The sequence below is a fragment of the Conger conger genome, chromosome 5, assembly GCF_963514075.1.
Source record: "Conger conger chromosome 5, fConCon1.1, whole genome shotgun sequence".
NCBI classification, from domain to species: domain Eukaryota; kingdom Metazoa; phylum Chordata; class Actinopteri; order Anguilliformes; family Congridae; genus Conger; species Conger conger.
The window spans coordinates 18,995,261-19,067,349 of record NC_083764.1 but is presented as its reverse complement, the minus strand read 5'-3'; the positions used below and the strand labels follow the sequence as shown (position 1 = coordinate 19,067,349).

At 41.5% G+C, this 72,089-nt stretch overlaps 1 protein-coding gene across 2 annotated transcripts; it reads left to right on the top strand.

Moving 5' to 3' along the window:
• Nucleotides 1-25,181: 25,181 nt before the first annotated feature.
• Nucleotides 25,182-54,244, top strand: rnf144ab (ring finger protein 144ab). 2 transcript variants are annotated; one of them, XM_061242860.1, is made up of 8 exons: nucleotides 25,182-25,476; nucleotides 44,098-44,251; nucleotides 45,825-45,929; nucleotides 46,660-46,720; nucleotides 47,979-48,189; nucleotides 50,194-50,341; nucleotides 50,487-50,576; nucleotides 53,261-54,244. In XM_061242860.1, exons 2-8 carry the CDS (start codon nucleotides 44,117-44,119, stop codon nucleotides 53,390-53,392), a joined length of 882 nt encoding a protein of 293 aa, XP_061098844.1. In that variant the 5' UTR covers nucleotides 25,182-25,476; nucleotides 44,098-44,116; the 3' UTR covers nucleotides 53,393-54,244. The 2 variants fall into 2 exon arrangements, with proteins under 2 accessions (XP_061098844.1, XP_061098843.1); XM_061242859.1 differs by lacking the exon at nucleotides 25,182-25,476 and adding an exon at nucleotides 29,628-29,677.
• Nucleotides 54,245-72,089: the final 17,845 nt, after the last annotated feature.

Here is a 72,089-nt window from a genome sequence, read left to right as displayed (position 1 = left end):
CCCTCCTTACTTTGAGCGATAAAGTACAGTATGTGAATAAAAATTAAAAATACATGTTTATTACACTTATATAAAAATATATGGCAGACAATGTATTCACAGAAGTGTTCTTATCAGTTCATTGTTTTGGGGTTGAACAATGATTGATTAATTGAATAAGTAATTACTGAGTACGTCTAAGTGTAAGTCTACCTGCATTTTTCTTAAAGGGCAGATATCTATAACAACAAAGATAAGAACAAAAATGGCACATTTGTATCTTCTTTTGCCATAAACACACCTCTGGCCACATATTCCTAAAGATATGCTTAATTCAGTGTAGGGTTCAACTTGAGCCTCAATAAAAAGTGATTAAGAAGTGTATGGGCACTGAGTTCACAGAGACAGAGCTATGAGCCACAGGGCTAAATTACCCAGGGCACCATTTTGTCAGTGCTGTACCCCAGCTCCAGTGTCTTACTCTAAGGACTGCAGGTATTTGGATATCCAATCAATAATTTCAATCGATAAGTGAAGATGCCTGAGTCTTACAAATGTATTGTGCAGAGCACTTAACAGCAGATTAAAGGTTGATTCCCAGCCTCGGTCACAAATGGCTGGGCTCTTTTGCGGAATATGAAATTCCTTATCACAAGTCCATATTGTGCCACATGGATGTATCATGTTCCACGTGTGACTGGATGTGCCCTTGCCACTGTAATTCCTCAAATATCAGCACTGTTCCTGGAAAAAGGCTGGGTTCCCCACCATGATGAAAACTAGTATTTGACCACTAAGGCGGAAACCAGAATCCATTTCAGCTTAATCAGTGGGGGCCTTCAAGGTGTGGTGGGCAGTATTAACATCACTGAGGGTAAGGGGGCTTAAATTAGCAAGGGGAATGAGAAATTAAGACAGCTTCTCTTCATGCACTGGACCCTATCACAAAACCATATGCATTATATTACATTATTGGCATTTGGCAGACGCTCTTATCCAGAGCGACGTACAGTTGATTAGACTAAGCAGGAGACAATCCTCCCCTGGAACAATGCAGGGTTAAGGGCGTTGCTCAAGGGCCCAATGGCTGTGCAGATCTTATTGTGGCTACACTGGGATTTGAACCACCAACCTTGCCTGTCCCAGTCATTTACCTTAACCACTAAGCTACAGGCCGCCCCTATATGCTGTAGTTATCCATCAGTCAATAATGATTAGTCACCAACAACAGTAAACCTGGAATATTGTAAGTCTGCAGACATGATGGGGCATGCTAAAAACGTATCTTTTCACCGAACATGGGCCTATGCCCCACTCGGGTTAAAAAAATTCAGCGAAGCCCTGGAACATTCTCACCACGTATTGAGAACAGCACCCTGGGACAATTTTTCAGGGAGACACCCGACTCCAGGACCTAAGGGTTGAGTTAATCTACAGCATACACCAAACAGAAGGCTTCACAATTAGTGCAAATCAATAACAAATTTAAGGCGGCATTACTTTTTGCTGTCGGACTACGGTACAGTACAGAACCTTTTGTTCATCTTCTCAGTCGGAACTGCATTACAGGTAAATGTGTTATTGATTTGTTCTCGCCGCGCAAGATTCTGCCACAACGCTTATATTTAATTGACCCCTCAGTACATTTGTGCTAATGAGGCTGGTTTCTCTTTGATTTTTCAAACCAGTCGCTGATCGATTAAAAGGTTCTCCCACGTGCCTTCTGTGTTTCATTTAAAATTCACTTAGACCGACTCCGACTCCTCACGGCCGAGGCGAAAACCCTTCGGTGGGAGAGAAGGGTTTTCAGTCTCGCCGCAGAAAAAAAGGAAAGGTCAGAGTTCTTTGTTTTGTCTCGGCTCTCTGTTTATTAAGGAACCGTACCTGCTGGGGAAAGTCGGAGAGGTGCAACATCAAAGGTAACCCAAATATTCACAGGGAGCCGGAGAAGACTGCAGTGGAAAGAGTATTGCTGACATCATTAAAATTAGTTTGTCTTCTGGACTCATCTCAGGGTCAAATGCGGGCACTGACCAGACATGGGTCTTCTTCTGGATATCCTTTAAACTCTCGTTCACTGAACAGAAGGCGTGACAATGAACTCGCTCTCATTCACCTGTTGAGTCTGTCAAACCGGGGAACAGGAGAGCAAGTTCGCTCCACCCAAAACAAGAGGCAATCAGTGTCCAGCCAAGCTTGGCAGCCCTTGGGCTATCAGTCAAAGGGATTATCTGACAACAGCATTCAAAAACTCATTACAAAGAGGCAGACATATATGACTCGATGCTACAGCCTCCGATAGAGGCATTAATCAAGTTGACGTTTGATGAACATGTTTGATTTTACACACTTTGAGGTACATGCTCCCAACCGCAAGGAGTGTTTTACGAATTAGTGAGACGACTGTTTTTTTAGTGCAGGAGTCAATCTGATCTGTGGGATATACTCTTTGGTGTCACTGGGACAATCTGAGGTTCGGTATGAAGATGGTCTCTGTCACCACAACATGCTATGAGGACTCCCTTGGAGGACCATAGCCAGTTAGGAGCAAGTTCCCCTTCTAATACCTTTCAGTCTGTTGGGTTATTCAGCCCTAATCCCTGGTGTCAGCTAAAATCACTGCTTCCTGGTATAGATACAGACCTCTGTGGTGAGTGACAGACAGTTGATGTGGCAGAATTTGATAATGTCCTCAGACACATACACTCAGTGAGCACTTCATTAGGTATTTATTAGACTTGTTTTTTAGACTTATGGTCCTTTGCTGTAGCTTATCTACTTAGAGGTTTGACACGTTGTGGGTTCAGAGATGCTCTTCTATATACCACTGTTGTAATATGTGGTTATTTGCGTTACTGTCACTATCCTGTCAGCTTCGACCAGTCAGCTTCGACCGCTGACCTCTCTCATTAGATGTTTTTGCCCGGAAAACTGCTGCTCACTGGATGTTTTTTGTTTTTTGCACCACTCTCTGCAAACACTAGAGACTGTCCCAGGAGATCAGCAACAAACCAACCCTGCCTGGCACCAACAATCATTCCACGGCCAAAGTCACTTCGGTCACATTTCTTCCTCATTCTGACATTTGGTCTGAAAAACAGCTGAACCTCTTGACCACATCTTGCTTTTATGCATTTAGCCACATGATTGTCTGATTACATATTTACATTAACAAACTTTTGTACCTGTCTACCTAATAAAGTGGTCACTGAGTGTACATTCTTCTGAAAAGGACAGGATCAGTTCCAAACTCCATAGCAAGCATTCCACGACCAATAAACACCATTTTGTTTTGAGTTACCTGGTGCAATTCTTTTTCACTGCATAGTCCATTTTGTCAATGTGGTCCATTGCAGTCCTTCAGTGGGAAATAACTTATGTGGTTGATTTATTTTGACCTCACATAATTCCTGTTGACCTTGCTGACATGTCAAGGGTCTGTTGATAAGCAATATATCAATAAGTCAATCACATCGTTTGTCACAATTCATGCTTCCTACGAGACAGCAGAAGAGCGCTACTCTCTGAGCTACACAAGTAGTCGCCTGCAAGCTCTCACACCCAACATAAAGCAGGCTGGAGCCTTCAGTTATTTGCATTGCAGGAGCCAGCACTGATAAGCAATCTGGCTAATATCCCCTAGTGTTTGAAGTTGGAAAATGCCTCCGCATTAATGTGAGGGTCAGACAGAGATAGCACATACTGTTTATGTTGTGGTCTGGCTACCCATACAAACTCCAGGGAGTACGTTTCCAGCCAAGGCCGCAGATCTTTTATCCTGCAACATCTGCCATTCGGGAGGAGAACAGACTTCTGAATTTGCAGACTTGAACTCCGCCATGTTACTCAATTAACGTGAAAGAAAGCTTTTCTTTGCCATGGAGATCACTGTAATCAAGTTAGAGTTTTCAAATAGAGCAGCAGACATGTCACGATTATGCAGACATAACCTTGAATGATTGAAATGAAAACCATAAATGGGAAGAAGGAAAAGCAAAAGTGAGTGGGTACAGTATAGCAGGTCTAGCCAGGCAATAGTATACTATCATGTATACTATCATACAAAGGACTGAAAAGGTCTTATTTAGTGGTACATATTCAGAGGGCAAGCAATGCAAATAATCCTGTAAAAAGTTACACATACAGTAAATATGATGTGTGCACTCCATACTGTTCATACTGTTGGCAAGTTCAGACCAGGAAAATTGAGGCAGGTTAACCATGAATGATGATTATGATTCTTTTTTTAAAATTTTATTATTTTACTTTTTGCACTCTGGCATCTGAGCATCTACAACAAAATGACCTGAGAAGCCTAGAACGGAAAGCAAGAAACTATTTCAACTATTCTAATATAGTCAATAGGAATATAAATATATCTGTTTATGGTACTGCATGGTATATCACAATATATGCAAATAAATGACCAATTATAACTGTTCGCATTCAGTATATCTTGGAATACACTGGCTTGTTGTACTGGGTATGTACTGTATATTGTATAGTAGTTTTCATAGTACATTAAAGTACATTTAAATGACATATTGTTATTAGTCTACATTTGAACAAACATAAGCACTGTGTACAGTTCTGGAGCTGTAGTTTTCAAATTGACTATAATGCTTCAAGAACAAGAACTGTTTTTTTCAGTCAAGCGAGATTCTCCTCGGCCTCCGGTTCATGTTCTGTAAGCAGTTCAAGCAAGCTTGCACAGACCTACTGACCTCAGGACTTTATTCTCTGCCACTAATTTCCCTTGATGAGAAGACAGTACCACGTGAGCGACCGCATTTATATTTTGAACGCATTGCTTGTCACAAAACCGGCCTGGAGTGCTCTCATAATTATTCAATCTTTTCATTTAAAGGAGCCAGTCAGCCCCATTAATCACCAGGTTCTGGGTTTGTCACAGTCTGAGCGATGAGCAAGCCTGTTTCTCCGGAAAGAGAATCGCTGCTGACCAAGCTTGATGCTGCCTGCCAAAGAGGTTTACGATAGTGGGAATTAAATACAGGTTTTTTCTTATTTAAAAAATAATATTTTCAAACCTACTGTAGAAATTCTCACCTAACCCTAACTCCATAAAATTGTGGGCTGGATTCCTGTGTGAGGCACAACCAATTTACCCTTCAGCAAGGCTGCTAGCCTGCCACGTTTCCATAAGTAACAGTGGTAATGCATCAAATGAAAGACCCACTAGAGGTGTCTGTTGAACCAACAGGCTTTCTAATTTAAGATTCTCTGCATTTTCTGGAAAGAGGACACCTCTGAGTAGACATTAGGCCAGCAAAGTTGTTCCTGGGCAGAATCCAATACTGCTTCTCGCTGAGGGAGGCTCACAACTGCCTGCTCCTGTACTGCTGGGAATAGAGGGGGGGAGGCTGCGGCAAGTAAACAGCCCAAGAAGAGGCTGTCTACTGAGGGTAGACCCACAATGCACTGCAACCGCTGGGCACATTAATTTGTCTGAAAGCTGTGATTTATTTTTCTGCATGAGAACCCTTGACCCCCCTATATAGTTTACACAGGATAGACACAAAGACAAGGCGCATTTCTTCTGGACTTGAATCATATTTACATATATTTGTCACATCTAATACATTTCCCACAGTCTGAGAAATGTGCATTTTAAAAACTATTTATATATTTAGCTGGAAAATCATATCTAGTGTACATACCACTGAAAGGGCTTAATGGAAGTCCTTCAGACTGAGATGTTATTAGAAACAACAAAATGAATATTTATAATATCGTTTATTAATTATCCTAAATGTTCAGAGGCAATATTTGACCTTATTCATGCCACAAAAAAAGATATATAGTGTTTTTATCCATAATTGTTTGCATAATTTGAAGGGCTCTTCTAAGGTTGCTATAGTTCTTGTATACTGTAATATGTTTTCTTTGTCATACTGAACAATTTAAACTATTAGAATGTGTTTATATAGCTTATTACCTATTCTTAGGTTTTCTGTTTCGTAAAATCTGTTATTTTATTTCCTAAAATCTTATCCGGGTTGCCTTGATATGGTTTGATATGCGTAGTCACTTATTGCTTAATACACCTGTTCATGATATATTCTCCCCTGCATCAATTCTGTCTTTAAAATAGTCTATGAATGAGCAATGGAAATTAAGGAATAAATAGATAATCAAACAAAGAAATTAATAATCTTCTTTTTTTTCAAATGTAAAATTTACTTTGCACACGCAATATACACACAAATAACAAATGTGGAGACAAATGGTGAATATTTTGGTCTTTGTGCCTTTGCCTGCACGTTAACCAGTCTGCTAAGCTTTAAAAGGCTTGGACAATGTCTGCACTATTCTGTTAATGACAAAAAATGAAGTCCAGGAATCCTGCACTTTAGCAGTTATTTTGAAGAGCTATTGCAGTTTGAATGCATTAATTGTCTTCCTGGCTAATTGCTTCTAAAAACACTGCTGTATCTTGTCAGGCACAAACAGGCTTCTCTCGCCTCGTTGGCCACCGCTAGGAAAGGACTAGCTTTGGCAGCAAAGGGTCGAATCGATCGGTATGTGGGGCAGAAATGATTGCCTGCATCTGGGAGTGATCCAGGAGCTCCAGCCAGATTAAGGAAAGTGTGGGTTGTTATAGATTTCCATCTGATAGGATCATTTCTTTTGGCCCTTCCTGATGCCCCGCGCAGATACTTTAATTCCTGATCTAGGACTCTATCACAGGTCCGAGCTCGACGGTGCGCTGGCTAACTGTCAGGGTTTACAAACTTTCTGTTATTAAAATAAACCTCTTCCAGGGAGGTGCTGAAGGACACTATGACCTGGGAGCTATGGATGACGGGGATCTTCCCTGGGGACATGTAACTACATGAGAACACGTAAAACAGGCAAGACCATTGATACAGTGGAGCACCTATGGGCTATGCATGATAGGGACGTAAAGCGGAAGTCCTGCTGAATGGCATTTCCGATATATTGCTAGCGGATTTCATCATAGGCGGCAACAACAACAACTTCATGTAAGCAAATGAAGCATGAAATGGCTCCAGATCATCCGCAAATTATCGCAACGCAGGTTTTGTTGCTTTAAAAAAATGTTCTTGGTTACGAGCAGACGGTCAAATTTGTGTAGCAAATGCAACAACAAGGATGACGTTATCTATCCTGGGATGACTAGTCTCACAGGACGTACCAACACATTCACGCCCATGAGTTTTTTTTTCCCAATTGTGATAAATGAATACAGACACACTGTCGGTGGCATTAGGATGGTCCAATTGTGGAGATTTTGTCACTATGAAAGGGAAAGCATTATGGGAGGCTGAGTTTTAGTCTATCTCACCGATTTAAAAACGCATGACATTTTATGAACTGAATGCTATCATATTCAGTATATAGCTATATTTAAACCATGAAAAGCATCCTTTTAATCCAGACTTTACATTAAATATAAGCAAACATTACATAGTTTGCTTATATTTAGCTTTTGCCGCTCTATTTAATAGGGAGCAGTATACTGGAAGTATAATTTAACTCCCTATAGCACTATATAGAATTTAGAAGTAGCGTAGCTGCTATTATTTGCCGATGCATAAGTGCAGACAGGGACATCTAGGAAAATAGAATATATGAAAAAATTATGACAACCTGAAGTTAAATAAGGAATGTCCTTAAAGCTGCAAAAAGCTCTAAATGATTCAGAGAGAGAGAGAGAGAGAGAGAGAGAGAGAGAGAGAGAGAATATACGTATTTCACTCCGTCAATAAATACTTGCCACAAAATGAAGGCAGAGACACACATGCAGTGTTTGCTTAGCATTAATCCAAAAAAATCCAGCTTTGGAGAAGCTGACTGTCAATATGAATAATGTGAGACAATCTGTCATTAATGGACTTAAGCTTGGATTGCTCAGAGCAACGCATCTGTTCCATTTTCCCCCCCTTTCAGGTCAGGCCAGTGAAAGGCTCCCGTATTCAGTCCCCACAAGGATTAGTGGGGACCGAGATCTCCTTAAAGACCCCTCACACGAGTCAACATCTCTTACGGCTTCTGTGCATCAAGCTGAGCGCGGCACCCTCGGCAATCCAGACAGCCTGTAATTCTGAGGCTAATTAGCATTTAAGTATCATTCTGGACTGACACATTACATTTACCAGCATAGTCCCAATGGGTCCTCCCCAGCCAGGTCTACAAGAAAACTAACATTAGAGAGCGTAAGGATTGTTGTTAATGAGTTGTTTTTTTATTATTTCTTTTTGAATGTCAAAGACAAGTGTAACTACCACAATATATTTCTGGTCTATGCCTAGATGTTATCCATAAAACTTGAGTTACATTGTACTTTGCGTTCGATTGCATGAGAGCGACCATTTGGCATCTTTATGGTATGACGTAGAATCCTATCAAGATGGGACGCCTGAACTCCCATTCTCTTCCAACCTACTCAAGGTCCTGGCACGGAAAGTCAGAACAATATCACAGCATTGCAGGGTTAATGCAGCCATATGTTACCTATAATCAATATACAAATTCATGTTTTTTACTTAAGCCATCAAGGTACTACCTCGGTGGAGGTTATGACAGCAGCAACCTCCTCTGGGATACAGGCATGGTACCCTCAGGCAGACCTAGAGTCTGTTTTCAAGCATAAGCCTACCTGTCTTAATGGTCTTCACCTCATGTTTAAAGTATTCTCACTGGCCCATGGTCTCAGTGCATTGTCAGACATAACATTACTCCCACTGGGAGGCTAAACCTTTGGTTGTAATGGGTTTTGTCTGACTGTGTGTGTGTGTGTTTGTGTGTGTGTGTGTCCAGTAATGAAGATGAAATAAAGCACATCGTATGAACAATCTGCCTCAATATTTTCACATCATTGTGTTTTCTTTAGCTCTTTATACCTCTGTATGTCTCAGAATTGTCATATTGACCTGGCTCCAGGCAAACTTGCCTGAGTGAAACTAAAACCACTAAAGAACATTTTCACCACCCTCCTCCCCCACACCCCCCGAAAAATTCCTTTGTATTTTTAATGAGAGCATCTGCTCTCACGTTCCTCTGTTCAAACTGGGTTGACTTAATCAAACCGTTTATCCTTCAAGATCCCCTGACAGGCTAAGATACCAGAGATATCAGGTAGCACCGCTTGGAAGACTGAGAGACAGAGATTATACGATATTTGATATCAGAACTTAAATGTGTTTGATGTGAGTTAAAAGGAAAGAACGGGAGATTAAGCCAGAGAAAAATCTGTCAAAGAACTGTCTCCTGAAGGTTTTATTTCTTAGCACTATCTGCTTTGAGTGCAGGTGGGTGTCCTGTGTGTACAGAGACAAGGTTGGTGTTGTGTGTGAGGAGAGAGGTGAGTGTTGTGTGTGGGGAGAGAGAAGGTGGGTGTTGTGTGTGGGGAGAGAGAAGGTGGGTGTTGTGTGTGGGGAGAGAGAAGGTGGGTGTTGTGTGTGAGGAGAGAGGTGAGTGTTGTGTGTGGGGAGAGAGAAGGTGGGTGTTGTGTGTGGGGAGAGAGAAGGTGGGTGTTGTGTGTGGGGAGAGAGAAGGTGGGTGTTGTGTGCGGGGAGAGAGAAGGTGGATGTTGTGTGTGGGGAGAGAGAAAGTGGGTGTTGTGTGTGGGGAGAGAGAAGGTGGGTGTTGTGTGTGGGGAGAGAGGGGGTGGGTATTGTGTGTGGGGAGAGAGGAGGTGGGTGGTGTGTGTGGGGAGAGAGAAGGTGGGTGTTGTGTGTGGGGAGAGAGGAGGTGGGTGTTGTTTATGGAGAGAGAGGAGGTGTATGTTATGTGTGGGGAGAGAGGAGGTGTATGTTATGTGTGGGGAGAGAGGAGGTGTATGTTATGTGTGGGGAGAGAGGAGGTGTATGTTATGTGTGGGGAGAGATGAGGTGTACGTTATGTGTGAGGAGAGAGGAGGTGTATGTTATGTGTGGGGAGAGAGGAGGTGTATGTTATGTGTGGGGAGAGAGGAGGTGTATGTTATGCGTGGGGAGAGATGAGGTGTACGTTATGTGTGGGGAGAGAGGAGGTGTATGTTATGTGTGGGGAGTGAGGAGGTGTATGTTATGTGTGGGGAGAGATGAGGTGTACGTTATGTGTGGGGAGAGAGGAGGCGGTGGCCCAGGACAGTCTTTCATTCTGACAGATGGGAGCTGGTGTAGGTGGGTTGAGTTACTGGATCACCTACCTGACAGTTCAACAGCCATTACGTCTGGAATAAAGAAAAATGTTCAAAGAGCAAGAACATTCTTCATTTTTCACTAAATTGTGTATAATTTATACAAGAACTTTAAACTTACTTTTCAAATGTTAAATGTGTTCAATTAAATATCATTTCCATATTTGATTCAGCAAGTAACTGCAACCTCTGCTCTTTCTCTCATTGTGTCTGTGCAGGTATACAATATGAATTATTAGCATTTGTCTGCAAAAGGGTGTTTGACAGAGAATAACACTGTTTGATCTTTGATTAATGACACTTTGATATCCATGTCTTATTGAACAATGATGTAACATGACAATGGAAGATGATGAGGATAGCAGTTCTCTCCAGGAAGTGCCAGTGTCTGCCAGTACTATATCAATTGGAGTGTTCTTCTGTGGGATTCTCAAGACACATACAGGATCATAAAATTGACAGAAATTTCCGTTTCGGTTTATGAAATGAAAGTTCAATTTCAGTTTAGCCTAAACAAATGGTGACCAATATGGTGGCCTGTGAATATATTAGCTTTGTCGCTTAAAATGCCACACCAATGAAGCGTTTCAGTAATGTGTAGCACGATTGTTTACACCTCTATTTTAATTGAGTGAGATATTCAAGTAATTCTATTTTTACACAGACAGCTCAACATGCTGGTTTTTTTTTTGTTTGTTTTGTTTTTTGACGAGGAACGTGACCTTGGCGAAATCAGCAATTCTGTGAACCTCGCATTGATCTTCTTTCATTACCAGCTGCGGCCAACGACAGAGCGGCAATAATATCCCACCGACTACTCCTCCCTCAGCCTCTTTTACAAACCGTACGAAAGAAATATTACAGGACCCAGGGTGCACTTTGGAGCTTCCTACCCATAAGGCGGAGAGATTTGAGACAACAATGCAAAGGTATTCATCTCCTTGGTTTGCTGCGAGCGGGGGGGGGCACATCCAGTGTTAAATAGCGTGTGGCTAAGATAACCGGAGACCCATGACATAACCCTTCCCACCCCACACATCATTCTGCGGCTAATAACTGTCTGGCCTGACAGGTTCATTGTTGTAACCCAAACGCGGCTGAAAGAAGATCCACAGCCCAGTCGGCCCCATCAGTTTCCAGGTTGTATGTCATAGTTATAGAGTAAACCCACCTCGAGACTTTCAGCGCTCTACCAAATGCAAATAAATCAAAATCATTTCCAGCAGCGGGATGCATTACTGGTATGTTTTTTTTATCTGCGAGAGCAGGTTTAGCAAATAAATAAAAAGGTATGACGGTGATGGAAGTGTAATGCAAAAATCTATAATGTACCTTGCTGAAATAAACAGCTCCGGCTAGGTTTTGAAACAGCTGGTAGCTGGTTGACCGGCTTGTATTCAGCTAGACCAGCTTATGGCCAGCTTGACCAGCTCAATTTTCAAGCTGGCATAGCTGGATTTTACAGCAGGGTAGTAAGGCCAACAAAGGCTCCCATATCCTGTTTGGGTTTGTTATCTACACAATGTGCATATAGTAGTTGTTCATATATACATATGTGAAAGTCTGGCAATGTGGAACAGTATCAATTAAGATTTGTATGGTAATCTCTACGGGCGTGCATGGTCAACACTATCTGTATCTGTTTAACCAACACAATTATCTGTATTTGTACATAGAAAAGGGGGGGGGGTGGTGGTGGCTGCAAGCCAAAACTGAAAACTGTTGACCAAGGGCTTATATGTGGGAGGGTGTATGTGTTCGTCTTGCATCTCTCATAGTGCGCTGTGTCACAAAATGCATTAAAAACCAGTGTCACTGTGCAAAACACATTTACATTGCTGCAGGTTCCATTTTAATGCTTAGATTTCATGATAAAATCCTCTTCTGAATAGAATACAAGTGCTCAACTTCGGGAAGAAATCAAATCTGTATAAAGTGCATTAACTGTACATTTCTGAACGTGCTATATGGGGTTATATACATCCCTCATAGTCCTTGACAAATGGTTGAATGAGAGCATCCTGGGCTCCCATATTTTATTTCAGAATAAAAGCCTTCTGAAAGATTCACAATGAATGGGAGTGAGGACTGTGCTACATTGTCAGGCTCAGCGTGACCCTTGACCCCAGCTACCATTACCACCACAGAAGCGGACCATAACAGCCATTTGCAAACAATCTGTAGTTTGTATATATTTCTGTGCACATCGTGCTGTTTTTGCAATTTGCAGAAGATGCAACGCTGAATGACGGGTATGGCCTCGATTGGCTGGCCAGGTTATGAGCTGTGAATGCCAGCGGAAGTATAACTATTATTTTGGCGTAATGTTTCAGATAGGTGATAAACAGGGGAGACTGTGAGCTTCTATATACAGGGCTTGAGTGGGGGCAGGGCAGGGGGGCGAGGACAGCCGGTGCTGGCTGGCACTGCACACAGGCTGTGTCGCTTTCCCTACGCAGGTTCTAACCGCCTCCGTTTCAGCTGCAGTGTGTGTGTGAGTGTGTGTGTGTGCGTATGTGTGCGTTTAAGCAAGTTCAGAGTCAGACAAGGCTACAGTATTCTTATTATAGATAGTACTATTAATCACACAAAAGCCTCTATCTGGTTTATGCTGACAGTGTTGATATTGCAATGGCATTTTTTGTGTTTATAGGGATACTTTCCACAAGTAAATTGCACAAACAATGCCTTTTTAAGTGATGTTTGGTGTTTGGGATGGTAATCCTGTCTCAGGGATTGTACTGATGTGTCCTGATAGTAGCTCATAATTCTCTTATCCACCTCTGTTGGGACTTCTGAAAGCTGTACAAACTTTGGCTGATATTCTTTAAAACTTTTCAGTGGTATAATCTTTCTTGGTTTTTAAGTTCAGGTATAATATGCTGGTTACCACTTAAAAACTTTTTTACTCCATGAAGACGAGTCTGTCTTGAAAAATGTAAGATTATAATTTTTGCAGCACAGTTGCTTAATTTCTTCTGATCATTTCAGCTCACTGAAATATTGCTGTGAGGCTACATATTTTATTCATGTACTGATTTTGGCTTTTGAAGAAGTTGTCTGTTATTTTGCAAAAGTCTCAAATGCATGGCTTCACTGCTCCTGATGTTTTTAAAACCCTTCTCCACTTATCTCACCTGTCTCGTGGCAATACGATAGCCCCTTTTCAGTAACAGAGCAGAGCTGTGCTGTGCTGTTTAAACAAAGTTCACTCGGTCTCTTATCCCAAATCCAGGCTACAGTAACAGACACAGATCTGAATCAAAATACAGATACATACTTTCATTTGAGCCCTCAAATTTCCCTTTCATACACAACATGAATATAAACAAAGCTTCATTTAACTATATTTGTTAACTATATTTTGTTTTAATCCTTGTTAAATCCCCCAAACTGAACCTGAACAGATTCTGTGAAAAATCAATTTTCAGTGAAGCTAACAATTACTGTACAATCGTACATAGCGAGATTAAACAATGGCAAATCAGTGTTACTGGGCCATTTGAACATGCAGTCAGTCTTTTAATAGCCAAATTGCTGGCTACACTTCTTGGAATATTGACCGAAGCATGCCGAGACATTTCCTCTGTCCTGATGGCTTTGGTTCTGACTAATATAACCCTGTCCATTAACCCTGTCCTGCTTACGGTTTGGTGGGATCTTGACTGCTTGACAAAAAAAAAACACTCACATTTCTGCCATTGAGGGATCATTGTTAGGCATGGCTACTGTAGATCTAGTTCCTGAACCCCTCCACATTTTTGGGCTCAGGCTTGTGCCACACTGAAACAGACAGAAGTTTGGAAAGGAAATCTCTATGAAAGGTAATTTAATCAGAAGGGTCAAATCATTTAGAATTTACAGTTGTTGCCTGGGGGAATAGAATGGTTAAAGGGATTTATACAGTTTAGCTGGAGAATGGTCAAGAGCCAAAACGGAGTCAGAAACACTGCTTCATAATGTATCACCCAAAAAGAAAGCACCAATTTCAGCACTGCAGTGTACAGTATATCTCAGTTCAGTGGCTACAGCATTGCACTTTAGAGCTTGAAATTGTTTACCGATCAAAATAATGTGCCCTCGGTGTACATGGTGGTTTATGTCTTGGTATATAATCTGCAGTACATGGGCTACTTTGCACTTTCTAACCATAGGAAGACAGATACAAATGTGAAATGATACTAGGCAATTTCTGCTCTTTAGGTGCATATAGACATACAGTATTTTTCTAATTCAAGACTTCAGATATGGCTTGCCTACATACTGAACTAATCGCATCACTGAACTGTGTTTCGCGTTGCTTGAACACTTTCCAAATGAATTAGAAATAAATAAATAAAAGTCGCTGATTGAAATTTACTTTGGTATCATACACGGAGTTGCTTCTTCGTCCTGTTAAAAGCGTGGATTTCCGTGCCGTCTCGGGAAGTCAGCCCGTCATTAGTCCGTTGCCGGCTGAGCTGGCCTGAGCCGGCTGCCGCAGAGAGCTTGGAGAAGAGTGCATCGCTCTCCCGCATGTTCCTTTCCGCCACGGTGGTCAGCTGGGCCACATGGCTGATCATTAGGAGGATTTTTCACAAGAGCCGTGGGACGACTACAAAGCAGGCAGATGTCGTTTTCTCTACCGCGGGAGAGTCACAGGCGGAGGAAGTTGAATGAAATCATGGGGACTTTAGACACATTCTCTGGATGCATAACTGAAATAGTTCGCTTTTGTGCAGTTTTCAACTAAAGGGTAGAGAGAGGGAAATCGGGAAGAGAGGTTATTTCACATGGTTGTGGGACCATTTGTTATGCACTTCAGAGAAAGCTTTTAATATTTAGGTGATTCGATACAGTATATCTTCTCAGTGTATGGCTGGTAATTCATGATAATACATTGGAAAGAGCCCAACAAGGGAGAGCAAACACATATTTTTGTTGGCTTTAAACACCCAATATTTCACACAGGCATCAAACTTCTCCTATGAGCTCAAGGGGGAATATGGGTCTGAACAATAGTGATCACATTACCGCAGCTCATCCCTTATTGGTCAAATTGATGGTGTTACAACTAACCCAATGTTACAACAATCTCCTCTATATGAAACAGAACTCCTAGAAAACTCCTAGAACTCACCATTGGGCAATTATTTGTATTTGAAAGGACTGGAGTGCGACAGCAAAGATTCATAACCTATCTTATTGTAAATTCAATTAACTGTGCCCACAATTTGACAAAAGACAATACTGAGCCAATGTTTTTCTCTGTAGGCTTTATTATGTAATTGCGAACGGGAAAAGGGAAAATGTAATAAATGTGTGGCTTGTCAGAACTGTATTTTCCTTGCAGTTGGAGCAGTTAGACGTGAGCTTGGCCCCAATCAGCTCCAGATATGCAGAGATTCCCCCTGTTTTTGACAGAAAAATTGTGATTTATCGTGTCATCTGCATCTGCTGGAAGAGGAAATAGGCAATAAGCTGTGTGTCACTTGAGTCCCATTGAGTTATGACAGAGCCTGATGGTGTGGACTGGGTCTAGAGGAGAGCCAATCTGGCCCAGCTTTGATAATGACATTTCCCACCATGTTTATGTATCTAGCAGATCGATGTGCACCGTTTCACTCAGCTACCGGTTTTGGTGGGTGACATCTTCTCGCCTCCTAAAATACAAAGAGAAAGCTGCTGAAGGCAGGAAGTATCTGACCTCCGTCTGGGGTAAACGACTAAAAGCATTCAAAGCAAAAGTTAAAAGCAGAAAAGTGTGAAATGTAATGGCCGTGCTTAGCGTTTATATTTAAACAGTATGAAAGGGATTGAGCTGGGCTGAATTAGCATCGAATGTAATTATCTTTATTACCCAAAATGAGTGTAGAAGGACCACTGATGGGGTGATGATAACCGAAGAAAAAAAAACAAAATGAAAACATGACTATTGATTCTGCACCTTCTGACAATAGTTTCTTGGAGAAAAGGGCAATAATTGCATATTGCGTTTGTACAGCACTTATCTTAGGTCCTTTAGGATTGCACAATGCACAGTAATTCTTGTATGCCACCATTTGGGGTGATATGTGGCAGGCATTACCCTCGCAACACAACAACCGATGTGCCGCAGCAGCGATTGATTTGCCCAGCTGCATTGTGGGTGATCGCGCCTGCAGATAGGAGAGCTAAAGTCGCCAGGGAAACAAAGGTCACTAAGGTCTACTCAACAGCCTCCAACACTGAGCTTGGTATCCCAGCTTGGACATGCGACCACCATAGGCCTTGTGGATTTTCTAGTGTACCTGCTAGTGTAATACCTCTACTGTAACCATCTTAACCTATAGGCCAGCGGAGGATTGGCATCCCCCTATAGCCGGGTTCCTCCTGAGATTTCTTCCCATCTTGGCGTTTTTTCTCAGTTCTGTTTGAGGGGTTTTCTCCAGACTAGGGAGTTTGTTACCTCATGTCCAATTTGGGAGCTTAGGGCTGGTCTTTTCTTCCCTTCTGTTACTCTGTAAGGCATCTTTGGGACAATCTTCTGTGAAAAGCACTATGCAAATTAAAGAATTGAATTGAATTGAATTGAATTGAATTGAATTGAATTGAATTGAATTGAATTGAATTGAATTGAATTGAATTGAATTGAATTGAATTGAATTGAATTGAATTGAGCAATGCCGTCAGCCTTTTTCAGCCCCGGTTTCGGAGTGGAACAGATTCTGATTCCCATACGACGGTGCGGGATCAAAGCCCCGCTGGCAGCCGGCCGTCCTCCCACCCTGAGGCTGGACGGGGAGCGGGGGGCTGGGCGTGGCCGCCAGCTGGAGCCCCACGCGGGCAACTGGGAGACAGAAGGGGAGCAGGGCCACGGAGGGCCCCCAGTGCTTGTGACCCGACCCCCCCTTTCCCTCCCCTTCTCTAACACCGTCCCCTCTCCTGCTGCTCCAGCCCCTCCCACTCTTCCCACTCTTCCCACTATCCGCAGTCTGGGAGCCGTGCCAGCGGGGCCCGTCTCCCAACCAGTAACACATTACTCTGCCCCACACACACTCATCAGCCACATTCACTTTACATCCAGTCAGGCACAGCCCCAACAGAACCAACACATACTACTCTCATGAGTTACAGTGTGTGCTCATGCATGGATACAAAACATAAAATACAAATAAACCATTATATTTCATATATACTGAACAGATAGTTCAGTATATATGTACAGTACATACAGTATATACACACTACATATTGTAATTGTGTATACACTGTAAGTATATTCATATTTTGTACTGTAAAGTATTTTCAGATTTTACGAGATATTAAGATGTTTTAGGTATATTTTCCACGAGAGGATCATCACAAATTTCAATTTTAGAGTCTGAGAGCTCTGTTTTTTCTCTGTTTTTCACTGACTCACTTGGCTTGTTATAAAACTCTTCCTACAGTCTAATTATTTCAAATAAGAACTGCATTTATCCTTATTTTACTAATGAAATATTGAACCTGTTGTTGTGTAAACATGCCTAGGGCTACTGGCAGCCCTCAGGGCTCCACTCATTCCTTGTCTTGGCTGTGGGGTATCTACATTTCTCTTTGTTTTATCTACAGACTGGTATGCACAGAAGGCTGCATGCAAGCATAGCACAGCTAAAATGATCACTGTGTGTGCGTGTGTGTGTGTGTGTGTGTGTGTGTGTGTGTGTCTGTGTGTGTGTGGAAATGAAACGGTCCTCTCTCCTTCTCCTGGAGGTCTATGTCAAGCTCACCCACAATGATAGAGGAATGGTAGACACGAGCAGCCTGACTCACTTGTTAGTCACAAAAAGCGTGACTTTATTTCAAGGTGAAGAGGTGTGAGGTAGCGTTTATGACCCTTGAACAGAGAGGACTGTGGGCTTGAAGTGGGAGCATGATGTTCAGGCAGGAAATATTGCCCTTGTAAAGAATATGAAACTCAGACTGTCCATGATAATAGTAAGGTGATGCTAGCATACAGTGAAGTGAACATTTATTGAACTGTTACTCCATACATACAAAATTAAACATAAAATGGAATAGCTGCCAGTGTCATTTATAATGATCTGGGGCCTTAGAATCCAATCATTGCATGACCTAGCATTGGATATAAGTGTTTATGATGTGTAACTATCACAGGGAACAAAATTCTTTACTATGATGCCTGCAGTTAAATGTGTTTTCGCACATTTTTTAAACTGAACTATATTAAGATCATAAAATTCAAAGGCACAAGCTCTCTGCCAACACTAAATAGACTGAGAAGCTGTGTTTTAGACAATATTACACTTTCATGCAAATTCATATTGTTTATTCATTGACTCTGTCATTGCCATCAACAGCCACATTTCATATTGCAGACCTGAGAGTCTGTTTTATATAATTTCCGTATTATTTGTTATAAACAAATAAGAGACAAATGCCCATGTGATATAACAGGACATGCTGTCCATGGCAGGACAGAGAATGTGAAAAAGCTATTAAAGATATCCAGTTCGTTCTGTGTTTGGGATGTTATTCAGGGTTATGGAACATGTTGTAGCATGTCCAGACATGTATGCTGATGTGTCTACTCTTGTGCTGGTTGTTGGATCTGTGCCTAGCTCTGTCCCATTCTATGAATAGTGACTGTATTATGCCTGCTGGCGTGCATGGAACCAGGCTTACATTTTACACTGCACTGCCATCTAGTGGAGTGGAAAGGCAGTGGTCTGAGCTGATGAAGACAGGTCAGCTTGTCGGTCTTTCACACAGAAAGAGAAATCATGCAATTTTGACTTGCTCTTCATTGGGGAGAGCAGCCACACTGCTTGTAAAATTGCTGTGATTGGTGACATGGATGCAGTCAACCAATCATTCCCAAACATGAGAAACATAAGATATCTTAATAAGATAGCAGACAATATGGCCGTAATATACAGTCAGTGAGCACTTTATCAGACTTTTTAAAATGATTGGTGCTTCTGCTGCTGTAGCCTATCCACTTAGAGGTTGGATGCGTTGTGTCTTCAGAGATGCTCTTCTGCATGCCACTGTTGTAATGTGTGGTTTGCGTTACTGTCACCTTCCTGTCGGATTCAACCAGTCTGGTCATTCTCCTCTAAACTCTCCTCTAAGGCAGAACTGCTGCTCACTGGATGTTTTTCGTTTTTTGCACCATTCTCTGCAAACGTGCATACTGATGTGTAGTGTACTGGAGAGCAGCATAGAGACTGTTGTGCGTGGAAATCCCAGGAGATCAGCAGTTTCTGAGATACTGAATCATCCTGTCTGGCACCAACAATCATTCCACGGTCAAAGTCACTTAGATCACATTTCTTCCCCATTCTGACATTTGGACTGAAAAACAGCTGAATGTCTTGACCACGTCTGCATGCCTTTATGCATTTAGTTGCTGCTATATGATTGGCTGATTATATATTTGCATTTACAAGCTGGTGTACAGGCCTACCTATTAAACTGATCACTGAGTGCACATTTAGGTTCATTCATTAAAGACTATATTATCGGTCTTTGACTTTAACTGGTCAGAACAGTGGTTCACTAGGAAGCTATCAGTGGATGTCATCTGAAGACTGAAGTGAAGGCTGCTACTTTATATGAGTGACAGCATTTTCTGAGCTTTTCAAGCAAAAGGCTGAATCACATTTTGCATGTGTGAGCTCTCTGTTTGAAATAGGCATTAGTTTTGGTGGACTTCACGTGCCTCTTCCTCTCTTTCTACTTTCTACTTCTACCACAAGACTGGCTGAATTTATATCCCCATAGTATATCAACTCTACAAGGCCAGAAACAACCCGCACGCAGGCAACAAGTTACAGCAGTCATTACCACAGTCACACTTACACTTCCGAACACAGCGCGGCTAGCAGTACGGTTCCGTCTGTTTAAAAGGAACACTGATTCAGTGCTCACACAGATGGGTCTTTCAATTATATTTTAGTACCATTTCATCTTTCAGTCAGCATGCTGTCTGCCAGATCACTTCCTCTCACAGTGATTCATCTTGAACAGATGTAGAGTTTCCCAGGCAGCTAAGTCTTGGTACACGGTGCTCCCGCTAAAATATTGGTTTCAAAGGGAGGCGGTCGGAGCCGAGAGACGCGGTCAATCAGCATTCAGTTTCCGACGGACCCGGAGCATTGACATCCAATAAGATCCTTTCCAGGGGAGGTCCTGCGCCGGATTTATGTTCGCTGGTTCCGTATCGGAAGTCCATAACGTTAGGGGTGAGAGAGTAAATCACGGCCGGCCAGGACGACCGCTAATCACTCGCGACCTGCTCGGAGCAGCCGGACAAGCTCAATGGCGCTCTTTGTTCTGTCCAATTCATTCGCCACTCCTGACAGGCCTTAAAATGGCTTGCCCCCGGTGAGAGAGTAGAATCAATGGTGACACCCTCTTTAGAGAGACGGGAGGAGCACGGGGCTAATCCATCACGGAGTTCAAAGGACTCTGGCCAGGTCTACAGCCTGCACTTAGAGTGATGTGGCCATTTTTTGGAGCATATTAAAATAATATGCGCGGTTACCTGTATGTACTCTATGTGTGTGCATGGCATAGTAAGTGGCTGAAGGGAGTGCAGCTAAACCTCATTTAAGTGTCACCACTCATTGCTTTGTGCTCTGGAAAGTGTAAAGTGCAGTCAGGGAGTTTCACAGCATTTGAGAGTGGAAATTGATCAAGCTTTCTGTTTATACACTCGCTTGTTCCATATCTGGCTTTGACTGTGACTGTATCTAATACCAAAACATTTTTATTTGTATTGTTCCCAACAAATGAAAGAAAATGATGACAAAAAATGGTAAACACAATCAGAACCAAGGACAATTTTATGTTTGGTCAAATATACAGCTGCAGTAGCCTTGGCTTTAAATGACATTACATTACATTACATTATAGGCATTTGGCAAGTGCTCTTAGCCAGAGCGAAGATACTTAAATACTCAAGAGGCTACACCATGTGACCAAGAGAACAAATTTTGTTCAGGAAATATGCATGGAAGCTTCACATTGTATTCAAACAACAGAATGCGTTCTTCTATAAACAGGTAGAGAGAGTTTTCAATTTGGAGGAATGGGTGGCAAATAATTAATAATAGCATGAATTTGTTTTTAAAAAAACTAAATAGGAGCAGTTCATACAGTACAATATGTCAAGGGATTTCAAATGAATGAGAAATGACAAAGAAATAAAATTATTTGACAGTATACAGTATTAACAACCAGTTTACATGGCAGCTCCTTCTTTGGACTGCAGGTGGCAGTATTATCAAGTATGAAATTAGTATACATATTTGATGGGTCTCATTTCAAGGCATGAATCACCATTCAAATGCTAATAAGCTACCACAGGCTGTATTCACTGCTTACAAATTGGAAATGTTGGTTTTTTGCTGTATTAAAGAGCAGTAATTTTGAAATCTATTAATTGAGCATTATTGGGTAACTGAAATCTTATTGAAATAATTTTATCCAACTATATTACACTTATATACAGAATCTGTAGGTGCTCTTGCAAGCTTCCTCTGGATATATACTGATATAATTTCATAGTTATGTTTTTTTTAAATCCTTGTATTTTCATTTGCCATGAATTCATACACTGGGGAAAAAAATGCTTATCTTTTTATCCTTTAATACCTTATATAATCACCTTGCTATCCAATCCATTGTCGCAACTCATCATATTTTTATCTGTTATGTAAATAATATGATTTGGTCCTGAATATATTGATTTGTAAAGCAAGTCAATTGCCCATCTGCTCAGTACAATACACTGTAGATAGTAACTTCACATGGCTTTAGCAGGAATCTGTTTCCTCTAGGAGAATGCCTCCGCTCAGCCGAATTAAAAGGCTTGTCTGGCCCAAGCTGTTTCCTCTTTTTAAAAAAGGGCAAAGATGTGGGTGTTCGATAAGCGAGGGATACTTGCAGGTAACAGCCTAAAGGATTGTGTTTTAGCTGGGGTTTGGGTTGTGGAAGAAGTCTTGGTTTCTTAATGCAGTGATGATGCGCCATTGCATTGTCATTTTTGTACATGCATACATACATACATATGTACGTACATATGGACTTACGTACACACATACACTCACCAAGCACTTTTTAAGGAACACTTTTACTTTATTACACCTACTTATTCATGCGATTAGCTAATCAGGCAATTGTGTGGCAGCAGTGCAATGCATACAATCATGTAGATACGGGTCAGGAGCTTCAGTTAATGTTGACATCAACCATCAGAATGGTGAAAAATGTGATCTAAGTGACTTTGACCGTGGACTGATTGGTGACAGACAAGGTGGTTTGAGTATCTCAGAAACTGCTGATCTCCTGGGATTTTCACGCGCACTAGTCTCTAGAGTTTGCAAAGAATGGTGCAAAAAAAGAAATCCAGCGAGCAGCAGTTCTGCAGACAGAAACGCCTTGTTAATGAGAGACGTCAGAGGAGAATGGCCAGACTGGTCAAAGCTGACAGGAAGGTGACAGTAACGCAAATAAGCACATTGCAACAGTGGTATGCAGAAGAGCATCTCTGAACACATCATGAAGTGGATAGGCTACAGCAGTAGCATGCAGCCATACATTATAGTTCATATCTGCATGAGCTCACACACAAGCACACGCATGCACATACAAACTGCACACAGATACACACACGCTTGCATTCAGTCCTTGCAAGATTATAAAATGGCAAAATAAATGTATTTGTCAATATGTTCTTTTTGACAACAGCAGATGTACAGCTTACTCACCCTTATTGACTGCCTTGTGCCTGCAAACAGGAAACAGTATGTTCTCATGCTGTTTTAGCGATGAGGCTAAATCCGTCTCTCTGTTCAATGCGCAGTATGTGGCACATATGTAATCCACTTCAGGCAAAAAAAAGAGACAGAAGTGACTTGTTGTTCTCAAACTAGCAATTTATTCCCGTGATAAAGTGCTAAGAATGTCTCAAATGAACACTTGCAAGTGTGATGACTCATTTTTAGCTAATACTTACTGAATCATTTTGATATATCAATTGGTGTATGTCAATTGCTTTCTCACAGAGTCCACTATTTGATTGTTATCTTGGACCTGTGTTTTATTGTTTTTCAAAAATAGCTAGCAGGTCTGTTTCAACAAAGTGCAGTAATCACCAGCTACTTCTCTTTTGATTAAAATGTCATCTGTGATCAATTTAAGTCAACTGTATCTGCAATATCTCTTTTATTATCAAAATGAATAAATGTGGGTTATACAATGAATAAATATATACTGTATTTTCCATCCTATGTGTGGTTGAGCATATGCAATTCCCACCCCAATTTGGAATGGCCAATCATCTGGCCATACATACGCAAACCCTGCTGCAGATTTGCGAGATTGTAGACGCCTGTAGATCATGCAGCGTGCACCTAATCAACCAATGGGGTCATTAGATAGTGAGGACCTCTGTCCACCTGAACCCTCTAATACCCAATAGGTTACACCTGACCCCCTTTTACATTACATTACATTACATTATTGGCATTTGGCAGACGCTCTTATCCAGAGCGACGTACAGTTCATTAGACTAAGCAGGAGACAATCCTCCCCTGGAGCAATGCAGGGTTAAAGGCCCAACGGATCTTATTGTGGCTACACCGGGATTAGAACCACTGGCCTTGCCAGTCATTTCCCTTAACCACTACACTACAGGCCGCCCTATGGTGGTCTCTAGAGCCATATGCGCTATGCCTATCCTCCTGTTGACGTTTTGTGTTTTTTAGTATTTTATTGTAAAGAACTTTGTAACCATTGGTCTAGATAAATTAAGTATTTCTTACTTACCTTGCTCTCTGCATTCTCTGCAAATTAATTTGAGGGCCCATCTTAATAATATGTGCTGATATATAAATCCATAAAATATTGGTAGCCTATATTGTTATAGACAGTCACGTGATTGATGAACATAAACACATAAAATGTACTTTGGTTTTAAAGAAAAAAGAAGCATTGGTATTTAATAGTCGTTTTATTTTAAATATGCTAATGCCATCCATCTATGCACATCTGATAATGTCATAGATATTACCAGGGCTATCATCTCACCTATCATCTTTAAGTTTCTAGTGTCCATGGCAGATCGAGCCATTTGAATTTGAATTTGAATTGAGCATGTTATCTGGCTACATTTTTGCCAGGATGGCTTCTTATTGTAGCTCTTCAAGACCTTGTAAGTAGTTTTGTTCAATTTCCATTTCTATTACCACTTTTTTACTTATTCCAAGACTCCAAACCTTTCAAGTAGAGCAATCGTTCTCCATACCAGAGCTGAATGTGGTCAATTGCTGAAGTTATTGTTAACACCATGAAATATAAACAACTTTGAATCAATGCGAGTCCTGTCCAGTCAGTCACAGATGGGGCAGCATGAAAAAAGTTCAGTTGCTTGTTCTACATAACAGTTCAACACCCTGTGTCATAAAAACAAGCAGCAACATTATGCATAGTATTGGCACTAATCTATCTGAACACTAATAACTAATTGCATAACAATTTTTGTTTGTTAGTTTGTTTGTCCTGCTAGTTGTAAAGTAATGTTTCCTATCATTACATTTCTAACCAGAGGAAGCAAAGCTATCAAGAAGACCCAACAAACTCAAAGAGAAAGGTTGATATGCCTACTAGGTAGCCTACACTGTCAGGGATTCAAATTCAAAGCATTCAGCTTCAGAATATTATTGCCAAAATCCACAAGATCAGCAGCTACCCTGATCATCTTACTCACTGTCACTCACACATCACTAATAGGCTACATAAACACATGTATGAATCTCAACAATTATTAGGATTTTTATACTATCGGTTACAATGAAATACGGTTATTTAATTGTAAATCTGGGGGTGGGTCTTATCAACTATCAAGCAGCAGTTAGCACAAAATAAGGGAACAGACATTGACACAAATATACATTCTTGTTTGCGTGGTGTGACGAATGTAAGACGAATGTTTTCAGGATGAGTTTGCAACCTCTAAAGATAAAGCAATGCTTTGTCCTGCATGTTGTCATGAACGCCTCTTGGCCGACAAGGGGCGCTCCCAGTGATTCTCTTGTCTTCAGAACAGAAGCCGGCGTTCGGACTCTAAATTCGCTTCAACTCGTATAAACACCGACAAATGGCGTCCGTCCAGCGAGTCTTTGGAAACAGCTGATTTCCCTTGCCGCGTTTCGTTTGCAGGGGCATTCAAGTACCATCACCTCGTAACGCAAACACGCGTACTTTTGGTGTTACATCGGGTATGCCAGTGTGCAATGGTTGCAAGGCTGTGAAATAAGACGTCACCTAGTCGTGGAGGAACCGGTGGCTAATTATCTTCAAAGGTAAGGTTGTATGTATGATATTACTTGCTATGTAACAAATAGTCTTCATATTAATGTGGCTCTATTGTGGGCTTGTGTTTCACGGTCTGTACAGTAGCCCCCCTCAAAGCGTCCCCATAATATCAAGTAATTCTAAGCCTGACACTCTGGGACGTGCCATTAATAAAATCGTGGATTTCAGGTGCGATGTCGTACTTTAGTAGTTATACGTATTCCCGTTAGCGAACAACATAATACTGTTTTAAAATCCTGAATGCTGAATAAAATCCTGGGAAACTCTGGATTCGTCACTCACCACTCTTTTAGTGTCTCTTGCGGTTTGGCGAACGTCAACGCTGATTTCTTGTGTGAACATTGTTTACATTGTGTACTTGCTGCATTACACCATGTTGTTAACAAAACTGTTATTTAAATTTTGTTTGAGAAAAGCATGTTTCACATCTCCGTAGGGACACACCGGGCTATGTTTTAGTTGTCTTGGGTATTCGTCTAGTTCAGGGGGGCGCAAACATGTAGAGGCTAAGTAAATGGTGTGTTCTTCGTGGTTATTAGCTGCGCATACTGCAGCTGGACCCTGATCCGCGAATAGTGCCAGAGCAAAGAGCAGTGCATGCACAAGCCCTTAACTTCAGAACGTATAAATTTGGACAAAGGGCATCAATTAAGAGATGTGCGACACGTATACATATAATTTCTATAAGCTGTGTACAAACTGGACACCGACACATCCCCGACAGTTGCCTACGAAGGTCTTAATTACCACAGAAACCACGCTCCGTGATTGTTTTCTTTGAAGAACATGTATCTGCTTAAACGTTGGGGTCTCATTTCTACCGACTGTATGAATTTACATGTTAATTATGAATCATGTGTTTATGCCTAGTTTGTGGGGACATTAGGTTACATATCCGTCGTACAGGAACACTGGATGAAATCATTTATGCTACCCTGCTGTTTTAATGGTTCTCAGATCACTCGAAAAAATGTTGGAACAGCATTTTGCGAGGAAACACAATTCTTTCACTTGCAAATGATTCCTTGTAGTCACAGCATGAATTTCAACTTTCAGAATGTCATAAGGAGTACGCAAGAGCTCACCTCGCACAAAAATTTGCCATTAAACAGTAATCTGTCTGTTTACCGTGAGCTTTGGTTTTGAAAGTTTCACTTTCACACGCATACTTTCTCCAGGGGTCCTTATCACCATATCAGTGGTTTGCAAATTGTCTTACCAAGAGCAACTTGAGTGTGTGCAGTTTAACATTAGCATACATGTACAGTTGCAGTAGCCCAATGCAGCTGGATGCTTACTGCAACAATCAAGGTATGGTGCTTTGCCATTGGTTGCCAGGTAGGGTCTTTCAGCGCACTTATCCTTGGTTATGGGTTTGCACTTTGCACTTTGTTGTACGTCGCTCTGGATTAGAGCGTCTGCCAAATGCCATTAATGTAATGTAATGTAAAGGTAGGATTATAGTGCCTTTTCCTGCACTGGATGCCACAGTTTAGGTTATATCTTAGGCTATACCTACGCGATCCACGTGTTTGTAGATTAATCACCTGTTTGTTCCGACACACTGGAAGGAAATTGCTCATATGTTTGCGTAAAATAAAGTTAGCTGGACTCGTGGTGTTAATGTTTTTAAATGGGCAACATAGTCCCTGTAATCTTGAGTATACTCTTTCTGAAAATGTAGATTAAAAAGTAGTCCTGCTCAATCTCAAACTGAACCGTCAAAGCACATTTCCTGGTCTAAGAATGCAAATACAAATATCTAGAATTAAATAAGATGAATGGCAAATAAGAGCATTGAACCAATAGAAACCATTTTCTTTCTTTTCTTGATTTTTAGCAGAATCTTGTGTAGAATTACTAGTAAGTATTCAGTTGCAACAGAGACTGCACCGGGCGACATTGCCTCTGGAGGTAAGAGCAGTCGTCTGCCCGTTGGATCCTGCCCTGGGTGTGTCAGTGTCCCTGAGCAAGACACCTAACCCCCAATTGCTCCAACCCAATTGCTGGTTGGTGCCTTGCATGGCAGCTGTTGGTGTGTGAGTGTGTGTGTGACTTTGAACAAAGTTTGTGTTCCTTCATCAATGTTCCTGCTAGTCTACCCTATTAGAAATATTTAACAGTTGGCGACTGTTCAATGTGTTATAGCTTTAGAAACACGTGTGGCCCTGTATAACAGAGTCCTGAGCCTTTACCTATAAAAACGCACGAAAGTGATTTCACACTGCTGAAACAGTCACATAATCTCCACCTGACCTATTCTTGTCTCTTCGATGTTGGTGCAACTGTAGAGTAACATGCTAATAGAAGCAGCCATCTATGACTCAATGCTTCCCACTCCAGAAATAACCCTGGCTCATGGCTAAAAGTATGCTTTTCTCCACCCCTGTAGGATCCCTACAAGTGTCGTGGTAGGGGTCCAGTGTTGATTCAGAGTTTAGTAAAGCAGAGAGACTAAGTTCGGGGGGGGGGGGTTGTGTTAATGAAACAGTTTTGCTCACAATTATGCAAAACTACCATCTGTTGTATGTGAGTGAAATACACATATTGCAGTACATCTTCAGAATCTTTCTCATTGTGGCATTATTCACTGAATCGGATTGCATTATTTATTCACTTTTCTAGCTTCCTTAGACTGCCTGCCCTACAGTCTTGCCTTTGTGGCCAGTTGGGGGAATTGCTTTGTCCAAATGGACAGCAGTCCTCCTGGGGCCCAAAATAATCTAGTTCCTAGCTTGAATAGAATTTGTGGGACATTAATCTACTGCTATGTCTATTTTTCATTTATAATATATGTAAAGAGTATTTTCAATAAAAAAAATCTTTGCTCCATTAATTTCATTTAGGTCTTCTCAAATTCATGCCAGAAAAGTTCAGAGATAGAATAATCAGACCAAACCAAAAGTTTGCAATGATTTATGTGGATGTATATATTTTGCTTATTGAGTCTGCTATTGTGTGAAATTGTTCCCTCAAGAAATTCTGCGGGTGGAGGGGTGGTGTAACACACTTTGGACTCTCTCCAAAACTGGCAGCAAATGGTTCATTCGTATCTCCAGAGGCATTCCTCAGAGTGAAGTTTGCAAATGAAGAGGTTGAGGGTGCAGTAATGACGAGATTGGGACCCAGCCTATGATTAAAAAAATGGCACTTGTGAGATTGCTTTATTCGTATGCCATTAATTCTTAACTACAACACTGAGGCTGCTCAGACTTTTTCCCAAATACACTGTAGCCTACTTTGTCTTACGCCACACTTTCCCACTTACATTACTTCATTAATTTATATGACTGCCTTACCGAGCGACTAGGACTGGTTGTGCTAATGATTCTTGTTCATTGTCTAGGGGCTGCAACTTCCTGGTTTATGGCCTTAGACTCCTAACCACTACTACACACTGTTGCCTGAGCATACTTGTCAGACAGTAATGTTGCATAATGCTTAACAGAGCTTGCAATTCCAAGATAGATAGTTTGAAGTGTAGCATTATCACTGTACCCTTGTTAAAGGTACTTGACTTGAATTACTTCAATAATTCAAGTCAAAACCTCTTGCATATGCATTTTATGCTAAAATAATAAAAGTTGCTTTGGATAAGAGTGTCTTCTCAATGTGAATTAATTCTGTTCTGTAATGATCTCGGTAGAAATTGAATTGGCTGCCTTCAAGCAGTGCAGATATTATGTATCCTTAGTTGTTGCAGGGTGGTTGGATTTTTTTAATCCAGTTTTTTTCCACTGAGGGACAGACTCCTGGGTCCCAGTATATACTGTGCCTGCCAAGTCTAAATACCCACCTTCCCCTTCACCCATCACAAAACGCCCTATTGTCCCTTTTAATAATTGATGAACATCCGCACACAGAACATACCTACTTGTCATCTGAGAGCTACAGGGGTGGCCGTACTAGAAGAAGGGTCATATTAGCTTTAAATCTGTATCTTAGTTCAAACTCTTATCTAATCAGTCTAAAATGGCTACCTGGCATTCCGAGGTAGAAGTGCCCTTGCACGTTGTGCATATTCTCTGCCCAGAACTCGGTGTGCTGTCTCAGGTGTCTGCTTTCACTGTGATATACTGCAGGTAAATAAATAGCCCAGCCCCTGAGTGAGTGGGTTCAGCTCTTGTTTGGCTTTGATTTTAAGTGGATGGTCAGTCCTGCTCCCCTCATGACACACTCGGCTACTCAGTAAGTAGGCATTATGGCTTTTTGTTGTTGTTGTTGTCATTGTCTGTTTCTCTTTTTTAAAATATGTATTCAATAAAATGTGTTTTATTGAATATTTGGTTTTATTCTGTCAATTAGGACAGAATAAAATATATCTGCATTTCCTCTTTCAGCTATGTTCATAGCTGTGTGAATCATTTAGTTTTTTAGTAACACATTGCTCTGTCCGACCTTCTACTGCATAATGTTAGGAGACGTGAGTTTAATTGGTGGATACGTACTGTATGTAAGGTGTTTTGAGGGATAAGTTGCAGAATGCAGCCAGTTGATGCTTTCGAGGTGCTTTTATTCAAAATTGATTGTGGCAGATTGGCTTATGGAAGTTCCATTTAACTTGTTGCTTGCCTAAATTCCCATTACACCGAGTTACTGCTTTTGAATTAAGCTTTATTTTTGTGGCAGTGTGGGGAAAGCCCTGGTCTAGTTTTGAAAAAGAAAGAACCCTTGAAACCCTTTTAGGCTGGACCGGTAGGAGTACTGTGGAAAAAAATGCTGGAATGCGACAAGTACGCATATTGCGGGTAAACGTAAGAAGCTAAGTCAGGAGTCCAAGCTATGTGTATCATCTGTGACTCGAATACCAAAAAACAACAAAAAGACGCAAAGTGAAATCCTCTCCCTGCAAAATCTTTTGTAATTAAGGTCTAATTGCCTTCTACTATATTTCTACCCTCCAGTCCTAGATAGTACCGGTACAGTACTGTTTCACCATAGCTTGGTCACTGCTGTACGAGAATGTGAGTGTTTCCCTGTATGGACGGGCATTGTTAATTCTCTGGGAGTCTTTTCTGGGAGCTCATCATCTTTTCTTAGCTTCTGCATCTCTTGGATTTATCTGCTGGAATGCGAAAACTTCTAAGCTTGACATCCTATTTTTAACTCCGAGCGGACCAAAACACGTCCTTCAAAGATGTAATGCTTTCTTACACATCATTAGCCTCAAAGGCTGCAATACATATACATGATATGCTAAGTTTTCTGTCCATTCGTTCCATCAAATGATACATTCTATTCGACTTGTGAATGTAAACAGATGGATATGCTATATCACAGTCAAAGGGGAGAAAAGTAAACTGCTGTAGGCCATTACAGCTCGCCGTTTTCGAGTGTGTTTGCATGCGTGTATGTCTGTTTGTTTTTCTGTCTGCATGACAGAGAGGGAGATATAGTCTGTGTGCTAGGGGCAGCTAGTAGGGTAGTGGTTACGGTACATTACTGGGGCCCACAAACTTGGTGGTTCGATCCTCAGTGCAGCCACAATAAGATCCGCACCACTATTTGGCCCTTGAGCAAGGCCCTTAACCCCAGGCGAGATTGCCTCCTGCTTAATCTAATCAACTGTAAGTCGGCACATAGAAGCTTTGGATGAAAGCATCAGCCAAGTAAGACGTAATGTAATTTAGAAAGTGAGTATGCTTACGTGTATGTGTATGTATGGTATGTGTCTTTTTTGATGAAGCAGCATTACAAAGCTTTTTAGCCTCTCTTCGTGTCCTGTTCTAACTACTGTGTGGCAGAATCCTCAGAGACGGAGGCAAGTTCTCTTTCTCTCTGTCTCTCTCTTTACCCATCAAATACACAAATACCTAACCGCAACGCTTCCAGAACTCTAGACAACAAGATGACATACTCTAATGAGCCTGATCCTTTTTGAACACACAAGAACATGCATTGCATGCTAAGATGCAATTACAGTCATTTCCACGCAGTGCAATTTCTCAAAGGAAAGGGGTAAAGTAGCAACAGGGCAAAGGGCTATTTATTCTGAGAAACACGTGTGTAGCCTGTGGCTTCTGGAAAAAGCAACTGTATTACAGAAATTACTGTGCTTTTGAAACCGAATTGGCTGTTGCGTGTGAAATTGCTGTTACATAAATGGAATTGGATATTTTAAAAGAGATTAATACAACTCTCCTGCCACAGCCAGCTGTCATGGAAGGGGACCCTGCTAAAATACATATTAAAATATATATTTCCCCCCCATGTATCACCTTATTGTTGTCATGAAGGCCCAGGGAGCTACTACAACAAAAAAATATATATATATATATATGTTGGGGGTTTTTTTAAATAATAAAGTTAACATTTTCTTCTAAGTGAGTAGAGTACATTTAATTAACAGCAATCTGAATGTAGTAGGCTGTTCTGTTTTTAAGGTAGTTTTGGCACAAATGCCTTTAATAATGTTACTTATTAAAAGTCTATGGGTCTCCTCCAAAAATCAGTGCCCAAACACATTACCTTACACTAAAATTGGTGAAGTAATGACGCGTTTAAAAGGTACATGGTCACATTTGTCATTCGAGTTCATGGTTGTGCTGTCTCCAGTTTGATTCATATGAGGATGAATGATTTATATAGAGTTCAGGGTAGATTAGTACTCAGCCTATGGCTAGTAAACTAAATGAACAAATGATGAATTGGTACTCGAGTCCCTTTGCATGACCGTAGTGAAAAATGTGCTGCTCTGAGGCTCTTTTTTTCTACATTTTGCATGAATATAATTTAGACTTGCATTTGGCAATGAAAAGAAATTGTATGGGCCGCTTGAGTCTGTTTACCAAAGTTGTTTACTCATTAATTTTAAATGAAATTCGCTGTCATTTACGCTTCAATCGCTTTTACTCTTTTGCTGTAATTTACTATTATAATGTTGTATAATATATTGATAGAATGTGTGGTATACTCTTATTTCATTCTCATATTTAAGAAAAGTCCACGTAACAAATTTGCCTTAGGAGCTACATTCATAAGCTCTCCGCAATAATTATTTTTAATATGGATCAAGAGCCTTATGGCCGTGTAACAGAGTCTGTATAAGCTTGGGTAAGAAGGTTTTGATTAGATTAGTCCTTTCAGCTCCGGTTTATTATGTCAGAGAATGAGGTGTGTTCTTTTTCCTGCAGTGTTCCACGTTTGTGATCTCATTCTGTTCCGCCTGGCAGAACGGGGTTCTCAGTTCTCAGGAGACGGTGGTTACATGGCACTGTAGCGGACGCGTCAACAAGCGTCAGGAAGCGGGAAGCTTCACTTGGGAAGCTTTGTCATCCTCAGTTTGTAGCTGAGCCATGCAGAAGCTATGGCTTGGCTGGGAAGACGGGAAGTGTTCAGACTCATGCCAGTTTGTATTATTTACATTTAGACTGGGTAGGTCAGCTGAGATTCTCATTTGTATTGGTGGCCTGGGGAATCAAAGTCGGTATAAAATGGAAGGGGTTGTGTCACCAGTTAAATGAAGGGAATGATTAATGGTCAAATATAGAGAGCCAGTTGTAGTGGGACCATGACATTAGGGTTATCTCCCCTCTTTCACCAAGTGTCATGGGTTCTGTCATGACCAGTGAGTCATTCGACGTCTTGGTGATGTCATCTTATGGCTTAATGAAGTTGAGCTGGTGATGTCATGATTATTTCCATTAGCCTATATGTATGAGCACATTGTATGAGCTGAATGTGATCCTTACTTCCATGTTTGACATACATTTTTAGGAAGATTTGCAGTGAGAATGTGCTCCTGGGGCAGAACCTAGCCATGCTAGCCAGAAGCAATACCAGTCTCATGGTCCAGAACTGGCTGGCTGCAAGTGCTCTGAAGGACACATATGCTTGAATGACAGAGTTGACAGAGACAGAGAAAGTTTGGTTGAGAGAGTTTGGTGAGCACTCAGTGAGCACTTTATTATGTATTTATAAGACTTATTAAGTCTTCTGCTGCTGTAGCCTTTCCTCTTTGGTTTGATATGTTGCGTGTTCAGAGATGCTCTTCTGCATACTACTGTTGTAATGTGTGGTTAGTTGCGTTGCTGTCACCTTCCTGTCTGCTTTGACCAGTCTGGCCCTTCTCCTCTGACCTCTCTCATTAACAACGTGTTTCTGCTGCTCACTGGATGTTTTTTGTTTTTCGGACCATTCTCTGTAAACTCTGGAGACTGTTGTGCATGAAGATCCCAGGAGATCAGCAGTTACAGAAATACTCAAACCAGCCCATCTGGCACGGACAATCATGCCCGGGTCGAAATCAGTGAGATCACATTTCTTCCACATTCTGATGGTTGATGTGCTTCAATGTGGTTGATTAGCTGAAGCCCCTGACCAGTATCTGCATGATTGTATGCATTGCACTGCCACCACAATTGGCTGATTAGATAATCGTATGAATACGTAGGTGTACAGGTGTTCCTAATATAGTGTTCAGTGAGTGTATATAACTCCTTCATAAGCAGTAGGACATTCACAACATACTGTAAGCATTCATATGCACTTAAGTCACTAACCAATATAAGGGTCTTCTGTCAGTTCACTCGGTATGTCATGTCACTTGCTGCACATTTGCGGTTACTGACATAAGTGCTCATTAATGCTTATGTAGTGCTTATGAATGTGCTATGTTGTGCCTACAAAGGAGTTATGTAGCTCTCATGTTGGACCCTTCAAATGAAGTGTTACCAGAAGTTTTGAATCTACACTTGTCAGTGGGTATTCCTAATTTACAGAATTCACACAATGTACCTTTAATAACATTGTGCACTTTCTAAATTTCCAAAATTGCCTTAATAGTTGTGTTACTCTCTGGAACACATCCGATTATACCGGTCTCTCTCGGAGGAGTTGGGTGGTGGATTTCATTGGAGGGGCAGTGTGAAAGTGTTTTAATTCCTCTCTCCGACAGGCTGTGATTTGTTCCCAGTCGCATCTTGGGCATGACAACAGACGGTTCGCTGTTAATGCCACCTGAAGAAGGAAGGATAATGTAATCCATTCATGTGAGGCAGGTCCATTCTCTGCCAGGCTGCCAGGATGTGGTTTGACATAAAGGTGGATGTGGACCTTTTCAAGGTTTTACATGGGGCCCTATTCATCCACCAGAAATCCACTGCCTGGAATCAGGCTGAAGCGGGGAAGCAGCCAGGCATTACAGACATGCTGTGGTGGGGGTGTACCGCAAACAGGACATGTTGTTCCAGTCCGTGACCCTTGGCCAGAGGGTTACTGCTTAGAAAACACATGCCAGTCAGTAAGAGAGAGACAATTATAGACAATGAACTGAATCACTGTTTGTATAAAATTGGAAAAGCTGAATAGCATACTGTAAGTTATTGATCTCTCTCTCTGTCTCTCTCTCTCACACACACACATGCACACACACTGCAAAAGGTGACTGTCTTGACAAGTGTTGGTTTTGTAATAAAACTTAAGATCTTAATTTTTTTAGTAGAAGTAGAAAGTATTTGCTTGTTTAATGTTAAAGTTTGCTTGAAAAGTGACATCTTACTCCATTTAAATTGTTGAGATGTCAAACTGTCTTACCTTGTCTTATTTAGCAAAAAAGTAATGGAAATAAGATTTTAAGTCTCAATATAAGACTAAACTTTGTTTATTTAGGGTTTTTATGTGCATAATTGAAATGATGTTGCCACTTGCAGATATGAGAGCCTTTTGTCTGTCAACAATGGTGTCTGTGCAGTGGATGGATTTGAACACACTTAATGGCATTCACATTGACATCATGAGAGTTCAAGTTTTTATACCAGTTGAGTGGGTGGAGTTTTCTCAGAGTACTGGTTTGGGTGCCTGCGTCTCAGTATTTAGGGCTTTTCTGAGAACCATCAGCAATTCTGTCTCTTTTTGCCTCCGTTTTGTTCTCTAGAGACAAAATGTGGCTTGGAGGGTTTTGTTTATTAACAAAGTTTGACATGTACCCGATAACATTCATCCTCATGTTTTTGTGAGGTCTATTTTTGGAACGACGTTGCCAAAAATGATTCTAATTTGATCTTTTACAGTCACAGTGGCCACATTACTGTACAACAATAAGGCAAATATAACATGAAAAACTTTGAGACCTGGAACCATGTATTCACATGATGCAAAAATAAATTACAGAGCAGGCATTTCACAAAGTAGGAACACGTATTAATTATACTCCTGCATATCTAATCATACTGCCAGCACTCGTCACTGACATTAGTGCAAACTTTTGCCCTAAGTGCATGATTAATGTAGAAGTGCAGATTGTGCAACTACTGGACCTTTCCTTTCTAACATTATAAAATTTATTTAGAAAGCTTTCAGCTGGAACTTTTGGGGTTTTCGAAAGCATCTCAATTTATGTTCCATGTCAAATCTGTAGATATTACAATAACCATTGGCCCTTATCATGTTAAATGCCAGTGTCTGAAATTTCTATGTTACATTACTGTTTACAGTACAATGCCACTCTGTTGGTTTACTGTGAACTTCATGTGAACTTGTGTCAAGAAGACAAATTATTCTCCTATGGGGAGAATGACTTGCACAGTCTGATTTATTTTTATTTTACTTATGTTTATTTTACATAATGTGTTATGGACAGATTTGTCAAAAGTCTCCAGTCATAGAATTTTCTGATCGTTGACTTTGATGTTGCTATCCTGGGATGAAAATACATTTCTCTGTGGTTCAAACAATGGTATCGATGATGCTGATAGTGGTAAAGCTGCTGTTTCTCCAGGATGTACTGTGGGAAGAAGACAAGCCGGTGGTGGGAGTGTGATGCTTTGGGCAAGGTTCTGTTAGGAAATGCTGGTTCTGCATATTCATGTGGACATCAATTGGACATCAATTTGACACAAGCCACCTGTACCCAAACATTGTTGTGGACCAGGTACACCCCTTAATGGCAACGGTATTATTCCCAGATGGCACTGGCCTCTTTCAGCAGGATACTGCACCCTGCCACACAACATGAACTGTTCGGGAATGGTTTGAGGAACATGATGAAGAGTCCCCAGATCTCAATCCGGTCAAGCATCTATGGGAGGTGTGGGAACAGACCGGAGGGCTGAAACGAGACGCATGAAAGACAGGGTGGATGCAGCATGAGGTGGGAGGATATGACAGGTGACACAGGATAGAGTGAAAGGGCCAAGAAATCGGAGCTAGTTTGCAGCTGGTGCTGTGGAGGGGAATGTCTTTAGATGAGAGCCAGATGTTCTGGCCAACTGCGTAACGAGGGGCAGGATGTCTTTGGCTGTTGGCCCAGCTCTTAGTTCCAGAGACATAACGCAACAGGGTGGTTCTGGGAGGGAGTTGTAGGCGTACTCTTTCGACGGAAGAGCCCGAGACCAGGATACAGACCCTTCCCCAGTTCCTGGTTTAGGCGCTCTGACCATTAGTCTCGTGGTGGAAGCCTGAGGAGAGGTTCGGGAAGGCCCTGATGAGGGCACAGTAGACTGTCCAAAACCTACTGGAGAACTGTGGGCCTCGATCAGGGACAACCTAGCGGGTAAGTCCATGAAGGTGTTGGGAAAGAGAATCTCCACGGTTTTTCTGGCAGAGGGTAGGTAGGGTGACAAATTGGATGGATTCCAGCAACAGATAGAGAGTTCAGTGACAAAGTCCAAGGCAATGTGTGACCATAGGCGTTGGGGTAGCGACAGGGGCTGAAGTGACCCGCTGGGCCATTAGTTATAGGTTTTGGTTTGGCCACAGCTGATACAGGCGGCAACAATGAATCGGTGTCTTCCTTGATGGTGGGTCACCAGAACCGATGGGTCAGCAGCGCCATAGTGTGGGGACTCCAGGGTGGCAGGCCAGTTCTGTGAGCCCAGAACAGGACCTGAGAGCAAACCGTTTCCTGGAACAAACAGGTGATTGGGTGGAGAATCTTCAGGACCCGGGTCGACCGCAAGGGCTTCTTCCACGGCCCTCTCAATATCGGACTTGACCACGGTCCCCAGGCAGTGGCAGAGTAGAACAGTGACAGGACTCCCCTCTTCTGCCAGGGAAGAGTACAGGTGGGATAACGAATCAGGTTTGACAGATCCAGGTCGGTAGGTTGGAGTGAGGTTGAACCGGTTGAAGAACAGGCACCTGACTTGCCGAGGATTGAGTCGAGCTGAGGTATTCCAGGTTGTGATGATTTGTCCAGACCATGAACGGAAGTCCTGTTCCAAGTAGACAAAGGTACATTGACCAGTGAAGTTACGGAGCACATCACCATGGTCTGAAAAACAGCTTGTGTGTTAGTGAGTCCGAAAGGCATCACTCCGTACCCGTAGTGTCTGGTGTGCGTGTTAAAAAGCCGTCTTCCACACATCACCCACAATGATACAGACCTAGTTGTAGGCATTGCGAAGATCCAGTTTGGAGAAGACTTTAGTCTTCTGCAGGACGGCGAAGGCACATGAGATGTGGGGTAGTGGGTATCTATTCTCGACAGTGATGCTGTTTCACCCCCGGTAGTGAATGCACCGGTGGAGGGTGACATCTTTTTTCTCAACAAAGAAGAATCCGGCTCCCATAGTTGACGAAGAAGGGTGAATGATGCCCGAGGCGAGGGAATCTTGATTCATGCTCTGGGTTTCGGGCTCTAGTGGGCATGGTATCAGGGGGCAGGTTCATCATGCAGTCGTATGAGCGATGAGAGGGTAGTGAACAGGCACAGGAATGGCTGAAAGCCTGTCACAGGTCTAGGTACTCAAGAGGAATCTTAGAAAGGTCGGTAGGTTCCTCTTCACAGGGAGACGGGAGATGTCCAGGTCCGACTGGGGACTTCAGGCAGGCCGAGTGGCAGTTGGGACTCCACCCCAGAATGATTCTCTGGACCCAATCGATCTGGGGGTTGTGCAGTAGCAGCCAGGGACATCGTAGAACCACCGGTACACAGAGGACCTACAGCATATTTGACAAGTGGTCATAATGTTTTGGCTTATCGGTGTATATGCTTGAGCTTAAATGGTGAAAAAATTAAATAGCTGCTTTGTTCATTTCTCTTTGATTTGAATATTGTGGGAACACTTAATCTTTCAAAGGTCGTGTGGACTCAGTGTTTACCTATTTCAGAGATTCAGATCAATCTCACTAAAACATTGATCTGTGAGAGTGAGCTATATTTACTACTGGTTTCATGTAGTTTTTTTGTGTGTGTATGTGTATGTGTGTGCTTCAACCTTTCCTGCTTCAAACTGCTATTTCCATCTCCATCTTCAATAACAGCATATATAAGATGGTGGATGCTCGTTGTTTTCATTTAGTCCGTGGGTAAATGTCAAGTGGTAATAACCGGAGGAACTGTGAATCAATGAAATGGGGGGGGGGGAACTAATTCTCACAGGAAACCTTAACAGGTTTATCAGACATGCATAGTTCATTGCTGAAATAAGGTGCTGCTTGTGACATGGTTTCCATACCAACGGAAGGTAACTGCTCATTATTTCATGCCGGGCCTGCAGATGTGACCTTTTAAAGAGACAGATGGATTATGAGCGGCTTGACACAGTGAGAGCAGACCGCGCCTCTGGTTTCAGCCAGGCCAGACAGCACTGCCTATGGGTCAGGGGAGAGCTGTTGCTCCAAAGAGCAGTGCTCAAACACACAGGCTTCTGTGCTAATCCTAATAAAAACTGAATGTGTGAATCACATTTGATGGTTGGTTATTGAACATTTTGTTGGTTGCACCTTGCAGAAGTGAAATGATTTGTAATTGGCTCAGTTGCACTAATACATTGGCTTGGTTATAGGTATAGGTTATGTTCTCAACAGCTGAGATAAATGCTATTTTATTTTCCATCAGGTTCACATACTGTAAGTTTTAATGCAATTTAAAATGTCCTGCTGGATTTTGTAGCAATAGTCTTACCAAAATATATGGGGACACTTTCTGAATTGGCAGAGAATGCACACGTGCTCCGAAATTAAATGATCAAATCTGCATTCTTAAACAAAGCAACCTACATCATAAGTTGCTCTGAATAAGAGTGTTTGCTAAATGATATCATAATATCATGTACAGTCTAATTATTTTCACACATTTGATTAATCAAATGCAAGATCGGTATATGACTATTAATGATGAATAAATACATAAGAACAAAGCCCACGAATGCAGTGAATATCTGAACATGGCTAATAGTTGAAGCATGCACTTGGATTATTTGAACTAGATATATTCTATTCTTGAGGCAAATGACAAGGCGAGATGGACTGTCTCATTAAATGTTTTTATGTTCTATAGAGAGGGTCCTTTAACATGGAGCTGATTCATTATTTCTTGGCTTGAAAAGTAGAGGAAAAGTGCATCACATTCTCTACCTTATCTGTAATCATGTACCCAGCTCTGCTAAGCTAATTGGTAGCGGCTTTTCTCTTAATTTGTATTATAATTGCCTCTTTGGTCGTGTCCAACTTTTCTGGTTTTCTTGGCTGTCCTCCAGTTTCCGAGACCTCTGAGGCTCCCTGTGTATTCCACTTTCTCTTTCCCTGTGTTGATCTCAAATTGGGCGGACCAAGTTCCTTCTCAATCTAATTTGTATGGAATCCTTCTCATGCAGAATTGTTTGGAATGTTGCTGGTCTCAACCTGGTTTTACTGTCATTTCTATGCAGTGTTCTGAAGCTGACGGTAATATTATACGTGGTTATCCTATGTCCCTCCAGACATTCCAGGGAACATTGTAAAGGACCCCATTTTGCTGCGGGCATTCAGAATCATTGAAATAACAGGGATGTGGCTGGCATGCCAAACCTACTGGTGCATATGATTAGGTATTGCGCGTATCACACAGTATAGAAATCCACTTTATCCAGTTATGGTGAGACCTTCACTCTTTATAGTCACTGGTCCTGGTGCTATGGACACCACTACCATTGTCTGGTTTTGTCTTCAGACCTGGTTCAAAAACTTAATTGTTTTGGATTGAAATACCTTCCTCTGCTCATTTGATTTTGCATGGTAATCCAGAAGGCATGGTTTGCACTTTTTGCTGATTTGGGTAATGAAAATCCAGATACGGTCTGGATGAGCAGTCAGGACCCAAAATGGCTTCTCCCCATGACTTGTTGGACTTCACTTCACTGGACCTTTTTAGCAGTCAGGCCAGCAGGTTCTGAGGGAACCAATAACGGTACACTCAAGAGAAGCGATAGCGCCTGAGAATGAGACCAAGTGACATTCAAATGCCATCAAAAAAGAAGAAAGACTACAATTGGACGTGTAGTAGCACCATAATACATGGAATAAAGATACAGGAATGGATAACCTTTTACATATTAATTATTGTGCCTTGCTAAAGGGAACAATTGAAGCCCCCCAACCCCCATTGGTTAGGTGTCTACTGTCATCCCTCAAAGAATGTAGCGTTCTGAATCTGACATTCAGTGCAATGGTGCCACATTCTTATATCAACACCTGTACCACAACATCAATGTCGCAAACAGTCCATAACACTGTCACCTCCGATATTCATCAAAGTCTCTTCTTCAAAACTGTCCAAAAGCAGTCAAGAGACGTGGGGAAAGCAGACAGCTTTCATTTGCGACCTGTCACACAACTTTCAGCATAATTACATACCGTCGCATCAAATGATCGCACAGATCCCAGTTTGAATCTATCAAGGTTCATTCCAAATTAGAAAGCTGGCCCTCACAATATACAGTACTGCCACCCGGATGCAAGCCTCGTTCAGATGGCAGCATACTATTGAGACATCACCTGGCAGAGAATCCTTGTTTACAAGGGCTTCAGTTGTTCCCTTTAGCAAGGCACAATAATTAATGTGTAAAAGGTTATCCATTCCTATATCTTTATTCCATGTATTATGGCGCTACTACACGTCCAATTGTAGTCTTTCTTCTTTTTTGATGGCATTTGAATGTCACTTGGTCTCATTCTCAGGCTCTATCGCTTCTCTTGAGTGTACCGTTATTGGTTCCCTCAGAACCTGTTGGCCTGACTGCTAAAAAGGTCCAGTGAAGTGAAGTCCAACAAGTCATGGGGAGAAGCCATGTTTGAGTCCTGACTGCTCATCCAGACCGTATCTGGATTTTCATGACCCAAATCAGCTTGACAGTACAGAGCCCAAATCCATTGTGACTGTGAGACTCTGTTTGGACTCTAGAGTATCTCTCTTTGCTGCCTTTGTGAAATACACACTCAGTAAGCAATTCATTTGATAGACCTGTACACCAGCTTGTTAATGCAAATATTTAATCAGCCCATCATGTGGCAGCAACTAAATGCATAAAAGCATGCAGATGTGGTCAAGAGGTTCAGCTGTTGTTCAGACCAAATGTAAGAATGGGGAAGAAATGTGATCCAAGTCACTTGATTGGTGATTGTTGGTACCAGACAAGGTGGTTTCTCAGAAACTGCTGATCTCTGCTGATTTTTACGCTCAACAAAGTTTGCAGAGAATAGTGCTAAAAACAAAAAAACATCCAGTGAGCAGCAGTTCTCCGGGCAAAAGCATCTTCTTTATGAGAGGTCAGTGGAGAAGGGTTAGACTGGTCGAAGCTGACAGGAAGATGACAGTAACACAAAAATAGCCACGTATTACAACAGTGGTATGCAGAAGAGCATCTCTGAACACACAACGTGGCAAACCTTGGATATTGGATAGGCTACAGCAGCAGAAGTCCAATATAAAATAAGTCCAATAAATACCTAATAAAGTGCTCACTGAGTGTATTGCTTCAATGCCTTCTCCCAGTTATGTCTAGACCTCCCCACCCCCAAGACTGGAACACTTGATTATCTTTGATTATTTCCAAAGCGCTTCATGGATCATTTTTGAGTGCTTCTCACTTAGGATGGATGGTGTCCCCCTGTGTGTTTTGCATGATTACCTTTCAGTAGTCAAATCTCTGTGCGTGTGCGTGCAGCGCAAGACGCATTTTAAATAAGAGCCCTCCTTCTCGGGAAGCTTTCTCCGACGAGCCGTTTGTCTCTGTCAAACAAAACACACCAGTGCTTTGTCGTGTGTGCTCGGGGATTATTGACTGTGCCAGCTCTTTCAATAGGGAAACGCAGCTGAAGCGGAGGAGGAGGAACACCAGAACGTTTTTACTCCAAGGGTTTTTGCTAACATCACTACGTGTACAAATCTCATCCGGAGAGAGATAAACAGATGGGGGTGGGGGGTGTGTGTGTGTGGGGCTGGGCATGACACGTGCTGGGTTGTTCTCTCGGTCTGGGGAGAAGTGCTCCAGACCTCCCCTGTCAACCTCGGACTGATAAAAGTCTGTTGTCTGCATTTAACAAGCCCCGGGCTCTCCTCCACTCTAACCCTGCCAGGATTGATGCACTTAACCTATGGGGCATCAACGGACTACGCCAGCAAGGGTAACTGACTTAGAGGCTGCTGTGGATCTCCGCTTTATTGTCTATATATTTTTAGGCTATCATTCTGTCATTGTGCTGTCGCCACAGGGGGTCATAGATAGGAAAATTTGTTGAGTGATTTCTATCATTTTATGATTTATGTTCCCCTGATTTGTTCCCCTTCAGGGGTCAGTAATCAGCACAGGCTTGAAAACTGGGTAGTATTGCGAGAGGGGATATAGCACTCAGTGTATGGAGTATACGGGCAATTGTGTTATATAGGGGATGTGACCAGCAGCTCTGCCATCAGTTGCCTAGCAGCCTTGGGTACGAGGCATTAATGCACTTCCCATGAACACTTGAGTCGGGAGCTGCTCTGAACTCGTGTCTTTTTCCCCAGGGCGGGGTGGGAAAGTGGGGGCTGGGGCGGGGGTGGCAGACAGAAATAAACCCATTCTTTCTTTAGCAGCAGCTGCAGGTGACAGAAACAGATTTAGCGTTTTTCGCTTGACTAAGTGTTCTTGTTCTTCGCTTAAGACCACAAATAACAGGTGACGTGGACGGCTCACGATAAAAGGTGCCGTTCCTCCTCGGCCTGAGGGCATCACTTCAATTCTTCTCCCAAAGCGGTGTCTGGAGAACAACAAAAAAAATGAAAAGTTTCCGCAAACATAGGTTACGCAACGTCTCTGGAGCGCTGTGGCGGTTGCTGCGTGTTGGAACACTTCTGACGTTTTGTAATTGATGGGCAGGAGTCATAGCCCCAATGGGCATGGCAGGTCTCTGAGTGACGCGTGTGTGATGGTGTGTGGATTGGCCTAATCTAGGTTGTGCTCTTCTGCTTCAAGCTCCAGGTCCAGCTTTATAATTGGATACTAAAGCACTAGAGGTCCAACTGTATAATTGGGTACAGTGTGTGCCATGTTCAGATTCCCTGGGTGGCGGCATATCCTGGGAGGATAATCGTAGCATAACAACTTGATGATGAGAACAGACCAACAGTGCTTGGAAAATGGCGAGCATGGAAAAGGGGAAAAGGTCTTGAGATGATGGGAAAAGAGACCTACCTGGGTCCGATATGTAATTGTTTTGGATTCAAATACTTTTTTTACACTTTACTGAGCTCATCGGGTGTTTCGGGACCTATAAAATACTCCCAAAAAGTGAAAGCCCCTGCCTTCTGGTCCTCTCAACTGCATCATTCAAGCACAAAAAAGTATTTGACCCAGGTCTGAAGAGAGATGGTGTTGGGTGCCCTCAAGATGAAGGTGTGAAGTTTAGTGTGGTTTGTGTGTCTCTTTTAGGACTACACCGCCCGACCTCATGACCACCGCCAGGTACCGGCCCACCTGGGACCTGGCACTGGACCCCCTGCTGTCCTGTAAGCTGTGCCTTGGAGAATTTCCTTTGGAGCAAATGACCACCATCACACAGTGCCAATGTGTATTCTGTACTCTGGTCAGTATTGCTGATTTTTGTATTCTGTACTGTAAACAACACTGCCAATGTATCTTTTTTTACTCTGCTCAGTAGTGAGAATGTGACTTTTTTTTGTGTGTTTTGTTTTCATCTGATCAATAGTGTGTATTCTGTACTGTTCAGTAGTGGAAATGTATTCAAGTCAATGTCTTTTTTTCTTCTGTACTGTGGTTAGGTGTGCCAGTTTGTTTTCTGTTCTCCGGTCAATAGTGTTACTATGTGTCTTTTCTTTTTCTTTTTACTCTTAGCTTTTCCCCCAGTTGTGCAAATGTGTTTGGTCAATAGTACGTATCAGTGTGATATTTGTGTTGTGATCAGTAGTGTCAATGTCTGTTGAAACCTTAAGTGTTCTAGTGTTCTGTAGCAAGTCTGCTTCTCCAAAATATCCAAACTTATATCCTTGCATGCATGTTTTGTAGCTTACGAGCTGTTGTTCTGAGGAAATTATTTTCCATTTAACACATATTGTGTGACTGTTAGCCTGGCACCTGTACTGCCTTGATGATGTGAAGGTAGTTTGTCTGACATTACCAAGTTTTGTCATAGGGTTGCTCCCCAAAAAACAGGTTTCACAATTATAGGCACCCGTGGTTTAAAGCTTGTACTAACCCCTGGCAAAGATGACAGCCATTAGTCTTTTCCTGTCCTTTGTGATAAGGTTACAGAACAAATTTGGAGAATTTTGACCATTCCTCCTTGCAGAACTTTGCTCCATACAAAATCATCAATCCTTCTGTTCAGACCACAGGTTTTTAATGGAATTTAAGTCTGGAGACTGAGAACATTGATGTTTTCACTTGAGTATTTCTATGTGTATTTTCATGTATGTTAGGAGTCATTGTCCTTCAGGACAATCTGCCAGTGACCAAGTCTCTGCTTCCTAGCAGAGGAAATTTTATTGACAATTTCACTTTGTTAGATTTTATTTACAATAATTGTTAGGGGTGCCAATCATTTTGACACCTATGGATTACAAATTTTTATTCATGCAAAAATATTGAATCATGAGAGGAAATGTATTGAAATAAATGTATATGGCTTTCCCATAACATATAGAACATAACGTGTAGATTATTAACTTTATTTTATGCAGCCTTTTTTCTTCATTTTTATTAAGGGCGCCAATAATTCAGCAGTAGATGTGCGGCTTTACTGTGCCATACTGCAGTATTTTAAGAGGATATTTTTCTTTCAGGCAGAGAGGTGCCACTGTAATATAAATATAGTCTGATATTAGTCACAGGGCTCCAGTCAATTGGCTACGCGGGAAGACGTGAAGTAGAACTATGGTGCAAAGGCGCCCGCTCTAAACAAAGACGCTGATTAACGTTTGCCCACTCCATCTTTGTTCTCCCTCATCACGGGGGTTCTAGCCGTAATCGAGTCTGGGTTTCAGGCTGGATTGAAGGGCAACCGTTCTAAAATGTGAGTCTGTATAATGCTTTCATCTCTCACACTTTCACCTCTCTCTTTCTCTCTCTCTCTTTATTTCTCTACATCTCTATCTCTCACTCACTCTATTTCTCTCTCCTTCCTTCCTCCCTCCCTCCAGTGCCTGAAACAGTATGTGGAATTGCTGATCAAAGAGGGTCTTGAAACCGCTATTACCTGCCCTGACTCTGCCTGTCCCAAACAGGGACACTTACTGGAAAATGAGGTAATTTTCCTTTTTTGTGCATCACTACCTTTGTCGTTATCCTTACCTTTCACGTTTGCTTGCCAGGCTCTCTGAGGTCCTGTCAAAACTTTACTGAAAGATATTATGGTAAAAAAAAAAAGCCATGGAGTATTTGTATCAATATCGCTGTTGGTTTCTATACCATATACTGTATGTCCAGTGCCATTTTGCGGACAGGCCAAGAGATGACAGACTTCTCACACTAACCTCTAATCGGTATCATTCCACATTATTGTCATAATTCATTGTGACAAGAGCCTTGCAGCTTGAATACTTGAATCTCGATAAAAGCAGTGAGAATAATTACAACATGCCAGTGTTTCATTTGGTCGTATGTACAGGTATCTGTTCATTTTTGTTTAACCTGGTGTAAAAGTACTGTCAGATATGTGGCACTACCTTTACTGCCTACCACCTGGACTCAAATTTCCGGTTTTAGATATTCAAAGTGAATAGGGTGCGCACGCGTATGTGTGTGTGCCTGTGTGTGTGTGCTTGCGTGTGTGTGTATGTGTGCGTGTGTTGAAAGTTCTGCAGTGTGTGTGCGTGTGCGTGCGTGCGTGTGTTTAAAGTTCTGAAGTGCAGTTCGTTCCTACGCTCCGTTTCCAATGTTCCTAACCGGTGCTGACGCATTCTCTGCTCTCCCCATTCATTAAGCCTCTCCCTTAGTCCTCGCTGCCATTGACGTCTGCAGTTCTTCCTCCCACAGATCGAGCTGATGGTGGCTGCGGAGATCATGCAGAGATACAGGAAGCTGCAGTTTGAGAAAGGTGAGCAGGGTCTCACCAACCTCATCTTAAAAGGCTTTCGTTCCCACACCTACGTCTATTCCTGAGCCTCCGCACGTCATTTGCTAAACAGACTGTGTGCAGCTCCCAAGAAATCGATAGTGTTTTGTGCACAAATGTTCTTTTGACGCACCATGGATCGCAGAGACATTCAAAGTTCAAAACATCAAAAAAGCCTTTGTAATTTTCTTCAAATCTGCCTCTATACTGTAATTGCAGGTTTTCATAGTAAATCAATCGATCAAGTTGTATTGTTCACATACAGTACACATGACGTACATGACAGTGAGATATGTTGTTTTTATATGTATCTCTTTCAATACACATTAATCACAACAATAAAACAGAATAAAGCAGAATAAAAATAGCGCTTACAAGATAAGAGTAACAATAATTAATAGAAGTAAGTAGAAAAAAAAAAAAGAAAGTGTTTTGATTGTGGCATTAAAAATGGCTCAGTGTTAAGGTTACAGTTTAACAGATGGGTATGAGGAGGTGGGGGGGTGGGGTAGTACTTTGCTTATTTTTTCATAGAATGCAGTGTGCACTACACTGTCTGTTTTTCAGCTGCATATTTCTTGAAGCAATTCAGGCTAATTGAGAGGCTAACAGTTTCAATGGCAGTTCCCGACCTTGGAATTGAACCTGTGGCCTGTAAGTTTAATGGCAAATCCAATTTATCGTGATTTCAGAGCAATATCCTGTGTCTTGATATTACCCTCGATTAAGATTGAGGCGATGATTCAGCACACATCAGAGAGGATGTGAGCCCTTGCGGGTTTTTATCAAATTTAATTTTAATTGGATTTTTCTGGATTCAATGCTGCTTTCTTTAACCAAGGTATCTCTGTATTAAAATATTGACCACACCACTGTACATACTCTCAATCTTATGATTTACAGATTACATTACATGTTATTTGACTGACTGATTAGACTAAGCAGGAGACAATCCCCCTGGAGCAATGTAGGGTTAAATGCTCAAGGGCCCAACAGCTGTGTGGATCTTATCGTGGCTACACCGGGGATTGAACCACCAACCTTGCGGGTCCCAGTCATGTACCTTAACCACTAGGCTACACCTAACCACTCCTGTTGCCGGCCTACTACACCGCATCATACCGCCTGTAATGTCGCAGCGTCATACGGCACGACACCGCGTCATGCCCTGTAGTAGGCTGGCATCGGGCTCCGTTGGCCTTGCGGAGGGGTGCCAATGGCGTGCGGTGTCTTGTCACAGAAGTGCTGCTGGACCCGTGCAGGACGTGGTGCCCGTCTTCGTCGTGCCAGGCTGTGTGCCAGCTTAAGGAGGAGGATCCCACTGGGGCCCAGTCGGTACAGTGCTCCGTCTGCAGCCTGGAGTTCTGCTCCTCCTGCAGGGCGGGTTGGCACCCGGGCCAAAGCTGCCAGGAGACCCCGCCCAGCAGCTCCTTCCTGGCTGCGGAGAGCAGGTAGGCCTTGTCTCCGCCTTGTTTTTGTAATCTCCGTCGCCGCCATTATTAAGGTCAGCGGTATAATAGGAAGCTAATATCCAGGGCATTCAATGCGTTCCATGCTGATTGGCCCAGTCCCTCAATGTGACATGCCTGATCCAATCAGAGACAAATGCTCATCCCGATCATTATCCATTAACATCCTTGTCACCAGATCACCAGAATGCTTTGCACCAACATTGTTGCCGTTCAGATCATCGCCTCTTCTATGAGAAATAATTAAACGGAGTAGTGCACATACACACAATCAGATTTTGTCCACTTCTATCTTACATCTTACAATATCACTAGTAGCATTGTAGGACATTTTGACACTTCATGACTTATCTTACGATAGCATGTTATGTTTGGCACATGCAGTATGGTCAATATGACCCAGCCAGGAATGAAACGCATACTGCTAAATGTCAAAAGTAACCTAGGCAACTAATCTACAATACACAAGAAAGCCTCAAACACTCATCTCTGGTAGAGCCAAGCAAACTTCTATTCTGGTCCCAGAGTAGATTCTTATTACTCTTGGGATTCAATGCATGAATGAGTTTCCAAGGTTACCAAGAGGTTTTACCCATTTAGAAAAGCGCTATAGTTGACTCCAGGCAGCCAGTGCATGCGGCAACATAATTCTTTGTTAGCACGTTAGCATGTGAGCGCGCAGCTGTGTTTTAAAGCGATATAGACACTCCGAGAAAAATCGGTCAGGGGCCACCGTGCCCTGTCATCAGAACGAGTGTTTCAGCTCTCCAATCACTGTTGCGTGAAGGATAAATGAAAGGTGCAATTTAATTGGCTCCCTTTGGATCAATACTCTGAGAATTGCCCTGGAAGTGCAATCAACTTACCTGCTCTCTGTGGACGTAGAGAAAGGCCATTCAGTTACAGAACGGGACAGTTTCCTGTCAGACCTCTTTCATCTCTGAGGCGTAGCCTCTCGTAGCACACAAGGGTATTGATACACGCGAGGGAGAGGATAAGGTAATGCATCCACGAGTGTCAAGGAGGGACTACTGACGTATTATTGAACATGGTCTTAAAGCCATATTCCTCTGGAAATCTCATTCAGCATTCTCCAAGCTTAAATGAAGTTTTGTTGAATCACTTCTTATTTATTTTTTTTTCCCTTCTTTCAATATAGCTGTACAACCTATCTGTTCTGGGCTGCTACCAGAATTAATATAGATTTGTTGTCTTATTCTTCTCAAAATATGAATCCTGGACAAATTGATTGGTGTTGATACATTAAACTAATCAAATATGTGAGGCTTTAAAACAATCATGTTTTTTTGTTTGTTTTGATACTGTAGTGCTGTAGCCACTAAGGATTTTAGCCTGGGATCTTCTCTTAGATTTTATTTGTCTCTCACATTTGGAGAATGGCCTGAGGCTCTAAAATGCTATGTGCAGTTTAGTCCCACAGCAGATATATCTGGAGTGATCGAGGAGTCACAAGGCTCCTGGAAGGCATTTCAAATGTGTAGCTTAATGATAGTTTGGGTCACAATTTACAATAAGGAAACTAACATCAATTAATGGTGCACAAATGCATTAATTAAGCACAAAATGTTTCATTAGTTCATGTATCTGTTAACTACTAGCTAATGTATTAGCAAACAATAGGATTCATGTACAACTAGTTAATCATTAATCATTTTTTAAAGTCCAATATGAATTGGTATGAACTAATGCAGTTGTTACCATGAAGTAATGATGTACAAATACTTAAACAAAGCTGTACGGATTAACTTTTCTGTAGATAAGTAGTTAACAACTACATTAGTTAATGCCAATTTTTCAAACTTTATTGTAAAGTGTCACCTTAGTTTCTTTATTTCCATCGGCCTTTGTGCTGTAGTCAGATTCCATAATCGCTTTGTCCTAACTGGCAGAATTTGACAGCACAGCCAGAGAAAAACGCTTTGAAAGACTGATCTCGTTTCGGCTTATCGTTGCCTCTTCCTTCAGCTTGTTCTACAAGGGCGACGAGGACGACGTTCCAATCAAGCGCTGCCCCAAGTGCAAGGTTTACATCGAGCGAGACGAGGGCTGCGCCCAAATGATGTGCAAGAACTGCAAGCACGCTTTCTGCTGGTACTGCCTGGAGTCCCTGGACGTGAGTACGCCAACGCCATTAGTACTTCTTGTCTCTACGGACCTGTTGTCTGTGCGCGGCTGCGGTGACGTTTATGTTTGTCAGGCCCGCACAGGCAGGTGCGGACACGCTGTAATGTAGTGTTTCTGTGCTCCCCTCTCCGCAGGACGACTTCCTCTTGATTCATTATGACAAAGGGCCCTGCCGTAACAAACTGGGACACTCCAGAGCCTCGGTTATCTGGCACAGAACGCAGGTCTGTGCAGTGACATCCCACATAGATCTTCTTATTTACAGTCCAGTTGTCTCCGTGTGTGTGTATTTGTTTGTGTGTCTGTGGGCGTGTGTGTCTGTGAGTGTGTGTGTGTGTCTGTGCATATGTGTGTGTGTCTGTGTCTGTCTCTGTCTGAGTGTTTATGTGTGTCTGTCTGTGTCTGTCTGTCTGTTTGTGTTTGTGCATGTGTGTGTATATATATATATATATATATATATATATATATATATATATATATATATATATATATATATATATATATATATATATATATATATATATATATATATATATATATCTGTGTGGCTGTGTGGCTGTGTGTCTGGGTGTGTCTGTGCTTAAGTTTCATGCCTTCATCTGCAGGCCTTGAAAACCCCTCACCTTTACTCCACATAAATGCTGTGCAAAGGTAAAGCCATGATCCTGGCTCCTACCAGATATGCCCTGTCATTACACCTCTATCTCTTACGGAGTCCATTTTGTCCCAGTCGGTAAAGTACGTCATCTTGTAGACTCATTTTGAGATGCAGTGCTGTGTGACTCCATACTGTAGTTCTGGGAAAAGACCCTGCCTGAGTGACTCAGTCCCATGCAACCTTCCCCTTAGCATTATCTCCCCAGAGAGCAGCCTACTACTGCATCTTTTGGTATTTTTAAGCTATGGTGCTGTAGCCTGTCATGAACATGTCGTCACGTACATCCAAAATCACACCATTGTGGGAATCAGATGTGGGATTCCTACCTCATATTATTGACCCGTTGACACACAGCAGGTCTGTGCCTGACTGCGAATTGTGCTTGAATAATAGAAATTGTATTGCTGAGTTGACTGTCTGTGCTTTTGCGCATTCATACATCACATACCTTATGCCGATATACAGTAAATCCTTTTTTGTTATCTGCTGCCCCTTTGTGGAATTTATATGCCATCTCAGGGTTATGCTGTGGAGCGGAGCTCCTGGAGATCTAGTGCTCTGTAGGTTTTCACTCCAACTCCACACCTACAGATCTTGTTGATCTGCTAATTCGTATAATTAGGTGTGCCAAATTAAGATTTAAATTAAAAACCCACCCAGATGGTTGATCTCCAGAAACAGGATTGAGTAGGCCTGCTATGTAGTATCATGACATAGAAGGTGGTGTTTGAAACTCTTACTGTGTTTAGTTTGTGGTCACATCTGTGAGTGGTGGCATGAAATCCCCACACTCTCAAATTCAATCAACAAGTTTTTCATTTTAGGAGTTGCCAAGCTTTCATTTGAACCTGATAGATGGGCAAGGTTTGGCAACTGAATGATCGGTCCTAAACTGGTAGTATGACATTTTTCCAGTCTAAACGTCAAGTCGAATTATTTACTGATATAGCGCTCAGCAGTCCTTCAGCCAGAGGTGTGAATTTTGGTTCTGTGGACTTAAATGGTCACAGAGGTTCTATGTCTGCCTTGCTGTGGACAGGTGTCATAAATTCACAGGTAAATGGGGAGTGAAGGCTTGTGGATGTCACTGCTCACCAATGGATAGATGATAGGTGATAGTTCCCTGGAGTAGTCGGGCATTCTGCCAGCTTGTTTCAAAGAGATAAATAGACATGGACTGCGCTGTTATTTCAGCTTTTTGGGTTAAAATAGAGGACTAGAAATCTTTGGAATTCAGTAACTACACAGATTATGACCACCTAATAGGCTGCTGGTCCTCTGCATGCCACCAAAACAGCTCTGACCTGCTGAAGCATGGACTCTCCAAGACCTCCGAAGGTGCCCTGTGGTATCTGGCACCAAGACATTAGCAACAGATTCCTTAAGTCCTGTAAGTTGTGAGGTGGGGACACCGTAGATCGGACTTGTTGTTCCAGCACATCCCACAGATGCTCGATCGGATTGAGATCTGGGGAATTTGGAGTCCAGGGCAACACCTTGAACTCAATATGTTCCTCAAACCATTCCCATTGTGCAGTGTGGCAGGGTGCATTATCCTGCCGAAAGAGTCTACTGCTGTCGGGGAATACCGTTGCCATGAAGGAGTGTACCTGGTCCACAGTGAATGCCAGGACCCAGGGTTTCCCAGCTGAACATAGCCCAGAGTATCACACTCCCTCCACCGGCTTGTCTTCTTCCCAGACCTTGACATGCGGTGTTGTTATGAGATAATCAATGTTGTCAATCTGTGAGTGGTGATAATATTTTGGTTCATTGATGTATATTAAGCCTGGTAGTTTTCAATAAAGTTTTGTGTACTCCATGCTTTAGTTAACAGAGGTTCTCATTGGTAGATTGATGACACTGTAAAGGTAGGTATTCGATTGGCACACCATTTTACCGATGAAGATAATGTGCCAGAATGTTTTAATAGTGTAGCCTCATCTTCACTACAAATTGTGACCTTTGAATTATGAGGTTTTATCTGCATTACGAGTGGTTTTGAGATATTGAGCTTCAAGGATATCAAAGTTGAAAGGGGCTCCAAATACATACAATCTTTTTAATGTAGTATTTTTTCATACTTTTAAACAGTATTTTTTTGTAAAACCTCCCACATTTAGTGCCCTGGAAACAACGTATTTATGACACTAACTCATTTTTGTCTAAAATGTCGGAACCTTATAATTCCAAGGTCTCGCGCTGTTTATGTCAGCTCTGCTAACTCTCCCATTCCCACTTTGCCGGCAGGTGGTTGGCATTTTCGCCGGGTTTGGTCTCCTCCTCCTGGTTGCCTCCCCCTTACTCCTCCTGGCCACTCCCTTCGTCCTGTGCTGCAAGTGCAAGTGCAGCAAAGGAGACGACGACCCCCTACCCACTTAAGGGAACCCAAGAAGAAGAAGATGAAGAAGGAGGAAAGACTCGCTGGTTACCAATGGGCCAACTCCCCCTTAGCTCTCATTTACTTTTTCCTTGCGCGTGCGGAGAAAGCTTTCATTTCGGCAAGTCAGGGTCTCTTTTGGAAAGCCGTACGGTTGGTCACCTGGCCTCTCGATGTTGTAAGGGCTGAGCTTCGACTGAGGGCGCTGATAGCAGGCCGAGACCTGACATGTTGCTTGGTCTGGGTGGGAGGCATGGCCTCAGCCTTTATAGCGTGTTGTAGCGCCAGTCAGCTGCTGCATTTCGGTTGAAAGTGCGGATTACTCTGTGGTCAGGGGAGCATTACAAGGGATTTTTCTGAACGTACTTTTCTAAATCGGGCGTCTTGAATTCTGTAGAGGCTAAGCGCAATCTAATTTCTTTATGGGTCTTTCTCTACATTACCTCATAACATTTTTCCAGTGTGTATATATTTGGGGGTGACACAAATTTAGTACTCCTGTGAGATGAGCACACTGCCCCTGGTGGTCATGTCTGGTATGTGTGCCTGCATTCCTGTCCCTGTTGGATTGTGTTTTTGTTTAGGAAGCAATATTTTTGATTTGTGCTTCTTGACAATGCACATTCGTCATAATCCTCAGAAGAATGTGTTAAATTGTGTTTTTCATGTCTTTGTCAAGTTCTGCTATTGACTTTATTCCTTAAAGTTATTCCTACATCTCTATTCATGCTAAATATTCAAATCACATCCTGTCAAAAATAATTTTGCATTTTCTCTTATTGCTAATTTTGTAAAATACATTTTGCTTTGCAAGTCTCATGTCCCTCTGATGTGAAATAAAAAAGTGAAAGTGATATGGTTGTTTGGTTTTGTTGGGAGCAGTTGTTTTGCTTTATTGTAGATATGCAGAAGGTTGTTGAATTTTGCCTAATGTGTTGTTGAAACTGGTAAATGGCTTGTGGCTTCATAAAAAGGGGTTTAATTCTTCCGACATTCAAGTTATTCACACTAGAAACTGCCCTTTAAAAGCAAGGGATTATTGACCAGCTGCTTACTGTGCGCTTTGGAGTTTGTGCTATATAAATAATTTATTGGTAAACCTCACACAGTAAGATTTCATTCTGAACATATTGTTGCATCACTGGCTTACTGTAATTTTTTATTCAGTTTCATGAACTACTAAACTGTATGCTTTTACAGTACGTTTGAACAACTCATAAATTGATGGACACTTTTCCAAATTATCCAAATATGCCATTGTTTTAGAATTATGTATTATTCCTGACAATGTCAACTCATCTTAATTTTACATGAAAATCAAATGAATGCTAATTCAGTGGGAGATAAAATGAATATAATTCTCAGTGTTTTCAAAATGGAAGCAGGTTTAATATGTTGGGATCGTTCATATAAAATGTGCCAATATATTTACAGACCAACATGTTTGTACTAAATAGGTAACTTCATTGCATTGTAATATCTATGCAAGTTTATATGGCTTTTAAAATCAATTTAGTACTTTAAGCGCTGCTTATGCTATGTAAATTCAGTAAGTTTCATTGTACAAAGCTGTTAAAAAGAATGGTACCACCAGATCGACATTCAATTTGTATTCTATCAGGGTCAGTAACAGATTTTCAGTTATACACCTTCAGTCAGGTAAATAAAGGTAATGCAGTTCTGTCTATTTTATACTGTAGCATAACACATACAAAGCATATGACTCGTACTACATTTCAATGAAAATCATCCTGAAATTTGGTATGAGTAGTATGTTAATAGTAATATGCAAACACAGCCATAGTGAATGTTCAAGTGTGATGTTTATTAATGCTCCTGAAGCTTTTTTTTTGTTGTCCAATCAGCTGGCAGCTGTAGCAGTCAGACCCCTTTCTGACCAATCAGCATAGCTGTAGCAATTAAGTCAATTTATGTGCAATCAGCACAGCTGTTGCAACTCAACCTTTCTGTCCTATTTGCACAGCTGTAGTAATTAAGCCTGTCTGTATGCAGTCAGCATTACCGTAGTTGTTAAACCATATTTTACCAATCAGAACTGGAAACTGACCTCTTTTGTGTAGAAATTGTTAATTTTTTATTTTATTTCAGTTACAGTGCAGTCTATTTGTATTTGGACAGTGGTGCAATTTATGTTCTTTTGGCTCTGTACTTCAGCATTGAGATGACAATGAATAGGTGGTTAAAGACTGTCACCTTTAATTTGAACATATTTACATCCATATTAGGTGATCGGTGTAGGAATTACATCCCTTTTTATACTGTACATACTGTAGTTCCCCCCTCCCCCCCCTCTTTTAAGGAACCAAGCGCAATTGGACAGTTGGCTCAGCTGTTTCTGATTAGAAGCATCTTATCGGCTTAAATTCAGTCAATTGACTCCAAACTCATTGGACATTGCTTCACCCCACAGCAAGGCAATGATCCCAAACATACACCAGTACTCTCTTTCTTCTTAATGATGTTACAGACAGCTGATTCTGATAAGTTAATTGTTTTCTTATGTCTCCATTTGTTTTTTTGCCTTATAATAGCTTCTTTGCCTGTCATCGGCAACTCTGGTCCTTATGTTGACAGACTCCAATCACAACTGCCTCCAAAGGCAATCCAAAGCCTAGAATTAAGAATATATGCAGAGAGCTTTCTTATACCTGCACAAAGGAAGCGATTGAATACACCCGACTAATCAGAAAGAGCTGAAAAGCCAACTGTCCCATTACTTTTGGTTCCCTTGATAAATACAGATGAAAATACCCTCAAATTAAATGCGATAATCTGCATTGTAATCTCATATTCAAATCTAATATTCTGGAGTAGCAAGCCAATAACAGAAATTGTGTCATGGTCCGAATACTTACGGACTGCAATGTATATTCAAAAATGAAACCCAGCCAATGCTGAGTGGAGGAATTATACATTGAGACATTACAGTATAAACTGAACCGTTGCATAATAAGTCATAACTCATGCATGCATGATGCATAAAATATATCATTATTGATCATGTATTATAAGTTTGATTTTGTGACTGCTCCATTCCTACCACTGTAACGTGTTTTATACCATTTTATTGTTTATACATACAGTAACCCAGTAGAACAATTGGAGTTGCAAATCCATTTGTTTCTGCACATCTGATATTTGTACAGTTGCTTGATGAAGATTACCTGAATGTTCCAGTCTAGTTCAGGACTATCAGAAAACAAGGTGTTGATTCAGTTCAGTGCTGTACAACTGGCCCTGTAGCCATTAGCTGCCGATTAGCAGCTGCAGGTTTTCAATTTCATTAGCTTGCTTATTGCAACAAGCAACGTTTTATACTGTAACTGAGCCAGGGCATGATGCCATATCATATTTGATGGTTTTCAACAGCATTTTTTTTCTGTGTGCATCATGGTAGGACTAAATTGTGACAATCACAGCATGAGCCCAGAAAGTTTCCCAGATGGGCATGAGCTGGGCATGAGCTACTGTTGCAAACTGGTACATGCATTTGCAGCATTTACTGTATAAGAAATGGGACTGGATTGATCGTGTGCATTTACTCCTGCATTTGCACCATTTTTGAAACCATCGTGAATACATTTAAATGCATTTTGTCACCTTGTTTTCCTATTCAGTGGGCTTAAATCTGATGACAGATTTCCACCCAGTCAAGTGATTCAACCAAATATGTGGTTTCAGCTTGGTGAATTTTTAACTTTTTTATTCTTCATAATACATTTTTACCACCATTTCTTGTAATTTCACATAATAATGTACCTCACCACCTGAAGCAGGCAATATGAATAGACGGCTATTAGAAGAAAGACGTTGACAAAGTCCCAAAACTATCTTTTAACATTTGTGAAACATTTGTACTTTGTTATGCTTCTGTGAAAAACAAAGACAGAAACCCATTATGGGCTTATATCCAGAAAAAAAAACATTTTGAATCCTGACATAGATCCTCTGAAAAGCTTCTCGGGTTGAATTGTGTCTGATGCTGATGCAGAGCAGTTTCTGTACCCAGTTCATCTGGTTGATTTCTTTACGTGAATATGAGCCAAACCAGTTTTATCTTTTGACGATGCAATGCCTTTCAACCTAAGGCTTGTTTGTCTCACTACTCTGTTTAGCTTTTATTATTCACCATATTTATGTGTTTGCTTTGTACAACTGGAGAAATCTTATGTGTTTATTTACTGTAAATGGAAAAGCCTGTAATATAGTAACCTTGTATTTTGCCAAAAAATAATCACTGTGACAATAAAAAATAAGTGTGCAAATGTTCAGCGTAACTGATTCTTACAATGGGAACAACTGGGATTTCCATTAGCCATACACTAATGGAGGTCACATTATTAAAACCTGTCTTGAGCCGCATAGGAATAGGAATGCAATCTATTTACTGTATTTATACACTCAGTGAGCGCTTTAGTAGTTATTTCTTATATTTTAGACTTATTGGTCTTCTGCTGCTGTAGCCTATCCGCTTAGAGGTTTGACAAGTTGTGTGTTCAGAGATGCTCTTCTGCATGCCACTGTTGTAATGTGTGGTTATTTGAGTTACTATCACCTTCCTGTCAGCTTCGACCAGTCCAACTCTTCTCCTCTGACCGCTCTCATTAATAACAGGTTTTTTGCCCGCAGAACAGCTGCTCACTGAATGTTTTTTTTTGTTTTTTGCACCATTCTCTGCAAACTCTAGAGACTGTTGCACGTGAAAATCATCAGCAGTTTCTGAGCTACTCAGGCCACCCTATCTGGCTCCAACAGTCATTCCATGGTCAAAGTCACTTTGATCACATTTCTTCCCCATTCTGATATTTGGTCTAAACAACAGCTGAACCTCTTGACCATGTGGCAGCAAGTACCATTCTTACTTGCTGCCACATGATGGCTGATGAAATATTTACATTAACAAACTGGTGTACCGGTTTACCTAATAAATTGCTCACTGAGTGTATGTACTGTGTTGTGTTTGCTAATCTATGCAGCAGAGCTAAAAAGTGAATCTGTGGGAAGTTTATGATTACTCTGCCCTCTAGTGTTCAAAACGAGTATTATTCCTGCATGAACAAAGGCTATTGGAGGAGCAGGCTGGTGTCTTTTTTTCATCCTTTTTTTTTTCTGCTGCAAGCTCCGCTACTTGTGATTATGTGAATAAACATACTAGATACGTATGATTTGGGTTTGAGTACAAACTAACTAAAGCACTATGCTAATGCATCCCCCCCCCCCCCCCCCCCATTCTCTGCAATGATATAACTTCGTTTTGATTGTCAAACCTGCCTTTTTATCAATTTAGATAACTTTTGCAAAGTTTCAATTCAAGCAACGACAGCTATAACCTCTTCTTACCTGATCTTTATTCAGCACAGTGGTCTTGTTCATACTGAAGAATGTCACATAAATGTGATATTTGGCTATGGTGTGGCGTGAATCTGCCAAGTCCTGAAATTGCTGATCAGACACACATATCTGATGAAGCGCTCCAAATCATCACTGGTTGCAGCTGGTTCCCAGTGAGACGTGCCAGGAGGCGTCCAACAGTCATTAGGTTTCCTGAAGGTGTTTGCAGGTGCGGCCCAACTGCGTCCATTAATGGCCATTTCCCATCTATTCCATTCTCTGTGAAGTTCCGTGGTTGCCTTGGAAATGTTGATGACATCACAGAGCCAACAGAATCACTTTTCTAAGCAAGGGTCCAAGTCATAGACTGTGGTGCCTGTTGCGTCACCCACCAACTAACCGTGGGCTAGTGAAAAAAGTTTACAGGTGCCGCCATGTACCATTCGTGTACAAAAAACAATATGTGCAATTTAGCATGACATAACAACAATAGTCTAAGCCCTGTTCCCTGAAGTTGAGTAAAAGTCTCCGCTTGTTATCAGTGAGGCCAGCCTGGGGTCGCCAACCCTGGTCCTGGAGAGCCGCAGTAATCAGTAACCGATTCTGACCCAAGAAATATGGTGAGGTGAGGTGAGTTAACTCTGTGATCAACTGCTATCATTGACCATTTACAGTAACAAGCCAGGACATTCTGTGGCTTTCCAGGACCAGGGTTGCTGACCCCTGGGCCTGTCTGACGGGTGTATCTGTCTCTCCCATACCCCTAACAGCTACTGCAGAGATCCAGAGTGAGGATGGTAGTGGAAAAGGCTGCTTTGCTCATGTAGTGGATGGGCCTTATCTACTGATAGAAGAGCCTTATCTGCAAAGTGACCAACCCTGATGCCTGAAACAGGCTGATTATGGTCCCAGAGGCTGCTCCAAAAACCAAACCTTTTCAATCGTATCGTGTTCCACTGCTTTAGGTAGAAGAGCGATAGTGCAATAGTTTACTCAAATCTGGTCCTCAAATCCCAATCCGGCCCTGTTTTCCTTTTCTCCTCAGTAATTAACCAAACCGACTGGCTAGACTGTCTTCACACTTGACTCCCAGGTGAAGGGCGGGTGGAAAACCAGCAAGTTCTCTACCCTCAAGGATCTTGATTCCAGTAATAGAGGGTTTATAACAACAGACGGTCTCGGGTAGGTTTGTTGACTGCCGACAGTTTGAATACAGCTAGCGGGGAGGGAAGAACTCCAGAGAGGTCAGATGAATGGAAGCTGATCTGGGATCACATTGAGGATCCAGGAAGCAGGTGGCTAGCTCCTGAGAGACCACAGGAAGTTGGCTGGATCAGGTTCTGTGAGCGGAGGGTAAGCTAGCGTAGCTTAGCGGGAGGGATGGCCAGGTGAACCAGAAGGCCCGGAGGAGCAGCTGGGGACCTTCAGAGCCTACGGGTGTCAGCAACTTTGTTCTCGAAGAACGCCACAAAGTCATCCGCAGTGAGAGGGGGGAGGAGGGGAGAGGCAGAGAACAGTTTAAGTGGGTTAGTTGCTGCGAAGCATTTGACTAATTGTCATTCCCACAAGGGGGACATCAGGGTAGACATACGACCTTATTCTTTGCACCTGCTGTTAAATGAAATTTTGAGCAAAACCCCTCTCCCAGTGACATATAAATCAACTGTAGCGCCTTAGCTCTAGTTTTATTTCTTTTTTATGTATTTTTTTTGTTCTGGTCCGTCTAGCCTGTTCATTTATTCGGAGCATGTGTGTGTGTGTGTGTGTGTGTGTGTGTGTGTGTGTATGTATGTGTGTGTGTGTGCACTGAATGAATTACTAAATGGGCTAGATAGGACCAGAAAGATGTACTCTAAGTAACAAAGAATGTATTAATGTAGCCACATTCAACCACTTCTGTGTATTCAAACAATCCAGTGGAAATTGTTTCTAAGACAAAACTTTAAAAAAAGATGCTACAGTAACTTTGAAAGTGTAGAAATCCATGCCACTTCTGAGGTATAGAAACAAAGAATACAGAGACAATGACAAATAGAATCTGAGTACCTGTTAACAAGATAGTAAAAGTGTGATACATTTCATTATGTGTTTATTTTTTTGTACGTGACTGCTGCCTGGGTCAAAACTGGATAAGTTCAGCAATTCGGTGAATGTAAAAGTGAAAGGCTGGATCCTCGGGCTTGGTGTCCCTGCCAGCATGGAGGTGTTATACACAGATTCGTGACTGCAAGGGACGCGGCGATGGGCCCTAGCTCCCAGCAGGCAGGGCATCCCAGGCCATTCATAATAGATGATGCTGATTTGGCAAGCGCTCGATCCTTATGGCCTGTTTCTCCCTCCACAGCTGCCCAGTCTCTGGGCTCTTCAGCTCCACCCACGGTCTGTGGGTGTGTGAGTGTGTGTGTGTGTGTGTGTGTGTGTGTGCACGTGCATGTGCACATGTGTTTGTGTGTGTTTGTGTGTGTGTGTGTGTGTGAGTGTGTGTGTATGCGTGCGTGTGTTTGTGTGTGCGTATGTGTGGACGTGTGTGTGCATGTGTTTGTGTGTGTGAGTGTGTGTTTGTGTGTGTCTGTGTGTGAGTCTGGGTGTTTGTGTGTGTGCGTATGTCTGCACATGTGTGTACATGTGTGTGGGTATTTGTGTGTGCATGTCTGTGTGTGTGTGCATGTGATTGTGTGTGCACATATGTGTGTGTCCATGTAAGTGTGCATGCATGTGTGTTTGTGTGTGTATGTGTGGTCATGCGCATTTACACATAAGTGTGTGTGTGTGTGTGTGTGTGTGTGTGTGTGTGTGAGTGTGTGTGTGTGTGCGCGTGTGCGTGTGCGTGTGCGTGCGTGTGTGTGCATGTAAGTCTTCTTATGTGTGTGTGTGCATGTGTGTGTGTGTGTGTTTGCGTGCATGCATTCACTCATGTCTGCATGCCCCAGACTACATCTGCACTCAAGTTCCTCACCTGCCACCATCCGTCATTCACTGTCTGATGTCATCTCATCATTCAATGTGTCAAAAATGCAAACACTAGGTTGCTACATATAAACACGTATATGTTTTCTGATGCCATATAATGATATCATCTTTCACTATATCAAATATATAAATCAATGTGTCAGATTTAGCAATAAATGTATAAGCGTTCAACATTAAATATTCATGATGTCTAGTATAGTATCATAATTCAGTGTACAAGGCATAATACCAGCATTAATTTTGTCCGACATTAAAATGAAATATTGAATATCAACTGAAATTACATTCAGGTAAAGATTAGTATTCTGTTTGTAAGATACTGAAATGATATGTCACATTTAGTATCGTCATTGTACGCATAAAATATGCATATTGATGCCTTTTTAATAAATGGTGAGAGCGTAAATCTTTAATGGCTGATCATAAATTTGCACTTCTCTCTCTTACCAGGAGCATATACAATACTCCCACTCAAACCTCTTTCTCTGATTATGGAATGTTTCACATGGGTGTTATAACTCTGAACATAGGAAATCCCACGCATTACTGAAATGCTCACATATCCAGTTATATCTTATTCTATTTACTCGCAGTCAACACATAAATCCCAAGGGATTCTCTGCTATCCCTCTGATGTCCTTTTCAAGTTGACCTGTCAGGTCCTGTTACCTTGTTCTTAAAGGGCATGCTTTTCTGAACTATCAACTATAGAGATTGGTACAAATATGATCCTCCTGAATGCAATGAATGCTGCATGCCTGGACATATTTGTGGGAGATTGGCAGGGATGGATCAGGCATTCAAAGAGGTTTTTTCCTATGTGTATGGCAAAAGAGGATATAAGGTGTAATACAGATGAGAACTCCAATCCAGAGGACCATGTTGACTAGCATTGATGTGCATATTTATCAATGAGTACATATTCTATATACAGTATGTCTGTGTGTTTTTTGTAATACGACATTGGCATTGCTGTGTCATTTTGTGTATTTTGTGTTTCCATTTTGCTTTGGCATTTTGGAATTAGAGTACTACTGCATTTGCCAAATATATGGCAAAAATACAGCATATTGAGGAATATTGCTGCATTATTGATTATCTATCCATCCATCCATTATCTTAACCCGCTTATCCTGAACAGGGTCGCAGGGGGGCTGGAGCCTATCCTAGCATACATTGGGCAAAAGGCAGGAATACACCCTGGACAGGTCGCCAGTCCATCGCTGGGCACACACACCATTCACTCACACACTCATACCTATGGGCAATTTAGACTCTCCAATCAGCCCAACCTGCATGTCTTTGGACTGTGGGAGGAAACCGGAGTACCCACACAGACACGAGGATTTGAACCCAGGACCTCCTTGCTGTGAGGCAGCAGTGCTACCCACTGCACCATCCATGCTGCCGCATTATTGATTAATTCCTTTAAAATATATTTTATTACATTGCATACAAAGTACTGTTCTTATTTTGCAATGGAATCTTGGGTTTATGTAAAAAAAAGATGCTTCATAGAAAAATGATGCATCTTGTAATGCCACCTCTTCTGAGTGTTTTTGGATCATTCTATTATGAGTGACAAAGTGACCTTGTTGTGTGACACCTTGTGTTTTGGTAGTCTTAGTGCATTTTGTGTGCAAGATTAACTGTTGTGCCAAGCTGCGTGTTGGTAAAGAGAACTGTGTTAAGAGTTTTGAAGACGTGTACTCAGTATTGAGACATGGGTATAATGAATTGTAAAATAATTGCAAACTCTTAAAAGTTTGATGTCAAAAGTACGAGAGCTCCTGAGAATATGCTTTTAAAGGATGATGCTAAAAGCAAATGTGCTAGTATTATGTTAGAAAGACTTGTGGTTGTAATAAAAATTTTTTTTAATCAGATGAAATTATTACTACATTTTTAAAATATAAAATCAGTATTGTCATCTGGAAACTAAGTTGCTATTTTCATTAATTACCTGAAGGGGGTGCTGTGACTTCAAATAGTGTCAAGAAAAAAAAGAGAAATATTGCATATATGCACACACACACATTTTCTTGACCAATCAATGCACAAGTAATGTAGAATACAGATGAACATATAAGTAAATAGCAAACAACAGCATTCTAAAGTCAGGGTGCTTAAGCTGTTTAAACATATTTATCCCTAACCTACCATCACACAATTAGTCTTAGATTCACACCTCAGTATCATTACTTTCCATTGGAGCTCATTTAACTAACACCTTCTGAATGCACAGGTGTTTGGCATCTGTTTGCATGATCACACAGATGGTTACTGTATGCATTTTTCAAAGTTTGCTTTTCTGACAGATGTTTGCGCTGATATGGAAAACTATTTTTAATCTACAAAGCAGGTGTATTTCCCCCAGAAACTATACATCCATCCATATTCTTAAGCACTTACTCATAGTCAGTTGCTAGGGACTGAAACCTCTCTCAGCATACATTAGTTGAAAGGCAGGAAGGGCTGGTCACTAATCTATCACAGGACCTTTTTTCAAGGTGCAATTTTCCATCAGGATATGCCATTTGAAAGGTTAAAACGTGCAGTTCTATCTTTATAACCCATTATAAGATGCCATTGCTTTAGCGACAACAGTTCCTTATTCTATAACATGTGGGTGACAAAACAAGCGTGGGCAGACGTTGCCTTCTCTGCATTTTGGAAATTCATATACTGGACAAAATAAGGTAATGTCAGTGTCCTTTTCACGGCAGGGTCCAGTGAACCAACTGCATTTTAATGCAATTCTAAAAACATGTTAACTTGGAGAAACGTCAATAGAATGTCCACTGTTTACTTAGAATGTCTCTAGAGGAATTATCATTGTTGTAATTTCCGCCATTGCATACTTATACAAAAGTACTTATAGATAGGAATGTGATTATCTGTGTTTTGTATTGGCTCAACACAGGATGAGCCCACGTGCAGGCTTACCTGACCAGTACCGCAAATCCAGTTGCACAATAAATGCGTGATCCCCAACCGTGAGCAAAAAATACAATAAATTCTTGCTCAGCCTAGAACTGGCTAGTGGTATGGTATTGAAGTAATGACTGAGAAGCATTTTAGCTAATGACATTATGTTTCCAACGTTGTATAGCTTGTTAGGCTTGCATAAAACAAGGAAGGATAAAAATTAGCGATTTGAATGATTGGATATTCCATCCATGTTCACTTCCCTTCCATTCCATATTAAGTGTTTTTATAAATGTTATTAATGTCACAGTTAGCCTTTCTATTTTATAATTACACTCTTGACTTGATTTGATTGCCTAGTGCAGGGATACTCAAATCTGGCCCTTAAATCTAAATCCAGTGCTGGTTTTCTTTTCTCCCGGGTAATTAACTGACCAATTACTGCTACTGATTGGCCAGACCATCTTCACACCTGATTCCCACATAAAGGGAGGGTGGAAAACCAGCAGTTATTGGCCGTCGAGGGCCGTGATTTGAGTAGCTTGGGCTACAGGGGCCTCGGACAGATAACGATTAAATTTGCATCATGTGCCTCCAAAAGTATAGGATCAGGAGAGCGAAATTTGTTATTTTTGATTCATACTGTACTTAAGGCATTTGGAAAATTAGAGCAAGAGCTGAATATGAGACAATCAGCTTTTACATATCATGGATATGCATATTTATTTATACTGCATGTTTCACCATTTTACAGAAACAGCTGATATTGTGCTGAGCGTCCCCAGCAATACGACCGGACTCAGGGGAGACATACTCATCAGTACCCTATGAGTGTGGTGTATGACAGAGAGAACATAATACATAAATTTAACACCCCTACATGCAAACTGATTAAACCAGCATCAGCCCTACCTCCCACGCAGTCAGTAAATATGCCGCATAGCTTTCAGCAGCGCATGTTAGAAGACAGTGACAGCTGGTAGGGGAGGTTAATGGGCCTGCATGCAAGATTAAATTAAACAAAAGGTGGGACGGAGGGGGTAGGACAGAAACAGAACTGGACTGCTTTAGTTTGCTTCAGTTTCTTTCAAATTATCAAACAGTCTAAACTTAGCACGCCACCAAACGCAGCGCAGAATCGGTTACGAAACGAATCCTCTAAAAGCGGGAACAATAGACGGACATCTGCGAATATCGCAATTTGGCCCTGGTCGTTTCGCCGTTTCTCTACCGAGGCCGCGTATCCTAAGGACCGATCTACAAAACACGGACAGCTGGTGCATCTCCGTCGCAAAGCCTGCTGGGACCTGTAGTTCTTTGCAACGCCATGTGCAAATCCCAGCTGTGCCTCCCGCCCCCAGCATCCCTCAGCCGGCGAGGGAAAAGCGGCGGGGTGATTACCGCGCCAGAGCTGTGCTCCCGCATTCGTCCTCTGGTTTTTCCGCAGGTTCCTCCAGTTTCCGCCCGCCCCGGCACAGATTGTCTGCTTTGCTGGTAGAGATGGATGCCTTTACTCAAGCGAGATGTAAAACCGCGGCACCCATCTGCCGAGCGGATTTCCGCAGTCCCTAAATGGTTTGGCAAGCTGTCACTGGAGCCCCTTTTTATCCAGTGCAAACTTCAGATTAAACCTGGCCCCAGGCAAGGCGTCGGTTGTTCTGCCGCTAACTCGGAGTACAAAGGCTGGTTTAAACCGGTGGGGTCCCAAATCGGAAGCCATTGATGAGGGGACAGCACGGGTCAAGCGACTCTTAAAATGAGCATGTTATGTGCCTCCAATCAGGAGAAAAACTGTACTCCTGTTATGCACAGTATGTCTATACAGTGGTGTGAAAAAGTGTTTGCCCCCTTCCTGATTTCTTATTTTTTTTTGCATGTTTGTCACATTTAAATGTTTCAGATCATCAAACAAATTTAAATATTAGTCAAAGACAACACAAGTAAACACAAAATGCAGTTTTTAAATGAAGGTTTTTATTAAGGGAGAAAAAAAATCCGAACCTACATGGCCCTGTGTGAAAAACTGATTGCCCCCCCTGTTAAAACATAACTTAACTGTGGTTTATCAAACCTGAGTTCAATTTCTCTAGCCACACCCAGGCCTGATTACTGCCACACCTGTCCTCAATCAAGAAATCACTTAAATAGGACCTGCCTGACAAAGTGAAGTAGACCAAATGATCCTCAAAAGCTAGACATCATGCCGAGATCTAAAGAAATTCAGGAACAAATGAGAAAGAAAGTAATTAAGATCTATCAGTCTGGAAAAGGTTATAAAGCCATTTCTAAAGCTTTGGGACTCCAGCGAACCACAGTGAGAGCCATTATCCACAAATGGCGAAAACATGGAACAGTGGTGAACCTTCCCAGGAGTGGCCGGCCGACCAAAATTACCCCAAGAGCGCAGCGACGACTCATCCAAGAGGTCACAAAAGACCCCACAACAACATCCAAAGAACTGCAGGCCTCACTTGCCTCAGATAAGGTCAGTGTTCATGACTCCACCATAAGAAAGAGACTGGGCAAAAATGGCCTGCATGGCAGAGTTCCAAGACGAAAACCACTGCTGAGCAAAAAGAACATTAAGGCTTGTCTCAATTTTGCCAGAAAACATCTTTTGGGAAAATACTCTGTGGTCTGCCGAGACAAAAGTTGAACTTTTTGGAAGGTGTGTGTCCCATTACTTCTGGCGTAAAAGTAACACCGCATTTCAGAAAAAGAACATCATACCAACAGTAAAATATGGTGGTGGTAGTGTGATGGTCTGGGGCTATTTTGCTGCTTCAGGACCTGGAAGACTTGCTGTGATAAATGGAACCATGAATTCTGCTGTCTACCAAAAAATCCTGAAGGAAAATGTCCGGCCATCTGTTTGTGACCTCAAGCTGAAACGAACTTGGGTTCTGCAGCAGGACAATGATTCAAAACACACCAGCAAGTCCACCTCTGAATGGCTGAAGAAAAACAAAATGAAGACTTTGGAGTGGCCTAGTCAAAGTCCTGACCTGAATCCTATTGAGATGCTGTGGCATGACCTTAAAAAGGCGGTTCATGCTCGAAAGCCCTCCAATGTGGCTGAATTACAACAATTCTGCAAAGATGAGTGGGCCAAAATTCCTCCACAGCGCTGTAAGAGACTCATTGCAAGTTATCGCAAACGCTTGATTGCAGTTGTTGCTGCTAAGGGTGGCCCAACCAGTTTTTAGGTTTAGGGGGCAATCACTTTTTCACACAGGGCCATGTAGGTTTTTTTCTCCCTTAATAATAAAAACCTTCATTTAAAAACTGCATTTTGTGTTTACTTGTGTTGTCTTTGACTAATATTTAAATTTGTTTGATGATCTTAAGTGTGACAAACATGCAAAAAAATAAGAAATCAGGAAGGGGGCAAACACTTTTTCACACCACTGTATGTGCATGATTTTAAAAAAAGTTCCCGACAAAATTTGAAAAATACAAATTTAGTCCCTTAACTCCACTTGCATGTGTCGCGAACTTACGCTTGTGAATTGAATCCTTTATAAGGGGTTATAACTGCAGGGTATTATATAACAAAGAGACGACTGCAGGCTCTTCCTGTGTGGTGTCACATTCAGCCTGCTCCCCTCCCTGCTTATAGATGTCGATGAAAAGATGTTTTTATGTGGCCCGTGTATTTATATGCATAATATAAATAAAATGAAACAGTTTTGTATATTTAGTTTTCACATATCCAGCTGTGGAAGATGGACCTGCACAAAGGGAGTTCTCATTATATTTTGTCATAAGAATTGGACAATATTGGAATATTGGAATCCAATGAGTAAATACTATGGTGAATTACTATCATTCTACCAAGCCATATTCTTTTGATGTGCTACTGTCTTGTGATATTTTAACATACAACATATCTCAGAATGCGATGTCCAGATATTGTTGTAGACCCAACAATATGAATATGCATATACCATCTACTATTTGTATATTTTTAAACATTATTGTCACACACCGTGACACTCTGCTTGTGGGGATAGAAGAGATGGACACAAGGAGGTACTGTACAAAGAATGTTGGTTTTCACTGGTTTTATTTTGTAACAGAAGCTGGAGTGAGATAGAGAGAGAGCACACGCCCCAAACGGAAAAGTAAAAGTGTTCACCCATCACCCTCAGGGGATCCAGGCTAAATGAACAAGCTAAAATAACAACAATAAAGAAAAAAACTTTTCTAGAAAGTGCAAAATAAGTATATTGCCTAACTTTAATATGCAAAAATGCCAATACACTTTACAGTGCACTACTTGAAGGTGATGAATTCTTTGAGAGGTTTGAATCAAAAAGAATCTGTTGTGAGCACATATAGTTTGACATACAGTAGACATTTTACAGGGCTGTAGCATGTTGTCAAAGAATTGTGCTGATACCTTGATGGAGAGAAGGCTGATGTTAGCATTAGGGCTGATCCTTTAAGTTGTCTTTTGAGGCTTTCAGCAAATGCAAACATTTCACTTAAAACTATTTTTTGTGGTGAATGAATATATTAAAATAAGAAATGTATTTCTTAAATACATAAAATTTTCATAAATTAATATGAAATCCATCATATCGATCTGTGTGTGCATATACATGCTTGAAATTCTCTGCAATATTTTTTCTTTTTTTTGGTTAAATGAGTGGTGACCAAAGTAACTATGCAACATTGCATGCCTTGCAAACTTTCATTGCGGTTTATTTTTTCAGTCCTACCTTGCTATTGAGCCCGGCTTTAGTTTAACACTTTACAGTTGGGGTGGATATAAATGTGGTGGAAGTATTGAGTAAATTACCCAAAATAAAAAAGAGGCCCTCATGTAAATGTTAAAATCCTTTAATCCATGGGCTAGAACACATTAAAATGCTGGCAACCAATGTAGTTGCTAAACAGCCTTCATTAGTAAACTGTTAATCTTAAAATATCTTTACACTCATCACATTCAATCACTGTTGTGCCGGACAGATGCTATAACTCCTCGGATCGAAATTGCAGTATTTGCTTGGGATAGGCTTTGGAGTCTCAGATGAAAAGTTTTGTAGAAACCACAACATAAGATAAAACCAAGATTGAGGTCTCTGGTACCAAAACCCTGTGTGTTTCTCGTGAAGAACCGAGTGTTGCTTCTGGGAATTTACGCTGTGACTAAGACACTTTTTCAGATCTGCGTGGTAGTGCAGCTGCAGAGGTGTGATCCAGTTTTGGAGACAGGGGGGAAATAACTAGAAATATTAGCATGGGAAAGTCTCTGGGTGGATTACGCTGCAGTCGGTTTAATGCACTTAGTTTTGGTATGACAGTTCTTACCAACCTAGAGAGAATTCTATTTGTTAAGGTCATCACCGAGGTGTCATAATTTCTTATTCCACCAGAGATCTCTGTTACAGCTCTTTTTGAAAGAAATAAATCGATGTAATTTTGATTACTATGAAAGCACTATTTTCTGAAGGGTATAAATTCTTGAAACATGTTCATGAAAAGGATAAAGACCAGGGGCTGGACCACGAAAAAAAGGGAAAATAAAAACTGCCTGTGAAGAGATAAGTACACAACATCATACGTCAGTGTTGGCTGAGCTGAACCCGCAGGCTGACCTGTTGTTTGCCGTCTTGAAGGCAACAGCTGCCTTCCAGTCGTCACTGAGGAAAGGAAAGCACCTTGAGCGTTCCGCTACAAGTGTTGGTAAAGCCAGGATCTACTCATCAGATGGGAATGAGAATGTAGTATTGCATGTGATTATGTCCAGTTCAGTGTAAAGACGCTCTCCTCACTGTATGGATAAACGTGAACCGGGCTATGTGGGCCTACAGAGAGGTGGAAGAGCAGAGTATGATAAGTACGATGATGAGAATTATCAAGTTTCTCATCTCTGGTGCCACGTACATGGTCTGCAGTCTTGTGGTGGGAGGCAGGATGTCAGATGCCAGAACTAGCGGGGTATTACATAGTTATTCTGCTGAGTCTGTTCATTTGTATGGTGAGAGCAGGCGGAGTGTGGCACCCATATGGTGAATTCCTGGTTTCATCAAAGTCAACGCAAGGGAGATATTCTCTTGACAAGTCAGTCAAGCTGTAGATGCATGAGTGCCAGCTCTAACTGTTGGACTCCAGTTGAAAATTGAAAACATATTTTTATTATTTTATTTATGTTGATGTATATTTTAACTTTTTTCATCTATTACTATTGTACTGTTTGATTGTATTTTTGTTTTAAAAAAACTGGGTGGTTTGTTGGTGTTTAATCACTATTTTGATTTGATCTTTGGAGTATGTCTCCAGAGTATGTATCAATCTTATTGTATCTTGTTCTAAGTTTACCTGTTTGTTTCATATGTTATAATATCTAAACATACAGTATATTTAGGCAATTATCATTTCAGGTCCAAAAACTGTTTCATTGGACACAGTGATTTCCCATGTTTATTATTATTATTATTATTATTATTATTATTATTATTGTTGTTGTTGTTGTTGTTGTTGTTGTTGTTGTTGTTGTTGTTGTTGTTGTTGTTGTTAGCAGCAGCAGCAGCAGCAGCAGCAGTAGTATTATTTTTTGTTGTCGTTCTGATACTCTCTATTGAGCAGAATAGATACAGATGGATGTATATGGATGAAGATGGATATAGAGGAATGCAGAGAGACACACACTGGTACTTCACTCGCTAACATATGTGCTCCTCCATGATAATGATCTGTGTGTATATGCATGTTTGACATTCTTGAACATGCATAGCATAAATATCATAAAACTACCACCCACACACACTCTGTCTGTCTAACTTAAAGCATGTACACCAGAAGTCCCAGATGGCTGCCTTTTCCCTATTATTGCCTGTTTCATGAGCTCAAGTGATTTTTCTTTTATTTATTAGCAGGCTTCATCAGTTGCATTTCAGGTCTCGAGTTGTGGCATATCAATGAATATTAATTCATACATCAATGCATTTTAAATGATACTGAACTAATAATCTGAGATTACCTGGATCAAAGGAGCCTTTTTCTTCATTAAACTTGACTAAGCTCTACTCAAAACAGGGAAGTCTTGTTAGTCCTGCAGCTCACATACATTTTGCAGGTAACTCTGAAGATCTAATTAACAAAGTTGTTTTCCTACTTAACATGTTGCATATGGCCATTCAAAGAAATATGATTCATATCTGAACTTGCCGTTTCTTGATTTGACTGTTATTTTTAATGAAAAAAATAAAAGTTAACTTTACAGTAACCTTAATTTACGCATGAATCAGCACATACCAAGCCATCCAGTGCTAGAGTGGAATGCAGTACGTTACTGGTTCCTCAAGAAAATATGGCTTTGCATATATTTCACTGAGACCCACGCTAGATGCTATTTAAGTGGGAGGGCATGGTGGAAGGTATAACTGCTTCTAGTAATACCACAAGAATATAGGGCGACACTGGCAGACACTGTTCACCTTT

Excerpts from the sequence above, each read along its gene's own strand:
- rnf144ab (XM_061242859.1), top strand. The coding sequence starts at position 29,637 with ATGGTCAGTCCTGCTCCCCTCATGACACACTCGGCTACTCA. Across the intron at positions 46,721-47,978 it reads GAAGCTGCAGTTTGAGAAAG|AAGTGCTGCTGGACCCGTGC; the intron begins GTGAGCAGGGTC and ends GTCTTGTCACAG. Across the intron at positions 50,342-50,486 it reads ACTGCCTGGAGTCCCTGGAC|GACGACTTCCTCTTGATTCA; the intron begins GTGAGTACGCCA and ends CCCTCTCCGCAG.